This window comes from Acipenser ruthenus, chromosome 2 (assembly GCF_902713425.1).
Source record: "Acipenser ruthenus chromosome 2, fAciRut3.2 maternal haplotype, whole genome shotgun sequence".
Lineage (NCBI taxonomy): Eukaryota > Metazoa > Chordata > Actinopteri > Acipenseriformes > Acipenseridae > Acipenser > Acipenser ruthenus.
This window is the reverse complement of record NC_081190.1, coordinates 24,822,754-24,894,842: the sequence shown is the minus strand read 5'-3', so window position 1 is coordinate 24,894,842 and position 72,089 is coordinate 24,822,754. Positions and strand designations below refer to the sequence as shown.

Sequence of the window (72,089 nt, the reverse complement as noted above, 5' to 3'; positions counted from 1 at the left end):
ACTTATTGGCGTGAGTCAAGAGACAATTATTTGTACCATATATATATATATATATATATATATATATATATATATATATATATATATATATATAATAAAAAATGATCACATTTCCATGCTTTCAGAGCTGCATAAAGAAAAAAAATGAATATTGTTATATTAGGGGAATCCAAATGTCTGTACAGAGCAGCTCAAATTGAATATGCATGGTTATAATGCAGTGATGGTGCCCTGTTCTATTGAGTAAGTGCCACCAGAATGAAGGCTTGTCATTTACATACAGATATAACTCTACTGGGGACTTAGCAGGACCCATGAAGAAAGAAATTAGCTGTGCTCCTTACTCCATGTTTAGAATTACACAGGCAACACTTTTCATATCCTGACATTTACTTCTATGTAATTAATAATACATGCTGATGAATGGTACGCTGAAGTTCAGCAGTGGGTAAACGATTGCTTTGACAGTACAGAAACATGACAAGGCCAAGGCTCACAAAAGCTACACTCACATCACAATGACAGGCCAATGAGGCACACAGTAATTATTTATTTTAACGGCGCTGGAACAGTAATGATGTTACCACATGCACTAGTCCCAATAATTAAAAACAGCAATTAAAGCCGATTATAATAGTTTGAAAGCATTCATAAAGGCACATTTAAGAAACTTGGCGGATAGCTGCTGCTTTGTAAACTAAGTGTTGTATTCTAAATAAATAAAACCCTGAACTTCGCAAGCTAGCATCTTAACCATTACATAAAAGATACAGCCTTGATTGCTGGAGCAGTTATATGGTTGCACTGTTTAAACTTTTAATGTTTAGTGGTCAGAATCCGTAACACAACACTGGTCCTGGGTCCACAAATCTGGACATAAAATTATGTCTAAAAATTATATATTTAAGTATATAAAAATTAGGGGTCTACTTAAATCGCGGTAAATTTACATATTTTTCACAGGTTGCGGAACAAAATGAGGATTTCGCGGACATTTCACGGACCTGTTTAAACATTAAATAAACCTAAGTAGACAGTATTTCAGAACACTATAAAGTCTAAAAATAGTGGTACTTACTAAAACAGAGTGCTATCATTTGTTAAAGGCCAGCATGTAGCATCCCCCTGCAGATGACTTGCCCATACATTGAGACTGCATGTTCTGCATCCACTGAATTGGTTGGAAGTTAAGGCAAACCTTTGCCAAGTTATTCAGATGTGGAAATAGATTAGAAACAGCCCCAAAACTTGTTTACCCAAGGGCATCTGGCATACTTTAATAAAGGCAATATATGGAGAACATTCGTTGTCATGTTATTTGTCCCATCCAATAATTTATTTTATTAGTACCGAGTCAAAACAAAGAAAACGTGGCTAAAATTCCAACTGCGAAAAAGTAAGCAGCAGGTAGAAGCGAGGTGGCTGTGCTAGATTGTTGTAGTACTGATTTAACTTGCCGACAGGAATACTTTTTGTCTGGGCTGACTTTCCAGTTTGGTTTCTGAAAGCTGTTTATTTTATGTTCTGTTCAGCAGCCTCTGTAGTAGCCTTTTGTTTAATGTATGATTCTGAAGTTATAGCGATTGATCGTATTTTCTAGTCACATTAAAAGATGTGCAAAACAATTACCTCCATCTGCATGAACAGTTTCTTTGGGAAATGTCTTGACACGATCCTCAGCCGAAATATACTTTACTGGTTTGGTGTGTCGTCCATTTTTGGTATTTTACGTGTAATGCTGAAAACTAGACCAAGAACAGTAAACAAGAACATTAACCGCTTTGGAGAATTTTTTTTTTTTTTGTAAATGTTATTTGTGGACGTTTTTTGTTTAAGTGCAATGCACACAGGACGTTGAAGGAATAAAAAAGGGCTATCTACAGATTAAGATACGTAGTTTGTGTCGCTTGAGTTGTGCAGTAGTTCATTTAAATGATTTTTCTTTTTTTTTCTCTCTCCGTACTTGTTCGGTATGCATTGGCCCCTAAAAGAGGTGAATTTCACGGTGACCACTCAATTTCACGATTTCCGCGAAATCCACGAAATCGCGATTTAGGTAAACCCCTATATAATCCAGGGCTGGCAATGGAACGTGAAACAAGCAACATGATTGGTCGAGCAAGGTTCCAACTGTCCGTATATTGGATGGATACAGACAGTTGGAGCCTTGTCACATATTCTAAATCACTGTGCTGCCTGTAACTATTAAACTGAGTGACCAATATACCTGCAAAAAATCCCAAAGTAGTAAGTAGACATGCCAATTTGGATGAAGAACAATTAAATGACCTGGAAGATAGCAGCTTTTTTTTTTTTCTTTTAATTACTGTCTTTATACTTAGTCACCCCGACTTTGTTACTTAAAATAATGTATTTTTGGCAGTTTGTAAACGATACAGAAAAACACAAAAAGACACTTCTGCACATTATTCACGCCTCTCAGACACATACCTTGAAAAAGTTCTGAAATCTGAGACGTCGTTTTGTTTATTTTTATTCCTCCCGTCTATTCTGCTCAAACAGTGTGTCTGCACTGTCAGTGACAGAGAAAAAAAATAACTCAGTGTCGTCTCAACTCCGCCCCCTGGTGTATCTTGTCAATGGGAATGTCCACAATAGCAAAAATACAGATGTCCTTTATTTTGCATGTTCCAATAAAATTAACTCAGTTTAACTTAGTGTGTAGTTCAAAGTTATAAATGGGACTACTTTATTGATATTTAATTTTAAAAAAATTGCCCTAAACATGATTTATGCTTTTTTTTCTTCAAATCCACTGTTTGACCTGGATTATAAATGCAATAAGGCCCTTCAGGGTATATGTTGAATATACGTCGATATATACGGACGTCCTGTCGGGCCTTGTTGCATACATATATAGAATGAGCATTCTATTCTGACATAATCATGACATCATCATAACAAGTTTACTGCACTGTGTTTACTTTTCTTTCTACACAGCTGTACACTGGAGTTATAACTTATTTTCAAACATATATATTTATATATAAATATATCTAGTTATTTTTTTAATATTGGGGCTGTAGGGAATAGAGGTTAGGTGTAATGGACCAGCATATTATTCTAGAGCACTGTTGGGCTTGATATATTAACTGAGTAAAATTGCACTGAATGAACTACATAAATATATGTGACATTAGCGCATAAGTTAAGTCATCCGCAGATACAGCAGGACCAGCTTCCCCGGGGATGTCAGTTGCTCCCAGTTCACTAGAGATGACATCACGTCTTCCTTGTTGTTGCTCCTTTGCTTACCTGTCCTCCAGTCTCCTGGTCAACAACACCATCAGAGTCTGTTCTGCATCTGCTGCAGTCTCCAGTTACTGCTTCAAGGGCTTCTGTAGGAAAGTACAAGGGCTGGGATAACATTCAAGAAACCGACTAAAGGTTTCACATTTTGAAAGTAATTTAGAGCAGAATGGATGGACCTTATTGGAAGCAGAATACAGTTTAATTATCTAAAAGGTAAATAAGTTACTGGACGCTGCAGATCACATTCTCATGCAATGTGTATCTTGGAGACTTTACACTTCAATTTGTCTATTGATTTCAACCTTTTTAACAGTCTCTATTGATTCTCAACCATGGTAACGTGTTAGTTAGTGCTAATTTTGATAGTAGTTCATGATGCCAATATAACATATTTTAAGATTAGTATACAGAGTTTTCTGACTTGCCATGCAACAAAGCACATATCCCGGTAACCCTTGTTCCCTGAAAGAGAAGACGACCACCAAAACATTACGTATGGGATATGCCTGCCTATTGGTAAGTATTCACTGAGCTCTCTATATCGAGCCTCTTCCTGGATGACATCCTCGGTCCCGCCTACCGAGGGGTTAAAACCGTCATTCCACAGAAGCCATTTCTATTTTTGCATCAAACTCGTGAGGGCAACCGATGCGACCTCGCGGTTGGTAGTCGTCTTCTCTTTCAAGGAAACAGTGTAGACTGTTGAAAGTAAAGAAAGATTTTTTTTTAAAACAGAGCACAGTTGCGCAGCGTTTCAGCTCAGTCCTCAGAAGCTGAGTTTCTGTTTCCGGGGAAGTGGCAAGCCGACTTCCAGCAATAAATTGCAGTGGAATTAGCAGAAAACTCAAGCTCTTTTACAAAGAAACAATCACGCAACTGGAGAGGTTAGTTATACCTACCTTACCTACCTGATTGTGAGAAGCAAAAGAGAACGTAATCTCTGCGGAGTGACTATTTAATACCTCGGTAGGTGGGACCGAGGACTTCACTCCCCGGAGGGGCCTAAATGCTCAGTAGATGGCTGACCTGTGGCAGACATATTCCAAAAGCATTGTTGTTGGTCGTCTTCCAATTGAAAGTGTGTGTTATGGGCAAACCCCGGACAATTGTGGGCACTCCTAGATCTGCCTGAGCAAAACCCAGAATGAAAGATCTTTGTGATTAATTTCAGACTTTGTCCGGCAATCCGCAAATTGCCCATATATATAGTGTGTTGCTCATCGAAATGTATGTATTGAGAAAATTGGGATAAATCTCAGGACAAATTGAGCATTTAAAAGTAATTTGGCCATGGAACATCACACAGGGCTCTACAACAACAACAACAACAGGTCTTGAAATGTTACTAGCAATCAGGGTAATTCTCAATAAACATCTAATACAATCTATTAAATCACCTGAATTAAGGATGCAAATTAGGTTGATCAGGTGATGTGACATGGGGTCCCTGCAGCACTGTAAGCTGTGGGAGCAGCATACTTTTAATCAGTCTACCAGGGTTAGGGGAAGACAAAGATCTAACAGCATTCAGAAGATGCTTCATAGTGGGTGCATGTTGTGCAAGTGCCACCGTAGCACAGTTGTGTTGGTTGGCTGATTCCAAGACATCAGAGTGTATCAGTAAAGGCAACATGAAGAAACAGTGGTTGCCAAGAGAGACAGCTGTGGTTGCAGCAGTAACGAGGGATAAGACTTGTTAAGAGAATAAAAATATTTCTTCTGTTTTGTGGTATTAGTATCTTCAAGCCATGCAATGGCAACAGATATAATTTCATCAAATTAAAAATCCAAAACATAGAATTTGTAAAGAGTGCCATCTAGTGTATAATACATATCAAAAGTAAATTATTGTTCACATAAAACCAGTCAGATATAAATATTACAATGAAATGTTCCTAAATGTTACCCTATAAAGTTTGATCCAATATCGATCTGTATTCAATTGAGCTAAACAGTTTCGGATCTTATTACCTTATTAACATATACAACTTAAGGGAGTAGGTGGATTTGAATGGTGGTGACAATAATATTTGCTACTTGTTAGATCAATTGATTAGACCCCAGTATTTTTTTATTTTCTGATGGTACAACTTTTTAGGGGTGAACATATTACATCAAGGTATAGTTGCATTGTAATTAAGGATGATAAAGATAGTGGTTGCAGATGACAGATGCATTAGATTCTACTTGAAAAGGTACTTTTTCTTAAGCCTTAGTTATTATCTCCTTATTGAAAATTGTAGTTAGGGGTTCTTTTAATTCATAACTCTCTTCTGCATTTAATTAATTCTGTATTCCACTTGTCCTGAAACGTAATTTCATCCTGAACACATCAAATCATTTTCTAAAATTTGCGTTAACCAGACTGGGCCAAAATCGTGACAGTTCTGATTGGGAGGTTTAATGGGCCTTTGATGAAAAGCAGCGATGATTAAACTATGGCATGAATATCAGTTAAAAAAAAAAAAAAGTAATTATTCTCCTATTCTCCAAACACAAAAGACAAAAAAAAAAAAAGGTCAGGTCACTGTCGTGTAAAGATCAAGATTTTTATTTCCCAGTTTGACTGAAAAGCTTGCTAATATGCAGTCTCAAATTAATTTGGTGGATAAAGACAATTTATAGCAATAAAATACAAATCTTCTGTTATGGTCCACAGCATACAGAGGTGAACAAGTCCCCATACTGCTGCCTTAGATGCATTTTAATTATTGTAATTATTATCTTCACAAACATGGTTTGATTGCCTCAACATATAAACTATTTGAGTCTGTACAGCCTATGCTCTACACTAAGTAGCAAGTTGATAAAAGACGAGGGAATCTAATATAAGCCAACACATGATTCCCATGATGAAGAAGTGACCTTCCATTGCCACAAAAGTGTCTCGCCAGACCATTATATGCTGCTCTGTAGTCCCTATCTAGCCTTTACTGGTTATTTCACCTCCTTAGAGGTGACCCAGAGGGAAGCTGCTATCACCTAGGGAGGGCTCAATTCACACAGCAAACTACACAGTGGAGCATATTACATTACATTAGGACTGACAGCAGCAACATTATAGGAAACACTTCCATGTTGTAACTTCTTTTTTGCAATGTTTAATCAAAACAAGTGATTCACGAAGTGTATCTTTCAATTTCTCAGCCATTCAGGAACATGAGTAAGTATGTCACAAAGAGAATCATATTATAAGTTGTATACCAAATGTGTAGCTACTATCTGTATACCTTTGATCTGGAAACTAAAACCTCAAATTAAAGCAATGTGGCAGATATGTTAGATGTGTAGTTTCACTAATACCTATATCCACTCCCTAGCAGTGAATGCCACCGGGGGCATTGCTGGTCTATACCCAGTTATGTGAACACATCTTTGTATTTACATCTTTCCCTACATTTAAATAGTTTTCTAGCTGCAGATCTGACTATATATAGCCGTCTGAATGTTTGGTGAGCTACCCCATTCAGTTCACAGCTGCCTTGGGGTGAATGTGAGTAATGCAAGGCAGAAAGAATCTCTTCAGAAAAAAGGTTAGCATTCGTTATTTAAAATCTGTTGTTGGTCTCATGTGGGCAGTTTTGAAAGACGCGCATTACATTTTTTTAATGATCTTCTGAAGGCTTCCATTGATTACCTTGAGGTACTGTGGTTTGTCATACTTGTGCTTCCAAGGTCATACAGTAGCTGTAAACTCTGCCGAACTGCTTTTTATACAGCTGGCAATATAACCCTAATCACTAGGAGACCTGATAGAACTAAATATAAGTCAATTCAGCGCTCTGGTTGGCTCGACTTGGCTAATTATGGCAACATTATTTGTGAAGGTTTTAATAATTCCATGAAGCATTCAGAACTGTGAGAATTGATCAAAATTGGGCTTCAAGGAGTTTAAATCTGAGTAGGGTTCGAAGGGGGTGGTCTGCATAGGGCATGATAAGTAAGCAACAAATAAACATCAATATAATTTATTTATAGTGTAGGAGCCAATTTGCTTTTCTGGCTCACTGCACATGCGCAACGAAGAGACTAAGAACAGAGAATGCAAAAATACCAGCAATTGACTTGTATTTGACTTGTACAAAGAGTGCAAGAACAATGGAAGGTGGAATGTGTGCAAAACTGTTATACATAGATGAAGTGCCAGCACTGAGTGATGCCACCCCTGTGTAGAATGTTCAAGGTTACTGACGCAAACTGTTAATATGCTAATAGTGTTATTGCAAATTTACTAACATAACTGCGTGCTGAATGCTGATTGGTGAAACATATTTCTTACTGTGAAGTTACCACTGATTGGTACTAGCAAAATGTGTAAAGCAGTCCCTTAAGGACATAACTATAGAGCAATTTACTACACCATTGGTCGTGTGTGATTGTCTCTCCAGAGCTCTGCTATGTTCAATAAACAACTTTAACAATCTACTATTGGATCTGAATCGTTGTGTTCCAGCTTTTCAGGTCCCTACAATAGCTAGATATTACAACAAGTGCATAAATAGTTCCACATTTTCTTACAATCCATTCACAGTCTTTCCACGTTCAATTTCCATATCAGATTATAAAGTCAAGTTAAGCTTGTAATTACTTGTGTCGCCATGTTTACTGTTTTAATTATATTGTTTCTTTTTTGCTTAAAAAGTGTGTCAACACTTTTGAACCATGTTAAATAGATCACGAAACAGTAATTAGAAACACCATGCGCAAAATAGAGAATTCCGACAGGCAAGACGCAAAGCTGCCACAAAGTCAAGCCTGTCACATTTGAGCATTGTCTTGTGCAGTCAGTCATAGAAAAGTATAACCCTGCAGTCAATAAAATGCATTGGTTCTGCATTCAACTGAAAAATGGTTAGGTTCCCAAAGGTAAATGCTTCAAAAACAATAGAAAGAGATTTGTCTGCCGATATACTGGGAAGCTGTTATAATGTCTTCACTTAAATGAATAATACACTGACGGGGGATCACAGTACACACCATTTTTAACAGGTATAATGAAATATTAAACTACTTTAAGGAGGTTTAATTCATTCAAATTAACAATTTAGAACATGGTTGGAACAGTGACCTGGACATGGAATGTTACATGGGCATCCTGTTATGGACTAGGGGGTGCCCTGTGATATATATATAGGACCCAGGCATCTACCTTGCTTAGATGGTGTTGCATGTGTCACCAGCATCCCCACCCACTTTCTGGAAAAAGGGTATGAATTTCATCTAGAATCTTCTATTTACATGCCAAGAACAACCTGCAATAGGGACCTGGCTTTGTTTAGGGAAATTACCTTTTGTTTTTTCCTGGATGGATTCCACCACAGTGCAGAACGATCTAATTAAACTTAAGAAATGAAATGCACTAGTGTATTTAGCCCAATATAGGGGTAGAGACAGAGGATCAGATTTTGATACACACACACTGTATGCTGTGCCAAAAGAGCTTCATTTGTGAAACAGAAAGACACTTTATCATTCAACTGAGGTCCAAATTAAATATATACCTACCATATGGCAATGGCAGGTTATGACAGGGCGAGGTCTGTGCTGGCTGTCTGACACATTCATGGTTCTGTAGGAAGAGGGGAGCAGCCCTGTAGGACCTGCCTGTCAATCATGGCAGTGACACAGGGAGGCTGGGAGAGGGTGTGTTGTCTCTCCCTCTTTCTGAGTGAGGCGGGTCTTGGGGGTTCTCTCACCTGCCCATCTAGGAAGAACTACAGCAGGAGCGGTGTTTGAAAACTTGGACGGCAGACCATAACATGAACGTCAGTGTCTGGAGAAAGCGAGAGGGGCAAGCAAGCCCAGCTGCAAAAGACAGCCGATACTTATTTAGCTGGGGAATATTGGGCAACCCCCTGAGTGTTAGTGAGGGATTAACAGAGTATCTCTGAAACCTGAGCCGTACTGGAGAGCGGAGGCTGAGGGACGATGCAAGGAGCAGCACCTTTTATTTGTAGTTTTGTTACTGTGTTTTATTTTCCCTTTTTGCTTTCGCCTTCTGGTTTTGGTTTATTATTTTTAGCACCTGCGAGTGCAAACGGGACTGTGAAACAAAATATACCATTGCTGGAAATCACTGCATGCCACCCTATTTACCGTTGTCGGTATTTGGGACCACAGCATAACAGCGGCATCTACTGTACCAAATAAAGCAGTGCACCCAGTGGTGTTTCAAAAAGAGTGTTCTGTCTCCTGTGTCAGTGAATTATCCCACCATTCCATACAGCTCCATAGTATTATTACATTATTATAGCACCCCCCCTTAACTTTTTCCTTTCTTGTTTATTCTCCAGGTTACATTATTGTCAAGGCAAGTGTGTGCTGATTTCAATGTGTTTTGCTTTACATTTTCCTTATCGGAACACCACAGTATTTGTTTTGGAAAATAAGTGAAATTTCAAAGGAATTATAAAAGGTATGCATTTTATTTGAAAATGAATTACACAGAAGGAAGTTCACCTCATCTTTACATTTGACCAACTGGAATGAGATATTTGTTTAGTTCAGATTGGACAGGTGCCTTCCACGTTCTGTGCTTGTTGAATTTTATATTCCTGGCACGCATGGAAAGCGTCAAGCTCCTTGTCTAATAAGACAATTCTTGCAATGACACTTGTTCCTGTCAGACTGACTTTTATGTCTCCTCTGTCATGTGTTGTTTCCTTCCCCTTCCCATAGGGAGTCTGTTGTTTTTCTATGTGCCCATCATTCTTTTCCAATAAGAGGTTCCCCATCCCTCCCTTCCTTAATGATGAAATAAAACTGCCAATTTGATCCCTTCTCTATATTTTATCTCTGGGTGTTAGGTTAGTTGCCACTAGTGACTGAGTATGTGTAGTGTCATGTACATGCCCTTTTCCTTGTTATCTGATTAATTGTTGTACTACTTTTGTTTAAGGATGCGGTACATAAATCATTACATGTGATATATTAAGCAAAATTAAGTTCTATGAGTACAACATATAAAGTAAAGATGTATTTAAAAAATGTAAATCAAAATATAGGTATGCTGATATTTAACTGTGAGCTACCCTCATTCAACATGAACTTCAGAATAAGCTCTCTATGGGTCTTTGCTGCTATTAAAAATCTATTTTAAGATCATACAATATTTGCATGTGTAGCAAAATGTACGGTAATTATAGTGATGTTGCCATAGTGATTAAACACAGCTTTACTGCCATTGACAAGAATATATCCTGCAATAATCTAGGGTTTTCTACGTGGTATACTCCTTGTTAAATGAATGACTGTAAACGTCACCTTGCTTATCTGTATTCTTATCATGGTATGTTAGATCACATAGAAGAACAATAGCACTCTAGAGCCCTCTACTGGTCAAACTACATTTCAGCACTGAACAGATAACATGGGGCTGATGGAAGGATACATGCAGTGATTTGCGGCTGCAAAACACCCATATTGCTGCCAAAATCTGGGCTGTAAGTGCGGCCGCTAAATAGCCTGATGCACAGGCGGTGCTCATTGCGACCCTCATTATCATGATTGCTGCTCATTATTTGTGTCGAGTAATTTGCATTGCACTTAAGCTTTCATAGGACGCAGTGCAAAATAATTGCCTGGCTGCTAAGCAATTTGCATTTTGCAGCCACAATTATTTGCACTTGGCCTATCCTTACATCAGCTCATATAACTGATACCTAAAATAATATCAGTTTCTTAATTGCATATTAGTTATTGCAAATGATGTGCATCCACTGTTTAATAACAGTGACATGTTATCATTAGTACTGTGTTCATGGCAATTATCTTCACTACCGTACTTTACAGCTCAGTGTTGAATGATTTTTGCAATTATGATCCTCGGTCTCATATACTTCATTTTTACTAGTTTTACTAGTTCACACATTCAAGTGTTGTTACCAGAATGTGTTATTAACAATGAATGCAAGAACAAAGAAGAACAAAGAAGATTTTTTCCATGTTTTCTTATATATTTTTCCTAATATATCCACAGGTATTAAAACTATATACGTAAAATGCTACCAAACAAGATTCTGGTGGTATAGAAAGAGGTCAAGCTTTGCTCTTGTGTGTGTTTATAATGTTACAAGAACCCCTCTAAATGTAACACATAACTTGGAAAAATCATACAGTGTAAATATACACGTATATATATATATATATATATATATATATATATATATATATATATATATATATATTGTATTACATCATCATGGGGCTCTGTTTAAGATACAAGAATGATAACAATGAGGAATTTATACTGTGTTTTAATTGTATTTACATTACTATAATGGTTGTAACAAACCAGTTTTAAAAATCACCACAGATTAATAGACTGTAGAGACAGCTACAGTGACATGTTATGTTCCCTTGGCTTAACATTTAGCAAATGTCTTTACAAACAAAACCCAATTTCCACTTCATAGTACCACTAATGCCTGCTACTACAAACATTTTCTTCTCGATAATTACCTTTCCAGTTATTGCTTTTCACTCTGGACACTTAACTGTCACCATGGTCAATTATCTAGTCGGTAATAGAACCCCCTTGTTACTAAGATAAAGTGCTTGTCTTCAAGCAAGACCAGTGTTAAGCAAAACCAAAGCATTACAATTCACCTAGAAATGTAAATACTGCTAACAGTGCATTCTCAGATCAGTCTGTTAAAATATCTAAATATATACAGCAGTTCACAGTTCTATAGGCCTTACTGGATTCACCATTTGTGGAATATAGGAGGACAGAGTTATTATCTCATAACATTTTCTAAAGGGGAGATAATTTGTGACTCATCTTATTAGCACAGAAAAAATACTAGTGAGGCCAATAGATGTGTGTGCAGAAAAAAACAAAACAGGGCAGCTGAGTAGTGGAGCCTATATGCACAGTTCTTATTATATATGCACGTGCCACAAGCGCTTTGTAGGTGGCTCTTGGAATGCTTCCAAGGAGAATTTCAGCACTGAAAGTCAAAAGTCTTATTTCTTCTCCAGCAATGTCAGGTTGTCAGTGTCCTCGTTACAGGGGAGAGGTGTGTCTATTCTACACTGGTGCTGTCACATTGTGAGGCAGTATACTGTAGCTGGGCTTCTGTCATTTTGAGTTAGGGAAGTATGTGTCTTTCATAAATCAAAGGTTTCATTTGTGCAGGTATACACGCCTTTATAAGTATGTATGGTACTGTAACTCATTCAGCATTGGGAGTTATATAAATGGAAAATATTTTACATATTTTAAACTAGGCGACGATTATCTACTGAGTGCCACCAAAGTATTTACTAAGCGAGGTTGCTGAGTTAGGTTATCAGGAAACTCCACATCCCCAGTTGTACTGCTTTACTAGAAAAAAAGGAGAACATTTCAGGATACCATTCATACCGTTTTTTTTTTTTTTTGTTTTTTTTTGTTGTTTTTTTTGCATAATTCAGTCGTGCCTTTCTAGAGTTTGTCTCTTGTGACCTACCGTAGTGAAGTTGGTGGCGCATGCGTGGGAGTGCCCGGAAGCTTGTGTCATAGGCAACGTGAAGCTGGTCGATCCATAACAGCAGATTTGCTGTGTGCAGTTAGTTAATTTTATCAAGACGTTGTTTACAGGCATTTTAAAACAAACAAACAAGAAACACATATAATTATTATTTTGATTACTGACAAAGAGCAGAAGAAAGAGAATGGCGCAAGTGCTAAATTTGAACAACGAGGTACGTTTGAAACTACAGTAGCCTAACTGCAGTAACTTAACCATAGGTTTTTTTTCAACGGCAAGACTTTGATTTAAGAATCTTTTTTTTTTTTACCTTCAGTTTCTGCAACGGCAGTTATGTTACCCAATGTCTTGCAGGTCCGCATACTGTAACTTTATTGAATTAAGTGTATGCGTGGTTGACGCTTTAATTATATGTCCACGCACGTGTGTCGTGATACTGTCGGTCTATCAACACAGTGCACCGAACACACAAGTGGACTAAGTATTATCACAACCTTGTTAGCCTGCGAAAATATATCTGGTACAATTATACGACTTTTATTGGTACAGAAAGGGACTTTTTTTAATGATGGGGTCGCTTCACATTATTACAGGCATTTTTCACATAAAATGTACAGTTTCACTGACACTATTTATTGGCTACATCCATGTACAGCACACACGCTTCTCAAGTTCAAAATAGTAACTGACCAGTAACAATTACCGGTAACTATTTGTTGTAATCTAATTTTTTCACACATCCATTAACCTCATATGTAAAAAAAACATTTTCAAAATGTGTACTGTTTAAGCTGAATTTAACTCCTTATAATAGTTGTTTTAATTCAACTATATTATTTCGAATTTAGCAAGCAAGTGTACCTCACAGAGTGTTTCAGATCTGTTTAAAAACAGAAAATATGGTAAATACAACAAAGTGGTGATTACAACATTTGGCCACCAGGTGGTATGTGTTAAATACAACCCCATAATGAAACACAACATATGCTTTGCAGCCATGTCTACTATGGATCACTGGTACAGTCTCCTGAAAAATTATACATCTGACAAACTGCAAACCAGCTGTATAACGTATGCGTGTGGGGTGATACTCAGATGTCAGCTACTTGAGTTAACACAGGTTCTTTTCAAAAGTAGCAGTGACAGAGGGCCTGCACTTGCAAGCTAAAGACTGGAGGAGTCACGGTTTAGTTTAGGCCTACCTGATCACTGCAAAAGAAGTAAACTGCCATTCAAATACTGCCACCTTGTCTTGGTGAACGACATTCGGGCTAGCTTTTTCTTCTAAGATTAATGAGGACGATATAAATAATTTGAATGGCAGATTAAGAGGAAGAGAGGTAGTGGGGATGCTACATTCCCCAGAATGCCACGGGAGCGAGCCAGAAGGAGGTACAATTTTATCAGGGTGCACTGTGTTGCTACCTAACTGGAAAGAATGAGGATGTTAATTCCAGGACTGCAGCCAAATAAGCAGTTTGTAATTCTGAAAAAGTACTGAGAGTTATTTTAAGTGATCCTAAAACGTAGGAAACAGCACAGTAAGGTATAATGCATCTTACAGGTATTGTTATAAAGTATATGGATGCGATACTGGCAATTTAACATCATGTTTCTGATTCACCCATGTTGTCAGCAGCACGTGTACAATATATGTGCATAGCACCCTTTTGGTCCATCGATATTGCCACAATTGGTTCACCGAAGAGTGTACCCATGGGCCTCTCCTTTACAGCCTGTTATGGACCAGTTTTTTTTTTTTTTTTATGGGGGAGTGGGAAAATCTGGATGGAAAGCATGGGCTTTTTATGTGCCTTATTAAACACACCTGAGCTTTTTTAAATGGACTGTTGCTAATTAACCAGATAATAAAACCTGTAATGTATCAATCTCCTCTGAAATGGTAGTCACATTTGTACCCCTGTTTGAGCATAGTGTTTTAAAAAGAAATCCCTTTTTACATTTCAGATGTTGCTGCAGTACAGCAGGGGGCATTATGATCCAACATATCCACGTCTATTACCATGCCTTGCTTTCTGTAATGTGTAACCAAGGTATTGGTACTAAGACTGTTAGACATGTCTGCATGTATTTTCATATCTATCAATTTGTTAGTCCTGTCATTCAGATGATGTGTCCTGCAGAGAGGAACAACCACTGGAAAACATTTGTGTTCCCATATCCATGGGAACACCCAGACACTACATTTTAACAGTCACATAAGGATTAGAATACATAAATACCCCTGTAATTATTATGTAAGGATCATAGTATGCTGTACATCTTAAAGGTCACCCTAAGAAACCTACAGTGCAGTACTTGTCTACATGTAAGCCACAGCTCACTCCCATTTTTTTTCATTTTTTTTTTATCTGACCATTCAAGCCACGTTGACTTTTAATTCTGTATAATGTGTATTTTGGAAATCTTTTGTAACAAAACAGTAGTAATATGAAACCTACTGTAATTAGAAACCCTGCTAGAAAAAAAATGTAAACTCTCAGAGTCTGCAGTAGGAAATGTCAGCATCCAGTAAGTATTGAATAAAGGAACTGTGACTTGGTATGTCTGTGTTCCAAAACAACCTGCAGTTTTCTGTTTTTAACTTGATGGATAGGCTTGTGGTGTTCTTAGACATTAACCCACTGACCACAGTCAACTTAAATATAATTTAGCAGTTTGCATGACCATTCAAAAGCAGTCAGGACTGACGTAATTACTGTATAATCATATCCCTTGCAGAAAAAGGTACCTTGTTTCAGTTTATTTTTGGCCTCCAAGAGGAGACACCTAATTATATATATTTAAGCCAATAATTTTGTTCAAAAGTTTGTTTACATATACAGTAGTTGCAAAACTCAATATTCTGTATTTGTTTTTTTTTTGTTTTTTTACAGTTTTTCATAAAGTATACAGAACCACTTGTTCACTACTGAAGCTATATATCATAACCTTAGAGTATATGGAGGCTGTGTCTGTCCATCTGTCTCTTAGAGTTTCATATAGCAGCTTGTCCAATTCTATTGTCTGTATGTCATGATTACATTTACATACATGCTTTTGCAAATTGTGATTAAACTTTTAAAGGACATTCAAGTTATTAGGTGAATCAAAATCTGGAGGTATGCACTGCATGTCTGTATAACATACATGTATGGTAGTTAGGCCATGTATTTACAGTATACAGTGCTGACCCTTTATAACACTATAATGGGGAGCCATAGTTATAAGACCGTGCTATTTGTGTTCCGCCTTATAACTAATATAAAAGGGCTACTATAAGGTCATTATGGGGGAAATGGGAGCCACGACCCTATCGTGTTCTAACCGATTCTGCACTATAACAGGGTGCGTTATAACAGGTGAGCACTGTATTTCTTGTGTTATGGATTCCTGACCTCCAGTTTTAGATTTGCTGTAATTTTTGTTGCTTTAAATTAACTATTTGAGTTGCCCTGCCACTGTCATATCCCTTCTTTGCTGTCAGCTGTGTGTATCTGTATCTGGTTAGCAAGTTACTTTAGGGTGAAGCGGGGAGGAGGTTGCATTAATTTCAATCTGAAATCATGAATGTTTCAAGAACTGCGCTGTAAGAACGTTCCCAGACTCTGTAACAAGTATGGCTGGCATGGCTGTGAGGGAAAAGAAGTAAACAAGCTTTCTGATTTTGCTTTCTATAATTGAAACATATATTGCTATAGGAAAAAATACACAATCTGCATCACTTAATTTGTTGTATAGTATATTGGACTCAGTAAGTAGCGGGGTTCTGGAAAATAAAGCGTTATACGTCCCCACATGTTGCTACAACTGTTTAAATAACATACCTGTAATCTTTCTTTTCATTGTTAACATCCTGACAACATTTTACACCTCTAATTTTGATGTCTGTTTCAAAACTCTTTTCAAAATGCCTGCTGTAATGCACTAGGGTTTGAGATCTGACCTCTACAACACTGAAAAGAAAAAGAAAATAACAAGTGCTCTGACTTTTCTCTTCCGTGTTGCTGTGTTACCTGTTTGACAATGTGAGCAACAATCCTTACACTATCAGTGCACTAGAGCAGACATATTTCAAATATGTGTACTTGTGTTCTTTAGATACTAATATACAGTAATATTGATGTATGTAGTGAGAACTAGTTGTATCTAGTACTAAAGTTTTTTTTTGTTTTGTTCTTGGCTTCATACTATCATCTGCTTGAATGTAAAATAGCCTATTATATCCATTCCAAGTTCTGGCACGTATAAAACTTGCCACATCATCTGGAACCTGTTTTGTAATAGAAATGCACACTGAACACTTCTATACAAAGTAGGGTTGGAGATTTTTTCTTTTTTTTTTTATTAAATAAAAAAAAATTTGATTTTTTAAATTTAAATAGTTATTGTTATTTTTTTTTAATTATGGAATTTTGTTTGAAGTACCATAGTTGTAGCTCTACAGTACCTCCAAACTGTAAATTAAGGTTGTTGGAAGTGGTGGTTTGTGAATAGTTGCATACCAAACTACATTACTCAATCTTAAATGAATACATAAAGCAAAGCATTTATCATTGTGGCATCCTCTGAATGTGAACTACAGTATATGAACTACAAGAATTGGGGTACGCCAAAGAAAAATATCCCTCACTCATCCCATTCTTTTCTTTTACTTTTGTTTCTTTGATTTCCTCTTTCTGTGTCAGTTCAAACACACACAGTTGTTACTTAGGACTACTTTGCTTTTTATAGTGTGTTCAGTTGTTAAAGTTCCTGATTGCACCATTAAATAAACCTGGTTTCAGCGGGTCTAAATACAGTGCTCAATTTATTTGGGACCCCATCAGAATCGCTTCGGCAAATATGTTAATAATGGGGCAGGTGCTCTATAGCGGGGCAATACATGTCTTCAGAATACCATTTCAGTGCAGGATTTCGTTTTTTACGTCTTCACTCCATATGCTACAGAATTGGGGGCAAACGTCGTTTGCGCTTGCACTCGCATTTGTGATCTGTGATCAGAGTTTTAGTTTATAGACAGTAAGAGTTTAAGATGTGTGTGTTAAAAGGTTTTTAAAACATACTTTTCATCTTTTCATTGAGAAACTATATAAAATAGGTATAATGAAAAAAATTGTTTAAATCAATTAGTTTTTTTTTTTTAATCAAGTGACAATCGACGTGATTTAAATCAGGCAACCCTCATATAATTGTGTCCTCTTTCAAATATTTGGACTAGTGTTTCTTTCTGCATTTAACATCTGGTGTAATGTAAAACAGTCAATTGTACAGAACTTGGATCTCATCCAGATTCCAGCACTTATAAAAGCGCCACATCATCTGCTGCCTGTTTTGTAATGGCCAATAATTCTGTTAAAGTATATATTTACAAATGTGTTTATTTGACATTGTAAACTGTTACTATGGGGCTTAAAGCATGTGTATGTTACACAAACAAAACATAATGTTGCTATTGCCAATACTTTCAAAGATTGCTTCCTATAGCACACTTTTTATATGAACACATGTGGCGGGCCACGTAGGCCTGTTAGATGCTGTTACGAAATCACATGTCTCTGGTTCTTTGGTAGGCTAGCATATAATAAAGAGCTAACAGTGCTGTTGTATGATGTGAGGTCACTGAACTATATATGAACTTGGCTAAAAAGTGTGTGTGTAATATATATATATATATATATATATATATATATATATATATATATATATATATATATATATATATATATATATATATATATATATATATATATATATTATAATTTGAAGTTGATAAAGGCTTAAAAAGAAAGCTGATGTTGAAAATGTGACTATAAAAAAAGTAGATGGTAAAATAAAGAAACTTAAAGTCCTTTGATACGGTTGTCGCTTTTATTACATTATGCAGGAGATACTCCTCGCAAGCACGTGACTGAGTATTCTGACGATACGTTAATTCACACAAGCTTATATAGAATGTAAGTCATTACATATTCACAAGACATGTGATCAGGTACACCCCGGCTGCTATCCCTTCTCTGTCCAGTCATCGCGAGACAGCAGCTTATTATCTCACACCCCTTGTTCAGTGTTGTTCTGCTCTCACTGGACTTTAACACCCTAAACTAAACTTGCCTTGTACCAAATGCTGGTTTCTAACCAGTTTCTTATCTTAGCTCTGAATCACTCCCATGGGGGCTGCTAATTGTTGTATAACAGGAGTTAAGGGCTTTTAGCTGCATACCCATCTGTTTCCCTTGGAGGTTGCGTTATCTTTAATTTGTGGTGGTTATTCTGCTTTTCTGCTAATTTTACTTATTCTGCAAATCTGCAGGTTTTTGTACCGTGCTTACAAGCTTCTCATCGTATAATACAACACAGACGTTTTATTTCCCTACCCTATTTTAGACTTGTTTGTGCGACTGTGGTTACAAGTGAAGGTGCTTTGGCTGAATGTCCAGGCTTTTTCCATCCTGTTTCTTCCTTTGAACTGTATGGGCCGTTTCTTGCCGCAGCTGAGTTTAGGTTTCTAGTGAAACCTGCTAACAGATTCAACAAAGCTTCTACAAAACCCATTTGTCATGTTTTAAACTCAATTTCATGTTCTTTCATGTTTTCCATCCTACAGTTCAGATCATTTCTGTCACACACACACACACACACACACACACAGCTGCAGATGTCAAAAAGACTTCAGTTAGGGAGAAATTATACAACAATTGTAAAGCACAATGAGCATCAGGACAACCTCATATTTCTGTCACCGAGTGCCGTTTTGTGCTGTAAGCTGTCTTTAGTGTCATATGAGTGAAGTGGAGTGGGGCAGCAGTTAGGGTTAGGGCTCTGGACTCTTGACCGGAGGGTTGTGGGTTCAATCCCCAGTGGGGGACACTGCTGTTGTACCCTTGAGCAAGGTACTTTACCTAGATTGCTCCAGTAAAAACCCAACTGTATAAATGGGTAATTGTATGTAAAAATAATGTGATATCTGTATAATGTGAAATAATGTATAATGTGATATCTTGTAACAATTGTAAGTCGCCCTGGATAAGGGCGTCTGCTAAGAAATAAATAATAATAATAATAATAATAATAATAGCAGTTGTGGGTTTGGCCAGCTTTCCCAGGCAGTGGTCCCATTTGCCATGATAATGTTCAAACTAAACCCTTAAATTGAAATAGTACACTACTTTCAAAACAGATTCCTAATGGAGTTGTTTGTGTTTATGGGTTAAGTGTGCATGTCTAACTTTGTAATTTAGTAAGCTATTGGGGTTTTGTTCTCTTATAAAGGTTTCCCATAGTAGAAGCTTAGCAAAGTGTAATAAATCACAGGTAAAGCATAGGTAAACATTGTAAAGCAGAAAGGTATAGTAAAGTATATAAACAAATAAAATAACAAAAAACATGGTAAAGTACAGTATAACCACGTGGAAAGCAAAAATACCACGGTAAACTTTTATAAAGGTTACTACGTGGTTTTGACCATTTGTTTTAGTTGAAGCATGAAGTTCATCTGTTATAAAATAAAAGGATGATGTCAAGTTTTAATATAAAAGAAATCACAGCAAGATAACAGAACACGTCCATCTGTAACTCCCCTATTCCTAACAAAATAATTCTAGCATTTCTTACCTGATATGTATCATGTGTTAAATGTGTATTTGGTTTTTAATGGTAGGATTCATTTTTTTTCATAGCTACAGTATTGGTGAACCAAAAAAAAAAAAAAAAAGCTTTTGCATTGTTTTCAATGCTACACTTATTGTCATGAAGGAACATGGCCGTTCCTTCAGTGACAATAGAGTATAAAACCATGCTGTACAAAGTATTGTTTAATTTTTATATTCGGAGGTAACCTTCACACTTGTAGCCTGTAGACTTTTTTTTTTTTTTACCAGAACTGAATTCTTTATCAGCAACTTTCTTTATCACAGCTGCACCCTTAATAATGTTCCTTTTTAAAGCAATAATTGGATATCCATTTAACCTGCTGATTTATGTTTTTCCAGTTCAAAAATTGTGTGTTTAAAGTTGGGCCAAGTATTGAATTCAGGACCCAACTAATAGTGTTTTGAATGCAGTAGCTTTGCAGTCATACCGTGTCCCAAACTGCATTATCCTTTAGCAGCTACATAGTATATTTATGTAAGGGATGTGTGCTGTGTAGGACAGGTTTGCATTTGTCTGTGTCCCTGACCGTCTTGCATCTGACCGTCTTGAAGCGGGCAGCCCCAACACAGGTTATTTTTTAAATTTATTTTTTTTAAAATCATGCAGGTAATATAGCTGTATTGTGTGAAGTTCACGCTTCAGAATGTTGGCGGGCTCATACGTTGTAGTTCCTGCTGTAGAGAGCTGGAAAACATGTAACTGGGTATGTTTTGAATCGGAGCGAACTGAACATTACCTATGTGTGGTTCCTTTTTTTGCTGAAATCCATCTCAGGGTTCCTTGCTGACCGCTTCCCAAGCATAAGCAACTGTTTAAAAACCTGATAAGTAGGTCTGTATATTTTCATGGTAAAAAATGGCTTATTTCACAGCATTCCACGGTCTAAAAATAGGTATTTCAAGATATTTCACGATTTAAACATATTTATTAAAACAAAAAAATAGCGTTGACACATTCAAAATTGATAATACTCTGGAGTTATCATACAACAAATGTCCCTACATAGTTATTGGTCTTTATTATTGATGCAGTGGGGGATGCCTGGTTGAGTAGAATGGTTGGTTGTCCTTTATGGAATTTTGCTTTTGTGGATCCAATCTGTTTTTGTTCTTCGTTCTTTTAGACAGAAAAGCTTTCTGTTTGTGGCTTTTAGTGTTTGTTTCTTATTGTTATTGTTAAACATTTGTCAAAATGTAATAAATGAAGAAAAATAAGTGTCCATGATATTAAGACTGGGGCCCTAACATTTGATGTAGGGTTGGAAATTTCGAATAGTTTCCTATTCGAATACTCGGGGTCCACATCCACATTTCTTGTGTATTTGATTACCCAAACTCTAGTCCCTGCTCTTGCGAGCCCAAGAATAAAAGGCAAATGCGTATGTGTACTACAAGCAGACAGCATAACAATGTAAGCTAGTCAAGTTTACGCAGTGTGGAGTAGCGGTTAAGGCTCTGGACTCTTGACCGGAGGGTCATGGGTTCAATCCCAGGTAGAGGACACTGCTGTATGTATGTAAAATAATGTGTAAAAAATAATGTAATTGTATGTAAAAATAATGTGATATCTTGTAACAATTGTAAGTCGCCCTGGATAAGGGCGTCTGCTAAGAAATAAATAATAGTAATAATAATGTCCAAGACTCGTTCAATACTCCATTTCCTTAGGCACAGGTGTTTCCTTTTGTTTACTGAATGAAACTTAAGAATTTAAGACATCCTCGAATTTAAGACGCAGCCCAAATTTCCCACCCTCAATTTGAGGAAAAAATAAAACCTAAAATATGCATTTACAAAAATGCAACCTCATTTACGCATATGGAGGCAGTTTGCGGCCATCTGCTATCACACAGAGCATTACAGTTATGTGTTGCTTCTCATTTCCAGTAGTCATTACCCGCACCTGTTTTTCTCCCAATTTGTGAACTGTGGTGTTGCTTGGCTTCTTGAAAAATACGGGGGTCTGATCAGCATTTTTTATGTGTCCAAGCTGGTACTGTTCGTTAGGTGCTGAAATTGTAAAAGCTTCTCTTTGAATCCCTAAGGAAGCTATTGATGCTTCTTTGAAAATGGCTGCCTGTATGTCATGGATGATTCGAGATCAGGCAGTAACTTTTTGGTTTGTCTTCTCTCGTCAGCAAGTCACGTTGCTGCTTGTGTATTCAGGCAGTGGCGTCTTTGTTCGTCTTTTCTCGGCAGTCAGTCACATTGCTGTTTGTGTACTCTGATAGTCCCGTCTTTTGTTGGCGATTTTAATACACACATCACTACTGTACTAATTTTAAGACACAGGCTATTTTTGAGCAGCAAAAAACTGCTTCTAAAATCCTTTTTTCTGTACTCGGAATAAAGTATCTCATATCATATTGCAACCTAAATATTCTAAATATGTTTAGTTGTAATAAATAATAACATTCATAAAATAATCTGAATAGTGCAAATATTGTAACCTGGCCAAAACAATAGAAAATACATTCCAGCGTTACAATAGTGTAACATTACTCCAAATTACAACTAGCCATTAAGTTCTGACCTCAGGTTAATCAAGTTACTTTGTTTATTCAATAACCTGTAAATAGTTCAAAACAAGGAACCTGGTTGTACTTTTAATGGCCAGTGCAAATGTCGACGTTACTCCATCCATTCACAGAAAGTCAACAGTGGATGTTTTACAATGAACTGCAGTCCAGAGTTTAAAAAAAAAACCACACACACAAAACTCCTGTCCAAGTACAGTGCTGTAAAAAACATTGCATACTCATTTTTATTGCTAGAACTAGGGGGTCACAGCGCAGCGAAGTTTGAGAACTGCTGCTCTATGATATAACAGATGACATTTTCATTCGTCTTTGAGTACAGTGGTTTAAGAGATCTGTACTGACTATCTGGTGCATGTGTGGTACTGCAGGAAGGGGGCAGCAGCTTCGTAGAGCCGCCTGTCAGTCATGGCAGTGACACGGAGAGGTGGGGAAGAGGGTGTGTTGGCTTTCCCTCTCTCTGAGTGGCTGAGAGACGGGCCTTGGGGGATTGCTCGGCCCATAAGTACTGCGCTAGGTTAAGCATTCGGGTGGCCGTAATTGGAAAACACACAGAGACGCCGGCTGAGAAGGCCAATGGTTGGAACGAGCGACCAAAACAGGCAAGCACGGCTGAGGAAAACAGCCAGAAAAAAATAAACAATTTTATTAAAATCTCTTTTTACGTACCCAAGGGGACGTGTGTAGTGATAGGGGAACCTTAGCCACCCCAGTGTATAGTGCATAACAGCGTAGGACGGAGATCCCGAGCTGACCTGCTTAGTGGCAGTGGGGGCACTGCGTAAGCAGCACCTTTATTTTGTAGTTTTATTACTGTGTTTTATTTTCCCTTTTCATTTCGCCTTTTTGTTTTCATTATTATTTTGAGCACCAGTGAGTGCGCCTGCATTGAACTATTTACCTGTGTTGGTATTCCTGTGGACCTGATTACCATTGCCGGTAAACAGGCCACGGACAACAGTGCCCTCTGCGGACTAAAATAAATCAGTGCGCCAGAGCAGTGTTACAAATAAAGTTCTGTCTCCTGTGTGTCAGTGAATTGTCCACCACCCTTCCACATTTGGTAACATGTATTTTTATTTTAAAATGGTGTTTTATTTTATGTGAAACCAGTGTCCACTGTAGTGGATCGAGATTAACTATGAACGAGATACTAGAAACTTAGAAAGGTGTACCACTGCACATATCATCAATGTGATAGTCGTGATGCAATTAAAGAGGATTTGTGCTCTTAAGCTGCTTCTTAAATGTCTGGTAAACAAATGTCAACGCATGACAAAGACTAAATATGTGGAAAGTGTATTTATTTAAAGGGTATTTATTTAAAGGGTATTTAGTGTGACAGTGTAACTACAATTAAACTGTTAACTGATAGAAATCAAATAGTTTAAACAGATGTTTTATTAAACAATATTTACATCCCTACTTTTAACACTTGTCAAGTGTCAGCATTTAAACAAAAAATTAAAAACGATTTTGCTTCTACAAGTAGCTAATATATAAGGTGATTTTCGTATATTCGACTACACCCTAATTTGAAGAGGGGTGGTAAGTGTTTGTACCAATCATGATGATTATTGTGTGAATGAATATCGCACATGGTTAAGGGTTTTAAATTGAATAGCAAAGCTGTGAAAGATGCCCTGTCTATAGCTGTTTAGCCAACCTCATACAGTATAGCAAGAGAGATTTCTAGATCTATCTTTTGGACACAAATAGTGTCCATTACTGATTCAGCTTTACTAGCTTACAGTGTACCTTTTTTTCACTAACCACTAGAGCTGCCAACAGTAACTTCTTAATTGTGCAAGTGTTGGATAAACAGAGGGTTAACTCTAAAATGTCAGTGTAAAAGATGATTAACAATTTTCTCAAGTATGCGTCTACACCCTTGCTCCAAGAATAATATGAAAACGTCGCTGGCTGGGAATGCCTTGCCTTTTCATGCTTTTGTTTTCGTTCAGGCTTCAGACACATCTCAAGGGTTTTTGGCTTGTTCCATTTCCTTTGAAGATTCGTCAGCTTTTATTAGGGCAATAAATGCAGCTAACCAAACTCTTAGGAGAAGGGGCCACAGTGTACAGTATCAGTCTCACAGTGGTTAATGTTAAATTACAGTGTGTCGGTCAGAGTGTGATTTACTGTATGTAGGAAATGTTAAATTTGGTTTCTTTTTGTATTTTTTTAACCAGGTTGTGAAGATGAGGAAAGATGTAAAGAAGGCCAGAGCACTGATCATCCGGAAGTTAACGAGGCACATCACCAAACTAAAGTCGAAAAAGTTAGTGACTTGAGTTATCTATTTGTATTTATTTATTTTATTATGTGTTATTTAACACTTGGAGGCTGTTCACTTGATCTAAACATCTCGTTTACTGAATGGCTGTGATTTTAGTAATTTCCCTGCTGGATTTTTTTTTAACCAGGGATTTCAGGTTTTCTCCAGTCACTAAACAAAACGCTCAATTCAATTATTTAAACTTTTATTTAGGAAGGCCATATGAGCTTCAGGTAGCTCGTTTACAAAGGCGTCCTAGAAAGTACTGCAGCAGGTTACAGGCTTCAAAATAAAAATAATAAAAACACATAATGACAGGATAATAACACAAAGTACACATTAATTGTACACAGCACGTACACATTAAATGCACAAGCCCTGTTTAAGTACTGGAACAGCAGTTTTTTAAAATTACCACAGGAGATGTCAGATCTAAGTCCTGCGGGTAACAGGTTCCAGTCTGTAGCAGCATAAAAAACTACAGATTTTCTTCCCGCAGCACTTTTTACAGATGATATATTGAAGTATTTTGTGCCACAGACATTATGTAGGCTGTATTTACAAGTAAACTCATGAAACAAGCTGTTTAAATAAACTGGTAATGTTATATACCCCTTTAAAAAGAATCAGATTCCAGTGATAATTCCTTCTGTTAGCAGGTGGTGGCAAATTTAATCTAGAATGCAAGCTGCAATGATGCTCAAGCGGAGTACACTGGAGTACAAACCTACAGATCCTATTATACATTGTATCGATCTTCTTCAGTGATTCCTTACTAGCTGTCTTGTAGATCACATCATTATAGTCTAGAATAGGGAACAAAAGTTGTTGGGCTAATTTAAACCTTGCTGTAAAGCTTAAACGGTGGCGCTGACCATACAATACTCCAAGCTTCCTACCAATTTTACTACATACATCTTTTAATATGTTTTTCAAATTAAGAGTTGTGTCAATATAAACCCCTAGATATTTAAGTGGCAACTCTCTCCAATGGTGTAGTATTACAAGTAACAATAGAAACATTTGAACTAGTATTTTGAATCATTTTCTTCGAACCAAATAGCATGGTATTTGTCTTTTTTTCATTTAAGATCAGACCATTTTCATCAAACCATTTTTGAAGTTCAAGAAAATCGCTCTGTAGTATCTTAGTTAAGTCATGGATATTAACTAATTGTAAACTACAGTATCTTTTACAAAAAATTGCCCTTTTTATCAGTCAAAAACCATATGCTGTCATCACTAGAAAAGAAGTCAGTAAATCCCCTGAAGGAGAAATGTTAAATAAGTGTTCTGTCTCAGCCATTTGCCAAAGTCTCGTGTGACTTCCATTGTGCATTTCTCTGTGGTTACTCAGCTGTGGATAGTAAGAAAGCTGGTTACCAGTCAGTCTCATGGGTGAAACAGAAATATGTTGTTTTACATTAAAATGAAACATCGTCTTAGGGGTCTCTTTTTACCTGTCTGAGTTTTGAGTAAACATGGTTGGAAAGAAAAGAGAGCAATGTCTTAAAACTTCTGTTTTCCAACTGCATTATAATCAAGGGTTCACATAACTTTCATCATTAGGTTCTCACGTGAGTACCAGCAGAAATGGTTTGGTACGCACCAAAATTAGGGGTCATCATCCAAGTCGCTGTCTAGCTCCACCTCTGACAATTCAAACAGTTGGGATGGCAGAGTCAGAGACCACAACAATAGCTTCTGAGTGTTTAGCTGAGTGTTTAGCTTCTGAGTCTGGATTGCTGGTTATTACAATTTTTAACAAGTCGTCACATTCTCTCTTATTTCAATATCTCCCCCCCCCCAGAATTCAGCATTCCACACTGTCTGGCTGCCATACCGTCATCGTCTCCTGTAAATGTATTTCAATTTGTTAAAATATTTTTTAAATCTATACTAGTCAGCCATGTTTTGGGCAATAACTTACTTTAGTTTAAAGGTAATCCATTCAGCTGTTTTTCCATATGGTACTGTTTTTGCAGCAACAGTTCATTCCCTATAAAAAAAAATCATTATCATCAAGGGGGAAAAACTAATAATAAGAATCAAGGTGATTAGGAGACTTTCTGAAGTAGAAACCTCATCACTTTAAAGTTGCTGTAAAACAGTGGAAACTGATTAGTAAGAAACACCTCTTTTATTATAGATTATGAAATGAACTGTAAAATGCTCAGATACTTGCCTAATTAGTGGCTACTTGCTCAATTTCCTATATTGTAGATAGATAGAAAAACTATCAAACTTAAGAGTACTGTCATGACCCTTATATAAATATTCCAACTTCTAGTTTAAGTTATATTATGATTTTGCCTTACGTTTTACTTCAAGGCTGGTCTTTCTGCGTACAGTAAAATGGCATTTGGTGACAACCTCGTTATCCAGGAGACCTGTTGATATACACTGATTTCTTTTTTTTTGTATGGGGGGTGTTATCGTTTTTATCGGTTAAAACCGAAAATTAGAAGCCCTAATTCTATATTATATATACTGTATTGCACCAAAGAAGGTCCTTGGCAAGTTTTATGTAAAATTGCAAAGAAGTGTGACATGTGTTAGTACATAAAGAATTTTCATATACGTCCCTGACGGAGGATAAGATATTTTTGTAGTGAGGTGACCAGAACTACAATAAATAAAATGTCCCTTAAAATTAAATGTTAGCTCTGTGCGCTGTACCACTGAGCTTTTTTTGGCTACAAAAGGCACTTCTCATTAGACCATTTAACTGAGGTAGGCCTAAAGAATGTTATGCTTATTAATGCTGCACAGCCTCTTGGCATTCTATATCCATGCTTGCTTTGTTTTATCCAGAGCTGGTTATGCCCTTCTCAGGAATGGGATTACACTGGATGGATGCAGTTAGTTACAGATGAATACACTATATGTTATCAGAGTTGTGCCCACTAAAACATTTATTTCCCAGCAGATACTAATTTTATTTTAAAATGTGTTCTTGTATCATTGCAGGGGTAATGCAGAGGAAGTTGAAAAGAACCAAAGACGTGCAGGCAGGTTGTTAGAAGAAATCCATGCTATGAAGGTAAAACAAAAAAGATACCGTAAATGCTGCCACACACCAGACGCATTGCGATTTTTTCATTGGGCGTCAAGATCCTTTCGCAGCGACATGACCATACACACCAGAAGTGACAGAAAGGTGCTATATCTATACAACTACAGGACATGAAGTTAAGGTCATGAAGGGCAAGGCAATGTTGCCTTCGTTGGGTGTGAATATTCAGGGGCACCAAGGCAGTTCTGGGGGCCAAAAAGGCAAAACATAAATCCAACCCAAGGGCACGAAGGCGATTTCATACTCATTCATAATACAACAAAAAATCAAGAGAGCCTGTTATGTTGATGGAATTTGAATTCAAACAAACACAAAACCAATTTTTTCTAATTGTTACAAAAATAAAATACAGGTCACTTTTCCATTGTAAAAATAAAATGGTATAAAATCAAATTTTAAAACAACAAACTTTTTATAATGAAAAATTACAAAGGGTAATTTGGCCAAAAATAAATATTCAGGGTATTTTTTGACTACAGGCTTAGATACAGCTTTAGTGATACAAAAGCACAAATAAGTGGTATCAGTGAAGGGACAGTTTAAAAAAAAAAAAAAAAAAAAAAAAAAAGATACATTTTCAAGCAAACTGGCTGAAGGTTTACCCATGGCTGGACTTTAATAACGATAGTGGTCAAATGAGTTGTTCGGTCTGCAGTCTGCACAACTGTAGCTTGGGAAACTGCTGTTGCAAAACCTGTACAAAAAACGCAGCTTTTAAAAAAAGAAAAAAAAAATTGGAGGCAATGGAGAGTACTCTGCATCACAATGATGAACAGCTGGATGTACATAATGTTAGATGTTTACATTTGAGAGACTTTGTATAGTTTCACAGTTCTTGAAATTTACAGTTGCAAAGGATTTACATTGCTGGACACTCAATTCAGTAAAAAATTACACTATTAAATTGGGAAGAAAACACAAAAAACCTAATTTGGCAACTACTAAATTAAAAAAAAAAAAAAAAAAAAAAAAAAAAAAGGTGCAAGAATGTGTATTGCACCATTGTATTTTAAAGTATTGCAATTTTAAACCTGTTTTGTAACCATTCGATTTCATTCTGTCTCCTCTCGTCCTTTCTGCAGTACTGTACTTGTATAACGGGCCGCCTTGTAAAGGGGGAGCACTGTATTGATGTTGTGTATCTTTTTCCTATAGTCTTGCTTACTGTTTTTTTTTAGTTTCTGTATTGTATCTCTCCCTCGATAAAATCTTCAGCTTTTAAACTACTGTATCAGGTAAATAATCATTTCTGATTTGCATCTTTAAGGTGCTATAAAGGTTTTAAAATATTTGTATTTTTTTATGGTTGTGAACAGATTGTCAACCTCTGTGAAATGAGTTGTCCAGATGGGGTGGGTAGGAAACAGACTGAACCTTGATTCGCCTATCCCTAAGCTATTTTTGTACATTATAAATATTCATTGGATTTAGTTTATTGAAAGTGGGAAATTTGTATTCAAAAATAAAAATAAATAAACGTTAGAAGTTAAGGTTAGGAGTCAAGAAGCTTGTAGTCTGCTTTATCTTTAGAATGCGTCAATGCTGGTATAATAGCCATTATTTTACATCATAAAGCAATGTTTTATAATTAGCAAGTAGTTAATGTGTTAAATGACATTTATTATTCTTATTTGTATCAGTTTAAAAGGCTGAATTGCAGGTGAGTCCATTTGTGTACGTTTTGTGTATTTCTCAAGGCCCTGCTTAAAACCATTTTAGATGGCATCTTCATATTTTCAATGTTATGGCAATTCTTCGGGCAACATCTAATGGCATTCACACTTTATACAACTGTATTCTATGATTCTCAAGGTTACTTTTGATCGTGGGTATTGTCTAAGAAAAAAAAAACTTTGTCAGTAATTATGTCGCTATTCTACTTGGAAAGTCTAATATCTCAGACGCTAATTATTAAGGCACTAATCTCATATTGGGGTTAAATTAACACCGTCTGTGTCTTGGAGACCATGACATTGGCTTACTGCACAGAACAAGAATGTCTGTGTTTATCATATTTTTGGTTCTCATTTCCTGACGTTTCGCTTAGGTTTAAGGGGGACAGTCTGATTCATTTCGATGAGTGCTGTGACAGTTTGAGCATTACCACACTAGACCACGCAGTATGCTAATTTAATCACTTTTGTATTGGGTTATGCCAAGCACAACTGAGTATGCTTGCATTTGCTGAATTTTAAAATCACATACTGTAACTACATAACATAAAGAGGAACGAAAAACGTCAGGCTTTTCAGAATGTGGACTCTGGCAGTGTTGATCAATTATGACTTCATGCTTCTCCACATGCCAGCCTTGTACGTTTTTCTGTAATGTTCTCAGTATTTATTATTGAACATTTCCAACTCAAATACATATTTCTTGAATCTAATTTGGCTGTTATATGGATAGGACAGGAGCACGGTGTCAGTCTGACCAGCTCTCCGTCTGTCATGGTGAAAGGACCCGAGGTCAAGCCCTCGCAAAGCAGTGACTGTCCCATTGGATTGTGGACACGGTCTCGACTGCGTATACTAATGCCGGCCTACTTCCACCTGAGAGGGTGGCCGCGCACTCTACCGGAGGTGTGGCTACGTCATGGGCTATCTGTAGAGGAGCTTCATTGACTGACATTTGTACTGCGGCTAGCTGGGCTACGCCGCATACATTCATCAGATTCTACCAACTTAATGTGGTAAATCCTTCTATGCCTTCATTAGGCGCAAGGGACCTTGAGGTTGCACGCTCACACCACCAACACTAGTTGGCGGTAGCGAGACGTCCCTCATATGCTGTCCGTTCACACTCCCTTGCAACGGCTTTGGTATACTTTTCCTAAAAGTATGGTTGTTGGTCAAGTATGGTTGTTGGTCGTCTTCGAATTGAAAGGGAACGTTAGGTTACGGATGTAACTCTGGTTCCCTGAAAGAGAAGACGACCAACAAGCCTTGCAAGGTCGCATCACTCGCATTCGCGGGTTCAATGCAAAAGAGAACATGATCTCTGCAAAGTGACTATTTAATACCTTGGAGGGCGGGACCAAGGACATCAATCCACAGAGGGGCCTATCAGCAGCTTTGATATAAAATCCTAAGTGAATACCTGACCTGTGGCAGGCATATCCAAAAAGTATGGTGGTTGGTCGTCTTCTCTTTCAGGGAACGTTTTTCTAACAAACGAAAATGTTAGAAACGGACCATGGCACCAAGTACTAAAAGAAAAGGGGAGGAAAAACTTTGACTCACTACATTTAAACCTTTCACTGCCAGTGGGTACTTCCAGTGGAATACCATTTTTTCAGTAAAGTTGAAAATGAGCTATATGTGAAAGGCCAGTCACTTGTGACCTGACATTTAGTTTAGCTATTTCTTTTTTTAGCCATATATCAGGATGCTGTACATATAATAGCTCACTCGTTAAATGTAAAAGAACAGTAATACTTGTAAGTGTTAAACTTTTTTTTAATCTAGTAATTGCTGTAATTGGATAATTATGAACTAAGCCAAGCACCAAATTAAGTACAGTTTTTGTACTGTAGTTTTTTTGTGTAATGCGACTTCCTATTGTAGCACAGGTGTGTGTTGACAAATTGTGTTTTTTTTTGTTTGTTTTTTTACTAGGTTTTATACATGTTAAGTTTCTAAGTACAATATGATATTTCTTTTTGTAGGGTATTTACTGTTAATAAATAACATATAAAATGTTAAGACTAGTTTAAATAACAATATAAACCAGTGTTGTGTCGTTACCTGTCCACGCATGTGGGGCGCATTCACACCCCTTTCTGCCGTCTGTGTGAGGGAAATTTATTTCCACTGACGAGGGTTAAGTAATGGATAATGTCAAGTTTTTTTTTTTTTTTTAATGATATATCATCTGCAACATTTCAAATACGGGTAAGTTTAACTGAAACTGCTAGTATTTTATTTGATTTCATTCACTTTAATGTATCTGCAGCCTCCTCTGGGAAACATGCAAGGCATCAACACACTGTAATGCAGCAAGGACAAGGAGAGGGCTGTTTTACTAGATTTGTTAATACAATATTTTCCCTAAGTGATCTGAATTATTGTAATTAAATGCAATATGAGTAAAGAGGAAATTCCAACAACAATAAGGGACAATTTGGTAAATGCTTCAGTGAAGTGTAAAAACTGTTGCTTAGATAGGGCCAAAAATAGTGTTTATCAAATGCAGCTTTACATTTGGGTCATTCAGGGGGCAGTCTTACAGTACATCTGGCATATTGCCTCTGGAACATTTTGTTTACATGAGCTGTCCATCGCGCACTTCAGTGTTGTGATTTGGCCCAACACTTGGTCCGATCCTCATGATTTAGTGTGTTTTTCTAATGCAGTAGTCCATTTAAACCGAGCAGTAGGATGCAGTCAGCAGAGCATGTAATACTTTACTGTGCTTGAGCCCGTACAAGCCGAATTTGATGCTCTTTCTGCAGGATGACAAGAGCTAGAAATTCTAGCAACGTGGATATAAGAGTTATGTTAATTGTTTGCAGAAGCCATTTAGCTGTTAGAGGTTCAGTGTGTGCTTGGAATGCCACAATAGTTTTTTTTTTAATACTGATATTTATAAAAGATGGAAAAATTACTGCTAACACATGACAGCTGGTTCTACTTTCCCATAGATATATTAAGTATTCAGGCCAGAATCAAGCAGTAGAGAAGCCCTGTGGATTGCTGTGCTATCCTTGAACTCTTGTCTCTTAACCAACCAGGTCTGTCGTTCAGGGAGTAATGCATACTATATGTATATTGATTTTGGCTAATCATTTCTTAATTATTAGGAATGCATGCTTCAAATGAATGACAACTTAACATTACTCAACTTCATTAAAGTAAATGTGCCAAGACATATTTCTGTAAGCGAACGTCTGGTTTCACAAGCACGGACAAGCATTAATCTTGGACTACTTTACCTGAAGTAATGTGATGTAGTCTCAAGATTCGTGCTAATTGGGGTCTTTGAAACCAGCCATAAATGTTCAACAGCATTGAAAAAAAGGAGTTTATTGAAACATTATCTTTTTATGAACAGTGCCCCAGGCGCAAGGTTTGTGAAGCAGATGGCAAACTCATCACCATTACCATTCTTCAAAACCGACATGTTTCATAGAAGAACCCCTGTGAAAAATGATCTGTTTTAGTTAAATGAGAATACTTACTGACAGAATGGGAGACAAAGCTCAGAAGCTTTTTATATATATATATATATATATATATATATATATATATATATATATATAAAATATAAATACCTGTTTAGGGAGTTGCTATGGTATGGGAACATCATTGGACAGTCTAAACTGAAAAATGGTGATATATAATTGGAAACTTCAAATGTATTTAATTGAAGTCACAGGTTTTAATCTATCTAACACTTGGCTATTTGTACTGAAAGTCATTATTATCGATGCCTTTTCAAATTACTCCATTGTACTAAAAAATGTATTTATGCTGCGTTGTTTATATTTTACTTTATCATAAGGGCCTAATCTAATTTTAATATCCTGAGAGGCTGAATTGGGACACATTTATTGTATGTTGCCAATTTGGATTAGATCCGTCTTTTGGATTAGATCTATCAATATTCCAAACCTCTTACTCCAGTGATTATACCCTTGAATGTTATTTCCATTAAAGAAACAAATTACATTCTTGGCAAATTACTTGAGCAGCAAGCTGAATTCCACCTACCTCCTTCTCTCATGTTATTGTCATCCAGTTATTTGGCAAAGAGAAAGTGTTCTAAAAGTTATTTGTGTTTTGATTACAAAACACAGTGATTGTTTAATGACTTGCAGGTCAATTTTACAAGTAGCAAGAGAAGGTCATTGTTAAGACTTTTAAGTGTGAAATATATTTGTCAGGAGATTTTTTGGAAAAACAAGTGTCAGTATTGCTGTGAATCATCTTAGAATTCAAGGAGTTAGGCATCCAGCAATTAACTCCTTCATGACCTTAAAAATAATGGTTTCCTTTCACAGCTCCTGATTCCTGATTGTGTGTAAAACAATATGATATTAATCAGATGATGGGATCGGATTGATTAGTGGCCTGTGAAATCATTGACATGTTTCTATAGCAGTTAGAGCTGTGAGGTGGTTGAATCAAAACTCTTTTTGTCTGTTGGTAAACCAGCTTGTCACATTTCTGCAACTTTTGGAAATCCAAAGTCATCACAGAACCAGGCTGATTCTAGTGTCTTGGCTGATGGTGCAAGAGGCTTGTATGCTTGTTGTCTGAAAGGCAGAAGCAACATGTTTTATTTCTCAGTCAGTTTGTTTTCTTTGCCAAACTTTTTTGGGGATAGATTTTACAACTCTTTTCCAAACTAACACAATAATATTTTCATGGCAGTATATCACTGACATTTTGGTATTTGGAGGATAAGAAGTCCAGTATAGTATTACAAACCTGCTCCATTGAATCATAGGTTAGGAATCTATTTCCTGTGGAATGAATTGATGGGATTTAGATGTGTGTAAGTGTGTTTTTACATCCAGTGGTAGGAATAAAAAGGCAGCCTATTGTGTTAAAAGAAAATTATGTATTTAACCACACTGTTTTCCGGTATGCAATATGTGTGTGTTTCCAAATGTAAAAAGCAACTACAGACAGCTTGCAAAGTAAAATATTCATTGAGTTAAATTAGCACTATTGGACACCAGTGAATAATCTAAACCCAGATTCAACTCAGTGATGTAATAGTTGGCATCTTCACTGCTCCACACCAGAATTCAAAATGTGCCTAAAGACATGTCAGAAGAAATCTGTCTGTGTGTCAAGGAGGGCATCAACATGTATTTGTTTTTTCATCTACCCCATTCATCCATCTTTTAGTTATTATTATTTGTTTATTTAGCAGACGCCTTTATCCAAGGCGACTTACAGAGAATAGGGTGTGTGAACTATGCATCAGCTGCAGTCACTTACAATTACGTCTCACTCGAAAGACAGAGCACAAGGAGGTTAAGTGACTTGCTCAGGGTCACACAATGAGTCAGTGGCTGGGGTGGGATTTGAACCGGGGACCTCCTGGTTACAAGCCCTTTCCTTTAACCACTGGACCACACAGCCTCCTATAATTAGAACCAGATTTAGAAAACATTTACGTAAATACATAGCCAGTACATGTGTAAAATTCCAAATAAAAAGACACTGTCTACAGGCACTCTCTTGGTGGAGACAGCCGGCCCGTCTACGCCTAGGCGTGGCGCTGGGCAGCGTCACCAGGAGAGAGGTCATCACCAAGGACGTGTCCAACTCGGGTTGGGGCAGAGTGTGGAATGGCCGAGGCATACGCTCCCGTGGAAGGGTCACCACATCAGTGTTTTAGAACTGCAGGTAGTGTACCTGTCCTTGCAAGATTTTTTGGAGGTTCAGGGGAGACACTTGCTCGTCCGTACGGCCAACACGGCTGTGGTGTCCTACATCAGGGTGGTTTGAGGTCACCTAGTCTCCACTGTGTGGCCCACAAGCTTCTACTGTGGGCACAAGAGAACCTCCTCTCACTCCGGGCAGTTCACCTACCTGGAGTGATCAATTGGGCTGCGGACTTCCTCTCGAAGGGGGGTCCCCAGTAGTGCAGAGTGAAGACTCCATCCTGAGGTCGTGAGCCTCATTTGGGAGCGATTTTGGAAAGCAGAGGTAGACCTTTCTGCCGCTCAGGAGTCGGCACTGTCCCCTGTGGTTCTCCATAAAAGGAGAAGGGGGACCTCTAGGGGTAGGTGCACTGGCACACCTGTGGCCAGCACATCTACTCTATGCATTTCCATCGCTTGCACTGCTCTCGCTATGCCTGGAGGTGGTCAGGCAGGACCGGGCCAGGGTCCTACTTGTAGCCCCATAACGGTCCAGGAGAGTCTAATTTTTTCAGAGGCCAGAACGAAGGTTACCCTTCATACTAACCCTGCTTTTTTGCTGAAGACCATCTCAGCTTTTCATGTTAACCAGTCAGTGGAATTGAAGGCTTTCCATCCTGCTCCTTTGTTATCTGACAGGGAGCGCCAGCTCTGTACGCTTTGCCCAGTGTGGGCATTAGTGTATTATGTTAACAGGAATAAAAGCTGTAGGCAGTCAGAACATTTTTTTGTCTGCTACAGGGCCAAGTCCCGAATTAACAGGCACAGTTAAGACTGCTTATGAACTGGCCAAACTGCCTCTGCCAGAGACGCTCACCAGCCATTCCACCAGGGGTCAGGTGACTTCATGGGCTTTGTTCCAGGGTGAATCTGTCCAGGACATATGCAGTGCAGCAGTGTGGGCTTCCCCCCATACTTTTACCAGACTCTACCGACTGAATGTCGTAGATCCGCAGAACCCTGAGTATGGCACTAGAGTGCTGAGGGTGGCTTCCCAGTCCACCCTCACAAAAGAACATTACAAGTGAGTTCATCCTAATGTCTCTTCCAGCTTTGCTGGGATACTGATCACAAGTACAAGGCGGTTTCGACTTAGCTTTGTAGCTCAGAGTTATACAACCATGTCCTTGCGACAGCGTGGGTGTGCTCACTCATTTTGTAATGGCTAATATTCCCTACCTGAAAGGGAACGTTAGGTTATCATCATAACCCTGGTTCCCTGAAATAGGAATATTAACCATTAACTTTGGGGTCGCGGCGTTCTGGTCGCAGTTCTCGAAGGAAAATTACATAGTTGTCAGTGTGTGCAGCTCCTATATTGCTCTCGGGGGCGGAGCAGCAGCTGCGTCACACTACTAATTTTTTTTTTATTTTTTTTATTGTTACCCATAAAAGACCTGTTCCAGATAAATATATATATATATATATATATATATATATATATATATATATATATATATATATATATATATAGATAGATAGATAGATAGATAGATAGATAGATAGATAGATAGATAGATAGATAGATAGATAGATAGATAGATAGATAGATAGATAGATAGATAGATAGATAGATAGATAGATAGATAGATAGATAGATAGATAGATAGATAGATAGATAGATATCTATATCTATATCTATATATATATATAAGACTGAGATGTGGCACTTAAAATGTTTGTACCGTTTCCAAAGCCCTATGAGTAAAATTATTAGATTCTGAAAAGTCAAGCATTGTTTCTGTTTTTATTACAATGTGTGTATCTTCTTAAGGCTTGGTGTGGACTCACCTTTTTAAGTTAAAGATTTAATTTTTAAATACTTAAATAGCAAAAAATACTATAATCAGTTTAGAAAAGTATGATGGTAAATAAACAACCACTAACGTCTACTTAAGTATGGTGCATTTTAGTTGAAGCGATTTACATTTTGTTTAATAACAGCCACTTTTGTTTAATTACTTTCCATAATATAAACATCCCATTTTCAGGAATTCATGGTGTGGAATTGTAGGCACTACAGTAGTTATCCACTGTTAATGTCTTGGAAAGTCTGAAATGTTGGAGAAGGTTTGAGGCAATTAGACACACGTGGTACTACTTTAGCAGTTCCCTGTGTTGTTGTTTTTTTTCCATTTTAAATAAAACTGTAGCACAGCAGTGTGTGCAAGAATCTGTATGGAAATACAGTTTGATCTTTTATAGGGCATGTTTTATTTAATGTATTTCCATGAGTAGCCCGTTGGTAAAGGAAAATCTTGTCTAAGCAGAGAACATAGGCCACTACGGATTGTGGCAATATACTATTTCAGAGAATTTTTAGGCTATCGTAATCTCAATTTATTAAAACTAAAATAAAGCTTTAAGGCATGGCAATACATTTATTGGATCTGGCAGGCCTCAGGTAAGACCCTAGATTTGGTACTCGCAGGGAGTTTAGAGCCATAGCATCATATTAATGTACGTGGTACTGTATATGTAAAGTACTGTCCCTCACTTACTGTAGTAGCTGATTCAATTCTTTGTTCACTTTGAAAACAGAAAATAAATACATTGTCAGCCATTCTACTGCAGACACATTAACAATTTATTTTTAATTTTTTAAATGGTCTATCTGTGCCTTTTAATCTGGTTTAAATGTAATATGTTAATCTCTGTTGTACTTGAGACATCTTCAAAGGGATATTTCCATTATTATTCTCAAAAGGGAATGCATACCACTGAAGACTGGGGTGAGGTGGAGACTTTTCTATGTGTGATTTTAAACTTGTTTAGCACAAAAGCACTGGAGAGTATCTGGCTCTTTCCAGTCTGTCTCTGGCTGGCTTTCCCCCATGTTCTTTTCTTGCTTAACTTTGTTTTTCCTCCAGATTTTTTTTATTTTTTTTTGCACTTTTCCCTAATACTCTTTTCTACTGGAAAAGGGTAAACTATTTGTGGAAAGTTGCCTTGAGGTGTTTACAGACAGGCTTCATTCATGTTTTACTAATAACCAGTTACTGTAGCATTACAGTTTTGTATTCTAGTTTGTGTATGGTATCAAAACAATTAGTTACTGTTACAATTTAGTGGAAAGCATGATAGTTTTACAAAAAGTTGTGCGTTGTTTGTTAATGGCAGCAATAATCAATAAGTTAATTCAATTACTTTGCGGACACAAGATAAAAGGCTGGACATACTTTCTTATGGAGTCTGTTATTTCCAAAGGCAACTTTTTTAAAATATTAGTTTTAAGAAATAAGCTTTAATTGGTGTGAAAGTGAATGCAGCTGTGAATGCTCTAAACACACCCTTCTAATTTTTTTATCACTCAGTTTCAAACAAAATGTGGTTATTGTATTTAATATAATGTAAAAGCAAAGGCAGTACAGAAACAAACCAAGTACTGGAACTGAACTTGTTTTTGTAATGCAATGTGGTGTGGATTCAAAAGAAACTGGGCTCATTTGGAAACAAACCATTTGTGAAACTTGCTTGCATTCTTCCTGTATGCACTTGGATACCGTTTACAGTGGCCAATTGGACATAGGGATTGCTGCCACTTAACAATTTCAACACAAATACAAAGCTCTTTATTGATGTTTATTATACGGTAGCAAATGTTGGTTTTAGTTTTCTACTAACAGAAAGGCCAGTTAGAGTGCATGTCAGAGGATTACGCTTGTGATTATATCGAATTAAAAACAAATTAAACATTCAAAAATTCAAACATTCTAACAAATGTCAAGATTAATGTTTTTACTGGGACAAGAGATTTAGTATGTTAATAGATGCCAGTATCCCAGCTTTTCCACTTCACAGTATTATTTATCCTTGTCTGGGGAGTTAATACGTTGTTTTATAAATCTAATTGCCCCCACCATTTCAACTGCCGAAATATCATAAACTATTTCAGACTCCAGCTTCATATTTTCTGTGTTTTGGAAACTCCTGAGACAAAATCTAACAATATCTTTCACATTGACCTGTGAATAGATGTGACATATTGATTTCATTTTGGATCACCTTTTAAAAAAGGTATTTTACCTCTTGCTAATTCTGTTGCGCAGATTCTGTCGGTGCAAGGCCAAACACGTTGTGATTCTTTACTTCTTATTTCTATCAGTTGTGTATTTTCTAGCGGACACGGACATGTGTGTGTTTTTTTTTTTTTTTTGGCCTTCATGAATACATGTAAAAAAAAATGTGTTTCGGATATTTTTCCCAGAACTAATTGTATATGTTTTTTATTGTACTGCAACATGACCCAAAGTTGCCTGAAAACCTCTTGTCAATTTAAGGTTAATTTAGTGATTGTGCACTAGTACAGTGACCAGCAAGAGTTTCCAAATTATACCACAGCACTACTATTTTGTTTGCTGATCAGTCCTTTCTAAAGGTCTATGGAAAGTGTAAATTTAGCCACAGGTATGCCGGTAGAGAAATCGTAGGCGTCTCATATAATCATTCCCATTCTGTGCAGTGTGGCCTGGAGAGGATTGTTCTAGAAATGTCATTGGGTACAACCACTGGCCTTGAAATGACACTGTACTGTAGTTGAACAAGACTGGGTTTTAAACTGGAATTGTTTTCAGTACATGTTTGGCCCTTCATGGGTCAGCCTATTTGGTGGTGAATAATTTTCTTCGTAAAAAAAAAAAAAAAAGTTCTTAGTTTGTAATCATTGAGCTCCACACTTAAAGAAATTGTATTTGTTTGTTTTTACACCCACCCCTTGTTATATCGCCCCTTGCTATACTGCGGATTCGGATATATCGCGGTCCTGGCATTGGCTCCCCATTTTTACTGTCTAACTGCGTATGCCTTAGCTGCAATATGCACAGGCACTTAGAATTACTGTTTCTTTTTATTTCGTACTGCACATCACAAACAACAATATACAAAACAATTAAAAACAAAGCAGTAATATTGTACTGTTATGATATACTTATTATTATTATTATTATTATTATTATTTATTTCTTAGCAGACGCCCTTATCCAGGGCGACTTACAATCGTAAGCAAATACATTTCAAGTGTTACAATACAAGTAATACAATAAGAGCAAGAAATACAATAACTTTTGTTCAAGTGTGACAAACCACAATTCAATAATACAGTAGATAATAGTGATAGTTACATCAGGATATGATTAAATAGTGATAGTTACATCAGGATATGATTAAATACAAAATACTACAGGTTAAACACTTGGCAGATTACAGTATTCTGAAGTACAGGATTAAATGCAGTAAAATAGGGGGCAGATAAGAGCAAAATAAAGCACCTTTACATGAAGGGTGATAGTGTCCCAGGATACAAACAGAGGAGTTCTACAGGTGCTCTTTGAAGAGGTGAGTCTTAAGGAGGCGCCGGAATGTGGTCAGGGACTGGGCAGTCCTGACATCTGTAGGAAGGTCATTCCACCACTGCGGAGCAAGGGTGGAATGACACAAAGAAAATTAAATATCTACTTGCTCTAGTGGTTTTTATTTTAGCCAATGAGGTGTTCACGTGTGGCAGCAATGAACTAGAAAAAGTCACAAGGCAGTGACGTCGGCTCCCTAGCAACAAACCTCCTATGTTGGGAATGGATTCTTTCAATGCAGTGGGTTTGTGCATTTGAGAAAGGAGAGGAAGTCTCATGAAATTTAATTGGAGACTGAAGTTGATAAGAAGCAATTACCCTCCACTGTACAAATTAAAACGATGTTCTGCTTTTTATAAGAAAAATGAGAAAATCAGGTTGCGTAGAGGATTTATACTGGACCCTGACACCTCCGATAAAACAAGGGAGTGGTTTACAGTATTTGTTTTGGGTCTCTTGCTATATTGCGGCCCTCAGTATATAGTGGATTTATATTGGACCCCGACACCCGCGATATATCGAGTGGGTGGTGTAGTCAGTTATGTTGAACTTAAAGACCAGCATTATCTGTAAGAGTCAGAACACATGCTATAAGAGTCCTGTAAGAATTGTCATGGCAAGGGCACACCACAGTTTTCAGATGGCCCGTTCTCTTCCAAGCATTATATATGTTTCTTTGGCGGATAGAACTGTAATGCCTTATATGCACATCTTTGCCAGTGAAACCTGTAAAAGCACAGATAACTTGTCACATAGTTTTTTACATTATTGTTCATCTGATAAATCCAAGTGACATCAGTCATAGTAATATTTAAAAAAATGGCTCTTTTTTATATAACAATTTCTACATTTATTTTTTTTAGTTTGGACTCTAGAACTGGGTTAAATTTTATTTTTCATTATCTTGCAGAGTCTAAAACCAGATCAAGTTACCAAAGCTGCTTTGCAAAGGAATATCATCTTTGAAAAAGTGTGCAAAAATGTAAGTATAAACACAAGTGTTGTGTTTTTGTTTGTTTTTATTCACTACAGTTATACAGTAGCATGAACATATGGTGTTGATTTACTAAAATTTGTTTTCATTCTCTGTATCATCAGAATTGTTTCTTTACTAAACATGTTCTCGTAATTAAGCCCAACTAAATAACTACTGTCAATGTTAAAAGTTATTTTTACCGCCCCATTAATATTTAAACAACTGCCAAGACGTGCTCATGTTTTTGATAATCTTAAAATATCTTCATAAACCCTCTATGCCAGTGGTTCCCAACCTTTTTCAATGTAGGGACCCCCTTGGTGTTTGGATTTTTCCCACGGATCACATTTCTTTCACAACAGCATTTTGAAACTAATTTGTATGTGTATATGTATAAGTACATTTAGAAAGTAAAGTATTGAGGGGGCTCCTGAGTGGTGCGCGTAAAGGCGCTCCGCATGGAGTGCAGGATGCGCTCTATAGCCAGGACGTCGCCGGTTTGAGTCCAGGCTATTCCACAGCCGACCGTGGACGGGAGCTCCCAGGGGGCGACGCACAACTGGCCGAGCGTCGCCCGGGTGGGGAGGGGTAGGGGGGGAGCGTTTAGGTCGGCCGGGGTGTCCTCGGCTCACAGCGCACCAGCGACCCCTGTAGTCTGGCTGGACGCCTGCGGGCTTGCCTGTAAGCTGCCCGAGAGCTGTGTTGTCCTCCGACGCTGTAGCACTTGGGTGGCTGCATGGTGAGTCCGCAGCGTGAAAAAAAGCGGTCGACTGACGGCACATGCTTCGGAGGACAGCGTGTGTTTGTCTTCGCCCTCCCAAGTCAGCGCAGGGGTGGTAGTGGTGAGCTGAGCCTAAAAAAATTAATTGGCCATTCCAAATTGGGAGAAAATAATAAAAAAATAACGACTAAATTTAAAAAAAAAAAAAAAAAAAAGTATTTATTTAACATACCTAACAATGAGATTGCTGGGCTTGAATCTTCGTTACCAGGTCAGCAAGGAATGATGTCATTTTACACTTTGAAAGTTTCTGATGGCAAAGTTCCTGTTTCTTTTGTTTTAAAAAAGTTATATTTTTCACATTCTGAATGCTTTGTCTATAAAATGGTGTCTCAATTTTGCAGGATTGTGAGTTTTGTTTGACAAAACCTCCTGACAAATAATGCACTGGAGCTTGGGTCGTTCTCGGATCCAGTAAATGTAAATACTAGCATTGGTCCCCTAAACCGTTACCTCGTGTAGCAAATTCATCTCTCCATTTCTGACGCAATTTATTGCATTCACTGAGTCTCCATCTTCGCTCGATCTACATATAAAAAACACACTGGAAGACGAGGTGGGTGGGAAGCAATTTGAAAAAGAAAAAACTGATTGGAGAGTGTGTACAAGGTGTTGCATACCACTTCTGGTGTGCTGTGATGTGTAAATTAAAGGGATTGGTGGCACAGTCGATAGGATTTATAGCATTTTGCTTAAATATGACGGCGTCAGAACAGACATTACTGTACATTATTTCCAGAAGTAGTGTTAAGAAAATGTCCCTTTGGCATATAGTCTTGAGATACTAAACCTGTCTGAATATGATAACATGGAGCTGAAATTGATCATTCGCACTACAGTACAGTTCACAAGTCAAGCAACAAATATAGCCTCTATAAATGTTCTAATATAACTAAGTCAAATACCTCAGATGTACAGTGTTTTCCTGTTTTTGTTTTAGCTGTAAACAGGTTCTTGTGTCATGTTTTGTTTCTCTGTGTTGCTGAAAATGTCTGCGCTCTTTAAAAATGAAATGCCCATCTTGGTGATGTCACACGAAAAAACAAACAAGCAGGCAGTGAAATTCAATTCCTCCCCAGTGAAATGATAGGCATGAACAAGCTGTACTGCAAATTATAGTGGCCCAGCAAGTCAAAGAAACAAAGTGTGTTTTTTATCGTGTTTACCCAATCACGGGCTCAGAATGACACTTCAGTATGATCGTGCTTACACGATCACAGGGTGTTGTTGTGATGCTTAGAACTGCGTAACCAAATTTTGCGAGTTGTTTGCGGACCCCTGGTGTTTACTCGCGGACCACAGGTTTGGAACCACTGCTAAATGCAATTGCTAAGAAATTGAATAAATAAATGTTTAAATGTAATTGGCAATGGTGATGACAGAGCGCCAAAGCCATTGAGTGGTCCAGAAGAAAGATTTTAAACAATCCCAGCAAATGAAATCTTAATCTTAAAGCTGCAATGCCACCATTTTACCCTAAATACACTACTGTCGTAGTTTATTTGTGTCTGTGGACGATGTATCCTATATTTTATCGTTCTGTGCACAGTACTCTTTTATAAAACAGGCTACTACAGAAAGTCATGCTCCTTCTATTACTTGGAGCAACATAGACTAGCTCAGAAAGCGAAACAAAGGTTCTGCACCAATATGTACACTATATGCATGTTTGTTTGCAAAGTGTAATTAAACATCCCTGCAAGTGGAGCTTGTATGAGTATGCAAACCCGCCATATTGGGGTCAAGTGACTTTTTGCAAATCTTCCCCTGCCACAGTGTCAAAGCCTCATATCTCAGAAACTATGAGGTAGTGCCTTTTATATTTTCAGGGTCATATAAACTCTGCATTCTTAATGTGTTGGTGACATTGACCTCTCACCTATTATTGCTGCTATATTAAAATTAGCCCTTTCACTGCTTCATTGCGTTTACCTCTAGCCTTATCAATGATAAAGACCTAATACTTTTACATAAGGTCTTTATAATTGGTGCACAGTTGTACTGAATTTCAGCCACAGGTGGTGGTTAGTGAAAATTAACTATTTTGGTGCTACATAGTTTTAAACTCCATATTATTGATACAGACCACGCTATCAAACAGGGTCTTTACAACCTGTATTCTATGATTGTCAATAAAGTTATATTACAGGTCCGATAGAAATTAACCTTTGCATTGATACAAAAGACACTGTTTTTATTCACAAAAAATATTTCTAGTTTAATTAATATTTAGATGTTCAGTTAACAGAATGGTTTATTAGAAATAGCATTAGTGTTGCCCCCTTTATAACTCTATGTGGTTCTTGTGTGTTTGCAAATACTTCAAATAGTACACTGTAGATAGTGCTGCAATCCACACTGTACATTTTGGGAAGCAGCAGCCCCTTTTCATCTTTAGTCTCTGTGAAATGGCTGCATACTCCTAACGGAAGTGTAAAATACAAGCAAGATCCAAAAGATTTTCAACAGAAGAAAAGGGCTACCAGTGATATTGCAAGTGCAGTAAGAAAATCTATTTTTATAACCTTAGTTAGGACTCCTTTTAAAAGTAGCAGTTTCAATGACCTTGATAAAAAAAAAAATCTCATACTTACCAGTAAAGTACCAGCTGCAAAGTAGAAACGGAAGACCATCTGCATAAAGCAGTGGCAAAAAAATATGCCTGCAAGTCCACCACAAGTACACTGATGCTGTGCCAGCCAGACATCCAAAGGAGGTCACACTGACTGTGAACGAAGGCAGCCTAAATTCATTTTTTAGAAAGGAGGTGTTTGTTTGTTTAAGTAATGTAAGGTATTGATGATCTAAAAAATATCCTGTCCTCATATTGAAAGGCTGGGAGCAGTCAGAGTTTGGAAATAATAACATCGGATTGCTTTCATGTTTGAAAAAAGTCCTGCTTCTCTTCTGAAAGAGTGCTGTTCTTAATTCTTAATGGAATGTTATACATATTGTTTGATTTCTGTGTGGTGGGTGATGTACCAGATGTTTACTGGAATGTATCTTGTATTTGTTGTAACAACTTTATTTTTGTATTTAAACATAACATGGGATAGGTTGAAAACTAAAGGAAGGGAACATTCCCCCCCCCCCCCCCCCCCACCCACTTAAAAAGGTGTTACAAACATAGAGAAAATCGTAAATGATATGGCTTAAATAACAAATCCCTTTTTAGCACCAAGGTAACTGCAGCGGATTTTATGATTACATCTGGAGGATGAGGCCACTTTCACATATGTGGGAGTGAAAGCTAGCCACTGGTCAGATTATCAATCAGCATTAACCTTCTGCCTGTTATCTGTTTGCTGCCGGTCAAAGTCTGTCAGACCTTTTGCCTGCTCTTGCCCTTTGAATTCCTTTTTTTTTTTTTTTCTCACCAGTTAAAAGCACTTGTGAACGCACAGATAACCCTCCCATGTTTTGTACACGTAGGCCAGGCATATTCTGTTGTGATAACCATGGCAGCAAAACATTAAACAAAAAAAAAACCCTAAGATTTTATATACAGCAAGTCATATTGAAGTATTTACATGTTTCCTATATGTGTATACAGGGAAATTAGTGGGGTCTTTTTTTGCATTTGGTACATAAACAACAGTCCAGATGTTTAGAAGTATAATTCCAATGAAACAGTCTTGTTTTCTTTGGCAGTGACTGAACAGTTTGACTTTCTGTCTGGAAACTGAAACCATACTGCAGAAAAAAAAAAAATTAGTTGTATGGATTAATTAAATGAGTAACAGTTTGTCTAAACTCACTGTTTTAGTTTTATCAGATTATTGCCTATATTACAGGCAGAGGTATTCATATTTACTTAATGTGCTGTGGACGTGCCCTCCCCCTGTTGCACTGTTGTGTAAGTGCTAACAGGGATGTTTTACATTAGGTTCTGTATTAAAAACAGCAGATGAAGAACACAGACTAGCTGAAGTGCAAATGTGCATTTGAATTTTTCTTGGCATAACTAGCCATAAATCTGTAATGTGTTCAAACATATTGTTGGATATGTTGGTAGGTCCTGATTTTCTGTTGGTTACAAAGAAACCCAGAAATGGCTGCCTGAGATTTTCTGATCTAAATTGAAGGTATTACAGAGAACACCCCTCGGGAAGCAAGCAAAGTGTTTTTTATGACCACCAGGCACAATATGAATCAATAAATAAATACATAAATAAATAAATTAATAAATAAATATGTATTGATTGTCATGATGCATGTGCATCAACATATTATTTATTTCTTAGCAGATGCCCTTATCCAGGGCGACTTACAATTGTTACAAGTTAACACAGTACAAAGTATCACATTATAAAATAACACATTACAGGTTATCACATTATAAAATATCACATTACAGAATATCATAATACAGATAAGAGCAGATATGAAAGTACAATAAAATCAAGTAAGAGCAAAATAAAGTATACAGAAACTTACAGCAGTGTTCCGCATTTTCGGTTTTTATCTTTAAAAAAAAAAAAAAAAAAGGGATAAAATCGGTCAAAATTGAAACATCGGTAAAAATCTCAGTATACACACTTTACATGTGGAATATGATGCGTAGCAGTTCTGGTTTCTGATTAATAATGTCACTGGCATGTATGATGAATCAGAATCTGTGCAAGTCGAAGCCACATTTTCCCAAGTTAGCTTGTACTTTGCGAACGTTTGGGCAATCGATGCATATTACGTAAACAAAAGTTGTTAATAAAATCCGCTATCAAATCGAATACATTACGTACAATTGGAGCAGGGTGTAGTATCCAAAACAGTGGGCTTGTACCTCTAGTGGATGTATTGCTTCAGTAAAATATGTACTGAATACCTAGTGTACAAGACAGTGTAAGAGAAACAGCGACACATTTTGCCATTTGTTTACATACCATTTCATGGAAATTGGAATACAGAATAATTCAGTGATATGAGGACGGTTCTGGAAAGATTTTAAACCAATCCGTGTCCCTGAAGACACTCTTGCGATGACAAGTCACGTTTTTACAAAACAGTACTGTATCCATTGTGAACAATTCCCTATCGGTGCTAAGAAGGTGTTCTTTTAAGCGAAGTTCCTGTTCCTTTACAATGGTGAAAAATTTGTTTCACCACAAGTGTATTCTCTTAGGAGCTGTTCCTATACACAGAGACTACTGTACCGGTATTTATGTTTTTTGTAAATTAGCAAGTAAGTGATACTGCTTTTTTAATACACAAACCTAACCTTTAAATGCAGTAATCTAGTAAAGTTACCAAAACAAAGACCATAGCTGCTAAGGTGTTAGCAGATTAGAAATAATCGTTGTATAATCTTAAACTAACCGGAGCTTAGTTAATAATAAGCAGCCTATAGTATGTGTACTTGTCGGGATGTTTTAAAAAAAAAAAAAAAATGTACACCCCTGTTTGTTTGTTTGTTTTTTTTTTGGGGGGGGGGAGAGTGTGTTCAGTTTTGACCTGCCCCAGCTTTTGATTACGGGCTGATTTGGAGTACTGTGTATTATATTATGTGTATTATATGTCTAATGAAAATACTTTGGGATGCATTTTCATTTGCAGTGATAAAAAAAAAAACAGGGCTCCAGTAAATTTAATTACCGGTAGTCACTGCAACATTCAGCTAGTTGTTGTCAGAAATCTTGATTTCAAGTACATTTTTATAGTTGTGTCTGCCTCAACACTGCTCCATGGAAAAAATATACAGATTTGTTTCAGAACAATATTCAGGTCAATATCAGTCTGTTTCCTGACTGGGTCTCGCCTCAAGCTAGAAAATACATTCCTGTAATATTTCTATGAGGGTTGTGGATCTAATTGGATGTATATAACATATATTTTTTCTTTATTTAACCCTTTGCAGACCATTTATTCAGCGCCTGTCAGGCACGTCAGGTCTAATTTATTTTCACACAAGCTGTTAATTTTACAGGCGCTGTTTATTTTATTCACAGTAAAACAGGTTTAAAAGGCACTGCATATCAACAGGACACTCAGTACTGCATCTCCAGCCCTGCCCCACCCCTTGTTCGCTGTATTTATCACATATCTCTTCATAGTAGTGCATACTGATAAATCATCTCCTGATCACTCATTTTATCACCAAACTCATCAATAATGATATCCAAGTTATTATTTTATTATTATAACATCTCAAAAGGCTTGGCAAATGGCCGTGATTTTCTTCTTATTTGTTTATTTAGCAGACGCCTTTATCCAAGGCGACTTACAGAGACTAGGGTGTGTGAACTATCTATCAGCTGCAGAGTCATTTATAATTACGTCTCACCCGAAAGACGGAGCACAAGGAGGTTAAGTGACTTGCTCAGGGTCACACAATGAGTCAGTGGCTGAGGTGGGATTTGAACCGGGGACCCCTGGTTACAAGCCCTTTTCTTTAACCACTGGACCACACAGCCTCTTTGAGCGCTGGATCGGAAGCAGCTATCTTGTTTGTTTATGTCCGTGGTGAAGGGACTCTGTGTTGCTCAGATCAGCCTCCATTTTTTTTCCTTTTTTTTTCGGCTTCTGTCGGCCTCTCACGGCCATTGAAAGCTTTTCTTTGCTTTTTCTGGAGAAAAAACAACTAGGGACCTGTGTGACGCCTTTTTGATGATGTCGGACAGGGTAAAAAAAAAAAAAAAAAATTAAATAATGTCGGACCTGGTCCGACGTAGGACCGCAAAGGGTTAAAGTTTCCCTTTTAAAACTTTTTTTTTATTGGGCTTTTTGTCTAAAAGTTTAGGCATGTCTGTGATAGCATTTCATTTTTTAATTGAATTCCAACATGGGTTCCCTGGAGCTTGGAAACTGGCTGTTCATAATTTAAGGCTCAAGATGTTTAAGATTTAAGGTAGACATTTAACTGGACAATTCTGCCAGTTTGTACTGTAGCTGCCAAATTCAGTTAGAATCTGTAAAGAAAAGACTTGCACAAACGTGGAGTCAGTCAGTTTGAGGTCCATTCCTATAGCATGTAGCATCTTTGCAATGTGAAAGACCAGTTTCTAATATGAAGTATCTGTTTTTTTTAAAACACCGCAAACTACATTCTGAATCATCTGTGGGTGTTTTTAAGTTTGAATTAAGTGAATGATGAAGCATTCAGGATTCTATGAAGTAGCCTATACTGTAACAGAATCAAACTTCCAGTAAGTTCAGCATTTCGCAACCCTGCATTGTTAATAGTCATGTCCAGCATACTGTACTGTGTGTTCATTTGATCATTATCTTTGCTTTTGTATAGTTAATTACTGGTCAAACAAAGGCAGATGGTGGACCTGTGAAAGAAATAAACAAACACACAGCACTATTTTGTCCATAAGGAGAACAGAAACCATTCCACAATGCACAGTATGGGTTTAAGTGAATGGGAGTTCTTGCACCTGCCTGTTACATTCTTTTGCTTTATCAGTTGGCTGTAGAACACTACAGTCATCTTTGGTGTAAAGTTAGCATTTATAATTTGTAATGGAAAATTCTCAAGAAACCTGTTAATATTTATACTGATATTCCTAATACATTCTACAATAGGTTAGTTTCCTTTCTTTAAAACAAAACAAAAAATTACAGGGAGAGAATCTACTGTACCTTAAATGAATATTGGGCTAAAATAGTAATGCAATGAAAAAATGGTTTTGTCTGATCGCTCAAACATCATCTTATCCTTTTTACTCTTATTAATTCCATGGCAAAGCCAACCCAAAACTAAGGCTGCGTTCACACTGAATTTGTTAGGGAGGTTTGCTCTGGTTTGGAGTGTGGTGTGAACAACAGCTCACTTGGGAAACAAACTGAACTGAGACCAAACTGAACTGAGACCATGTATTCAAAATCCAATGAACAAGTTTGGGCCCTAAGTGACTTTTTTGCTTGCTACATGTTGACCTTATTAGCTAGATGAGGAGGAAGTGAAGTTTCACAGTTATTTTTTTGTAGTTGATAGCATTGCGCATCTTATCTGGTATTCTGCAAAAATGTTTTGACCCATGTCAGAAAATGGGTCAAAACAATGTGAACAATATGGAAATGAAAGAAACGGGGGACCTTTTTAGAAATTTGTAGTTGGTAATTCATTTAAGGGCAGAATTTGACAAAGAAAATTCTCTTTCCTTTTACTCCATTGCTCGGGATAACTCACTTCAATAACGATAAAAAAAAAATATTGTAAATAATTGAAACCCATGCTGACAAAAAACAGAAGAATCCTTCCATCACTGCCATCTTAAAAAGATACCAATATGCATTGCAGATAGGGTAAGCATCCTTGCAAATTACAATGTGAACACAAATTAACGCAGTCCTAAAAAAGCAGATCAAGTAAAAAAAAAAAAAAAACAGCATGAGTTTGCAAACTCTGGCCAGATCTAAATCTGACCGCATACAATGAAACTTCAACAGGGAATTTGTTTTTTGGAACAAATTGGATAATAAATAAAGGAATTCGACCATATATATATATATATATATATATATATATATATATATATATATATATATATATATATATATATATATATATATATATATATATATATAAAAGCAACCAAAGAAAACAAAAAGAAAAAAAAAAATACATTCAAATTATTAGTCCCAGGGATCCTGATCATGTGGCACAAGACAGGGCTGTTCACTTTGGCTTGAATGGCCAGCACGATGGTGCCCCTGGCAGCATAACCTTAACAGCTCTTGTTTTGTGCATCTGATCCACAAACATGAAAAACAAATATATATTTATCGGAAAATAGGTCCTTGTGCCTTCGGTGTCGTCATTTCTCTTAAGATTTTATGTGAAAATGTTTGTTTACTGCATTGAGGTAGATCTGTCTTACAGTGCAGCAGCAACATTGCAAAACACTCGCATTCATGGCTATCTCCTAACGTGGTCATCTACCGGAAATACACAGGACCTTGTTTTAAAGCTCTGACTCTGCTTTCCATTTTACTTCATGTTTACAAACTATTCAGTCTGATATGAAATATGTTCCTTGGAGTAAATGAAACATTAAAAATCTGGATCATAGGTAGAACTCTCTGGGTTTTCTTTGTTTTTCTCAGCCCAACTCTACATCATCAGAACGGGCAACTGCAAGAATAGCATCCCATCCACAAATCAGCAAAAAAATAATAGACATCGAAGGTAAGATTTTTGTCTTTAAAAGCAAATAGATATTTTAAATACAGTAATATGTGAAGTAATCCCCAATTTAGGCATATGGCATATTTTATGTGGTGCATTGTTTTTTATTTTTTTTCTAATTACCACATTTTTGTTTAATTTACTATCTCAGAATCCTTTTTTCATTTCAGTATTTTGTCCATGTAATGTTGCGTGCCTCAGATAGTACGGTTGTTTGTACAGTATGAACACAAATCAAAGGACTATAGAATATTCAATGTAGATTATACAACTCGTGTTTTGTTAAAAAAAAAAAATAATAATAATTATATCTTTATATCTTTTTCAGTGAGTAAGACATTGATTATGATTTTGCAGATCTACTTTCATTTATGTCATTTGCAGTCATTTATTGTTTATTGTTGTAACTAACCAGGCACTGACGAATCTTTGTATAACTTCTGAGTGCTAGAGTTGATCAGATGCACGATAGTGTTTAAATTACAAACACATCTAACATCATAAGTGCCTGCTGCATGAGGATCCACTGTTGGTAATAACTGGATTTGACATGGAAGCAGGAAGGCATATGCTAAACAGTTACCCTGCTATGTGAATAGTAGTATTTGATTATCCTTTAAAAAAACATTCAGGAAATTTTTCAGAGTATTTTACATATATTAAAATAGGGATAAAATTGGTAATTAATAGTTTTTAATTGAAACATCGGTAAAAATCGGGGGGGGGTGGAATCTCAGTATACACACTTTACATGTGGAATATGATGCATAGCTGTTCTGGTTTCTGATTTAAGTTTAATGTCCCTGGCATGTATGATGAAGCAGTATCTGTGCAAGTCGAAGCCACATTTTCCCATGTTAGCTGGTACTTTGCGAACGTTTGGGCAATTGCTGTGCTGACAGAACTGTACTAAGTTAGTCCTGATTGCAGCGTACCAAAAAGCTAATCCTGGAAATTGGTTTAGCTGACCTGAACAAGTGGAACAAGTTAGACCGATAATGAGGACCAACCCATAATAAGCCATTACAAGTGTGGATGGAAATTCACAATTCAGTGTAAAGACAAACTCAGACATTTACGTGTACATTGTCATTACTAGCATTTGATTTAAAAAATACATTTAAAAAAATACATTGAAGATATTGATCCAGCAAAAAAGTCAGAAATATGAACAGGTATAAAAAAAGCAAATAATAAATATATTAATGATAAAATGGTAAAAGCGTTTTTATTTCATTTGGCATGATTTGGGAAAACACATTTAAGTAAAAGTAAAATTGTAGCCTACTACATGTCTTTTTGTGCACATTCCACACATGGATCATACTTGCATTTTAACTTGCCGGTAGCCTATTGCTGCTTGTCACTGAACGTGAAGTTCTAAATGTGGTGTTTGCATTTAATACACATTACACTGACATTTCATTGTTTATCAGACATTTCCGTGTGATAAACATGGCTACATTTTTTTGTACAGTACTGTGCAAAAGTTTTAGGCAGGTGTGAAAAAATGCTGTAAAGTAAGAATGCTTTCAAAAATAGACATGTTAATAGTTTATATTTATCAATTAACAAAATGCAAAGTGAGTGAACAGAAGAAAAATCTAAATCAAATCCATATTTGGTGTGACCACCCTTTGCCTTCAAAACAGCATCAGTTCTTCTAGGTACACTTGCACACAGTTTTTGAAGGAACTCGGCAGGTAGGTTGGCCCAAACATCTTGGAGAACTAACCACAGTTCTTCTGTGGATTTAGGCAGCCTCAGTTGCTTCTCTCTCTTCATGTAATCCCAGACAGACTCAATGATGTTGAGATCAGGGCTCTGGGGGCCATACCATCACTTCCAGGACTCCTTGTTCTTCTTTACGCTGAAGATAGTTCTTAATGACTTTCGCTGTATGTTTGGGGTCGTTGTCATGCTGCAGAATAAATTTGGGGCCAATCAGATGCCTCCCTAATGGTATTGCATGATGGATAAGTATCTGCCTGTACTTCTCAGCATTGAGGATACCATTAATTTTGACCAAATCCCCAACTCCATTTGCAGAAATGCAGCCCCAAACTTGCAAGGAATCTCCACCATGCTTCACTGTTGCCTGCAGACACTCATTTGTGTACCGCTCTCCAGCCCTTCGGCGAACAAACTGCCTTCTGCTACAGCCAAATATTTCAAATTTTGACTCATCAGTCCAGAGCACCTGCTGCCATTTTTCTGCACCCCAGTTCCTGTGTTTTCGTGCATAGTTGAGTCGCTTGGCCTTGTTTCCACGTTGGAGGTATGGCTTTTTGGAAGCAAGTCTTCCATGAAGGCCACTTCTGACCAGACTTCTCCGGACAGTAGATGGGTGTACCAGGGTCCCACTGTTTTCTGCCAATTCTGAGCTGATGGCATTGCTGGACATCTTCCGATTGCGAAGGGAAGTAAGCATGATGTGTCTTTCATCTGCTGCAGTAAGTTTCCTTGGCCGACCACTGCGTCTACGGTCCTCAACGTTGCCCGTTTCTTTGTGCTTCTTCAAAAGAGCTTGGACAGCACATCTGGAAACCCCTGTCTGCCTTGAAATTTCTGCCTGGGAGAGACCTTGCTGATGCCGTATAACTACCTTGTGTCTTGTTGCTGTGCTCAGTCTTGCCATGGTGTATGACTTTTGACAGTAAACTGTCTTCAGCAACCTCACCTTGTTAGCTGAGTTTGGCTGTTCCTCACCCAGTTTTATTCCTCCTACACAGCTGTTTCTGTTTCAGTTAATGATTGTGTTTCAACCTACATATTGAATTGATGATCATTAGCACCTGTTTGGTATAATTGTTTAATCATACACCTGACTATATGCCTACAAAATCCCTGACTTTGTGCAAGTGTACCTAGAAGAATTGATGCTGTTTTGAAGGCAAAGGGTGGTCACACCAAATATGGATTTGATTTAGATTTTTCTTCTGTTCACTCACTTTGCATTTGGTTAATTGATAAATATAATCTATTAACATGTCTGTTTTTGAAAGCATTCTTACTTTACAGCATTTTTTCACACCTGCCTAAAACTTTTGCACAGTACTGTATGTGTGTGTGTGTGTATGTATGTGTGTATATATATATAATTAATTTCATAACAATGGTAAATAATGCAAACATATAATATACTTTTTTATTGAAAGTACAGTTGTTGAATATTTTGTTGTAAGAAAAAATATATATATTTTTGGATTTCCAACTTAAGTAAAACAACACGGGACAATTTGTGTTCCCAAATGCCACAGTGCGACCGCTACTCGTTTTTTCAACCAATACCGAACGTCTCATTTGTGTGTTTTGGCACTCCAGGAAATGTCTCAGTAAATGACGAAGACGCATATACAACTCCTTAGACATGCGTACATTTTTAATCCAGTCATTTGGAGACCACTGAAGTCTTTCCCACGAGCCTTCTGGTCGGAAGATCGCCCAAATGTTTCGATCTACCGTCGTGGTACTGCAGATTGTCACCACTGTATTTAGCAGTGCAGAAAAAGCAAAACAGCGTCTCCGCTGGTTTTGCAGAAAAGAGCACAGCTGTGCTTGATGAGCTCTCGATCGATTACGTACTGTACTTTCTTCCAAAAGCATAAACAAAAACACAGCCTCCATGCTGTCACACAAAACCTCACGCTCTGCATGTAATGATGGCCCGAGTTCAGTGGTTTGTTTAAACAGGGAGTCACTCACTTCAGTAGTGAAAGGTGTGTGTGTACAACAAACAACCACAGCCAGTGCCGTTTGTAAATACGGTTGTCGAGCCAACTGCAGTGTGTGTACATAGTACTAAGTCACCTTGAACAGAATCATTTCATGTCCGATTTTGGTACGCTGCAATCAGGATCTTGTTTAGTCCGATTTAGTGGATGATCCACCTGTGGTGGTTTATCTTATCTTCTGGTATGCTGCAACCAGGATTAACAAGTGTACTAACTTTAGTCCAAACAAGTGGACTAAACCTGCTTAATCCGTTAGTTAGACGCAGCAAGTGGACTAACTTTGGTACGCTGCAATTGACCAAAACTGGTTTACGTTTTCTCCCCATTTCCTCATCCACTAAAAATATTATATTTTCGTGTAAGTATTTTAATTTAGTTTTTGATCAAGCTAGTAGTTTGATCACGCCCAGCAATTGCCACAATAATCAGACTTTAATTGCCCAACATAATCAGGTGATAATGTGTTTGTGAAGTGACAGAGAACCACGTTTGAACGCTATTTGATCTTCTGGCGTCTAAACGTCTGCTGTATCATAGGATACAGTGTAGGGCTGCCTATTACAATGTCAGAGTCAAAATAAAACTGCATTTTAATCAAAAAATTGTGTATTTCCTAGAAAATAGTACCGGGAAAATATTGAATAATAGACTGGGTATAAAATCGGGTATGAATCAGTAAAAATAAATAAATAATAATAAAATAAAATAATAATAAAAAATAAATGCAGAACACTACATATACTGTACTTGCACACATAATAAGTAGCTTTGTCTTTTGTTTTTGGATCAATAAACATTATCATTTAATACTTGTCTTTTTTTCTTTTCTTTTTAGCGGCAATAAAGGCATTTAAGGAAGAGAGAGAAATACAGTCAGAAGGCAAAGACACTCAAGAGGTTCCAAAGCTAGAAGACACTGTACAAAATACACAATCAGTTCAAGAAAAGGATCACTCAGAGGACCTAGAACTAACCCTATCTGGAGATACTGCAGAAAGCATTAACCAGATAACTAAAACAGAGCATGTTCATAGTCTAGAAAGTAATAAAGATACAGATAAGACTGATGCACTGCCTGAGACAGTCATAATGCAGGAAAATGCCAACATAAAAACCTCTGTAGGGAACACTTCAAATGCCATTTCTCAGAGAAAATCACCACACAAGAAAAACAAAACACAACCTAAACCTCAAAATGAAGCCAGTGGTACAATAATACAAGATAAACATGAGTCACAGGGTGAAGAAAGTGAATTAGAAGAATCAGATGAAGAAGATAAAGAATATTTTGACGACAGTACAGAAGAACGTTTTTACAAGCAGTCATCCATGTCTGAAGACAGTGGTGAGGATGATGACGATTTCTTTATTGGTAAAGTTAAACAAACAAAGAAAAAGAAAAGTGACACTAGCCTAAGACAGGAAAAAGGGAAAACAGAAGCCAGGAAATCTGAAAAAGAAGATACTGAGGAAAGCAGGCACATGTCAAACCAAAATAAATTACAGTCTGTATTTTGCAATTCTTTATCGGGATCAAAAGTATCAAAACCACTGGAACAAAAGAGGTATGATTTTGTTTTTTGTGTGAAGGCTGTGTTCTGGAGAGTGGTGGTGTGGATGATGAAAAAGCAATACTTAAACACAGAAATAGAAGGACTTAAGTCTTAAGACTTGTAATGTTTGTTTTACTGCATCCCAAACATAAGTGACCAAGAATTACTATCTGGTTGCAGTAAATAGCCACCTGCGATGTCTGCATTTTGCAGTTCTTTTTAAAGACTTTATTACCATATTTATTTACTGAAACGCAGTGATGGTAACAAGTTTGTGAAATGTTCAGGAATGTTTGAAAATATTTGTACACTTGAACACTGTCCAGATTTAGTCTTTTGCCACTACACCATTTGAGCCCTTCGTTCTCATTTCAACATAATACATGGTCATTCCTAAAATGCTGACTGATGACAAATCTGTTTCAAGTTCAGTCAGTTTTAACTGGTGATTTGAGCACAGCTTCAGCAATCTTGTTATAATTTACAGTACAGTCGGCGCCGCCTAGTCGAGATACTGATAATCTGGATTTCTGCTTAAATAGGATACAACTCTGTGAGGAGGTTATTCCCAATGCTATTTATGTTTAACTGGGACATTACTTTGTTTAATTGGGATACAATATTTTCAGATGATGAACGGAGATTGCTTTTCTGAGCAAGAGGTTTGCGTAGCGCAGTGCAGTGAGTACGTGATTACACTGTGACTTCCGTAAACCACGTTGAACTCTTGAAGGAGCTGGAGTCTCCTGTGGTTTCTTAGGCTGCAGTTGTAAAGAAAGCTGGTGTGTCAGTATCACCTTGTGATAGATGTGATTTCATTCTTTTTCATTTCATGTAGAAATAAAAAAACAGCGATTTAATTTGGTTTAGGAATAAAAAAAAATAACAATTGACTCGTGTTTTTAAATGATGCATTTAATCACAATGTGATGTGATTTCATTATTTTTCTTTTCATTTAGAAACAAAAAACTGTGAGTAATGTCATCTCAAATGCCTCTCGTTTTAATTGGTTCAGGATATGTATACTTCTCCCGAAGCGTCCAGATAAAGCGGCACCGACTGTATTTACCAGAGTTCTAATTAATACGACTGTGTGCCAATAGATCCAGTAGAAAATTAGAGAAGACTCAGAACTGTATTGACCTGTTGAGAATAAATGCATTATGTTGACCATGGGAGTGTTCTTTTTTTTTGCCATAAAATTACTATTTACAAGGTTTTACTTTGGTCAATAGTGTCCTGTAACTACTGAAAGCATGGAAAAGCTAACATTTATAAGAAGCTAAGTGAATACAATGTTTCAGCTGATTACAGATAAAAAAAAAAATTAAGAAAAATAACATTTGGACATTTTGTGCTGTACCTTGGCGTGTAAATATATTCTTTCAGTTAGATATCCATTTTGTTTTCCAGGAAGTCTCAAGGAAAGCCTCAAGTGAACAAGGGGTCAGGTATGTTAAGCTTATACATTTTGTTCCAAAACCTCTTAAGCCACAATAAAACTTTATTTTTCTGAGACTTTAAAAATTAAATAAAAAAATCAATATAATCACAAGGGATACTAGGAATCAGTTTGCTGTGTAATAATACCAAAAAACACTGATTTTTCTATGCTGTGGGAGATTTTTTAGTTTTACACTTGGAGAGGGTCAAAAAACATGAAGGCTTTTTTTGTTAGTTTGATAACCAAGTCAATACAATATTCATATTCAATCATAAATTTATGTAAATGTACTAGAGTCCAGTAAAACTGCTTCCGGTGTACAACGCTGGATACTAAACAGGCTGTTTAAAGATGCTGAAAACTGAAAAATCACCCCTAAAGATCGGGTCAATGAGGCCAGCTCTATTTTAACAATAGCCATCCGGATGACAAAGACTACCTCGGAGATTATATATATATATATATATATATATATATATATATAAAATCATTACTACACAGAAGTATTTGTAATGTTTAAAGTAAAATGTTAAGTTTTTTTATTTTATGGATTGATGGCACTGGTGAGCTTGTAACTTCCTTGAAAGTGTACCAATAAATGCTTTTTGTGTTAACTGTTATTCAGTAGTACTGTGTGGGTATCTTTTATAATGTATAAGGAGGAACTCAATTTTGGCCTTTTTATTTTAATTTCAGAATAACGCAGATTTGTATTTTATTTTCTTATTGCGGAAAACTAGTATCCCTGATAATCACAATTGAAGTATTGTATGTCATTTTTAAAAGTAAATCATTAAAAAAGGGAAAGATAGTGTTATGTGTTTTTCCTATTGAATGGCACGTTATAGGAGGATAGATATCAGTTGTTTGTAATATTACTTAAAATACTTAATTATATAGCACATAAACTTCTATATAACCCTTGCAGGATATTATTTAATGCACAGAGTGCATTAATAGTTTTAAAGATTACAATGCAGTAACAGATTTGCATGGTGTACATAAACTAAATAAAAAAAAAATGTGGTGTAACAATTGAAGAACATTTTCTAATCTAATATTTAAGAGCTATGTTGATTTTTAGTTAAATTTGACATATGAAAATAGAGAGTAGACTTTCTTGTAATAAACTACTGTATAAACACTGGAGCCCATGAAACATAGGGCAACGTTTTTGGAAACGTATTAATACAATTGTTGCCATTTTTAATGCCATAAAGCAAACAAAATGTCCCCTGCAACAAATTGCTTCAAAAATTGCAGCAAAATTGTAGTGTCAACAATTGGATAACCTTTAAACACATAACACACAAAACTATTATCACACCTTCTAGTTACTTGCATAGACAAAATACTGGGTGCCATTGTTTGTTTTTATTTTTTAGTGTGTGTTCATAAAATATTACTTGGTGGAATCCATTTTTATCTCCTGTATAATATTGTAACTGGAGACATTTTTTTGTTTGTTTTGTGCTGACTCATCCATAACTAAAACTATAATCAATACAACTAATCAATAAAACTAAAAGTATGTTTACTTAACTTTCTAGTCTAGTGTTACCTCCATTTGAGAAATGACTATTCATTCATTGCATCAACTAAACTTTTGTTTCTGCAGCTGTGTTAAACAGACCCCAGTTTAAGAAGCAACTGCCTCGTGCTGCTGCCAGTCGGCAGTTCACAAGTAAAGTTCCACACGTGCAACAATCTCTCCATCCGTCATGGGAGGCAAGCCGAAGGCGGAAAGAACAGCAGGCCCAAATCACAGCATTCCAGGGGAAAAGGATTAAGTTTGATGACGACGACTAATTCTTGTGTATAACTTCACTTGAACTGGGTAGAGTAATCCAAAATGACATGCAAAGTGTAACTAAAGCAAGTTTTCAGTGTTTTAAGTAGAAATCTTTTTGAGCACCCATATTTTGTTTCTGTACATATGTATTACTTTGCTGAACCTTTCAGATACTGAGTTCTACACAAATCCTAAATTATTTAGAATTTGGTGAGTTGTCATTCTTTGTATATTGTACCTTGTAATGTGAGCCGTTACTGTTTTAAGGTTTATATTGCAATTTAATGAAGAGATATAAACTTTCCTCATATTTGTTCATTGGTTTGCGTGTGTGCCATTGTTGACATGCTTATGTTATTTGAGGTTGTTTGATAGTACCATAGCTGATATATAATGCTCCAACAAGAACACCTTTCACACCTGAAAGAACTAGACAACCCGTGTTAACAATAATGCGTATGATACCTGACTTATGGGACACACTGTACATTTCTCAATATTATTATAAGCAACAAAGTTCATTACATTTTGTAAGCACCTGGGACTATAATGGACTACAAGGCAATGCAAGTCCGTATACCATCTTGTAAAATGCTTAGCTACAGAGGACATCTGAGCATTGCTTGCCAGGTGTAGCATATTTACATACATAGACACTTAATGTGATCTACCTTTTTCAGTTTGTAGGCGTAAATATAGCAGGACATGTAAAATGTGTTTAAGATTTAATTTAAAAAAATTTAAATGTTAAAGATAAAGATTATTTTAACTGTTTGTGCGTTGGGTCTGAAGAATTAAACATTTGACTAGCTCATTTGTCGTCATGGACGTATACTAGTAGATTATATCTAGGCTTGCTCCTTTCCAACGTTTATTTTTCAGGAGCTCACAAAATACTGTAATAAAAGAGTTTTTTAAATGACTCGAGCAGTATGTTTCCATGTATTCTTTGTATCTGACACGAAGCTGGATTTGTGGTGGTTGTAGGTGTGTTTCATATATACAGATAATAATTCAGTATTATCTGATCTCAGCTTTCAAAGGGAAAAATACAGGTTACTTTTAAAAAGGTTAATATATTTCAGGTATTGATTCATTGCAAACATTGGGTCTGATAGGCACAGTATCCAGGTAGTGTGTAGGGCAGCAGTGTGGAGTAGGGGTTAGGGATCTGGACTCTTGACCGGAGGGTCGTTGGTTCAGTCCCAGGTAGGGTACACTGCTGCTGTACCCTTAAGCAAGGTACTTTACCTAGATTGCTCCAATAAAAAAAAAAAAAAAAATAAAAAAAACTGTATAAATGGGTAATTGTATGTAAAAATAATGTGATAACTTGTAACAATTGTAAGTCGCCCTGGATAAGGGTGTCTGCTAAGAAATAAATAATAATAATAATAATAATAATAATAATAGTGTAAGAACATATGCTATATCTCCCTACATAGTGTGATCATTTTTTTTTTAAAACAAGTTTTCAAAACTGAAGTGTCACAGACAACGAATGGAAGTAAGAGAAATGCAAAGGAAAATAACTCAGCCAGAATGTACAGCTATACATTGTATGAATAACCCAGGGCAAGTCCTCCAGGTACAGTCTTGATTTTTTTCAAGTCATGTAAATAAATTAAGTAAGTGCTCAAACTGTCAGCAGTTGCTTAAATAAAGTTCCAAATTTAAAGGACAAAATATCCTATCTATAGTCCAGTCACAAAAAAAGGTACCAATATATATGCTACCCCAATGTAAGACACAAAAGTATATAATTTGTAGAAAGAGCGAAGGTACATTGAACACTTCACTATTTATTCAAGTTCATTTTTCATTAAAGATACAGGAATGTAAAGTAAGAATATGAAAGGGCAATAAGAATACAAAGCTACTATTTGTAAATGTCATACAGGAGTTATATAGCACCCAGGTGATAAATGTACAATATTATTTTTAAATGCTACAAAAACAAGGAAATAAGTATTTTATCTACAAAGCTGCAACATTTAGTGGCATTTAACTTTTACCTGCACACTAGTTACAAAGAAAATTGAAATCAAGTTCCAAGTAGGCTAATAATTAGCATTTGTTTTTATTTAACAGTAAGACACTTTAAAAGAACGTTTATTGCAAGACTGGACGTAGCCACTGCATATTCCTGCATACGTGGACTACATAGTTTACTGCCTGGAACTTGTCCAAAAAACATTTTTGGTATTTTGCATGAGGATATGAAACCCTAGTGTGTGGTCCCATATAAATGACCTCACATTACATTTGTATATTGAGTGAATAGTCACATAAATATGTTGCTGATACAGGCAGTTTGTTTTTAAAAAAAAAAAAAAAAAAAAAGAATCCTCAGTAAAGGCCGTATGAAAGTGGTCTTATGTCTGTTAAAGTGGTGTTCTGACCCCATTTAAACTGCACAAATTGTAGGTTTTAAATAACCATCGTCATTCTGTGCATGTCAAGTATGTACTCTTAATTGAGCCAATGCTGTATAACTGAAAATGCTACAGTCAATTTAAAATGTGAGTACACTTTGGTCAGCTTTGGTTATTTATAGACTTACATTTTACAATGAATGCTTTGACATGTAAAAATAAAAAATAACATTGTCTTTTGCAAATATCCCAATGCTGTATTGTCTTCTAAATGTTGTTTATGTCCAGAGAAATTGTTCGTTGTTTTTTTTGTTTGTTTGTTTGGTTTTTTTTGTTTTTTTTTTATGTGTGAGCTAATACCACCCAACTCTACAATATCTAAAATCCAGGCTCTTTGAACTACAAATACTCATTTTACTGCAGTAGCTTAAAATCCAGTTATAGTGTTTTGTTACAAAAAGCAGTCCTTGTGCAATTAAAAAAATGTATATATCCTGGCATTCTGGAAATATCAGGCAGTTTAGATTTTCATTTCACTTGTTGGCACAGATCCACATCTGTATAAATTAGTACCTGAAAATAAATGAGAAGTTGTTTACTCATCAAATCACAGCTAGTCATCATCACATTTTAAGGACAAAAATCCAAAATTACAAAGTAAGGCTATTAATTTTGAGATGTTACGCAACTAAAATGTAATAGCATTACAGAGCCATTTAGGGTGTTTTTACAATGCTGTGTTTAAAATAAGACAACAGGCTTCATGGATTCCCAACATTAGAAACATTTATAAAGTTTACATTTTATTAATGTGTTTGTGCAGCATTAGTCTTAGGTGCAGCGAAATACAAACTGATGGGTTAGCGTTTGATGCAGAGATGGAATGCTATTTACCCTGAAGCAAGGCAGCTGAGTTATGTGACACTGCGTAAGTTCTGGATGATGCAGCATTGTTACTGAAAATGCCAGTGAGATACTTAGCATTGTATACTGCAGCTTTAAACGTTGAAAGGGTCTAGATTTTCCTAATCCATATTATCGTTCCTGTTAAGTATCCTATTTTGTGTGTTCTGTATGATTCTCTCATTTAGTTCTAGCAAAAAATTGCTTTGAATGATTCCTCAAGGCTCATTGTGGTGGCGTGATGTGGGGAAGCATTTTGGCCTTGCGCAGGCCTCACTGCACAATGCTTCATCTATGGCTTTCAATGACCAAACTTGGCTAATGTCTCCCCGCTCAATCTTTTTATAAAACACGTTTGCTGGAATAGTTGGCAAGCATGGCAAATAATGATCTAAGGGGAAAACAACAGTTGAGAGTCGTATGTTTATCCAGGTCTATTTCTTTCTCTTCCCCAAACGTATACTTCAGCGATATATATTTGTAAACAATGGCCGCTTATTGCTGAAAACGAGTTATGTTTCCAAATGATGTGGAACCCTTGCCAAATGTGTACAAAAAACAAACAAGTATAAGTAAGGCGTAAGCTTGTATTATTTAATTATAGACAAAATAGCTTAATACTTTGTGTCTTGTTGAAGATTATCTTTTTTTTTTTTAAACAGTCAACGGATTGCTTCGGTGGGGCCTCCTTTTGCCTTGATAATCTTGATCACTGCCAGAAACCACCTTGGCATGAAGTCAGTACAGCTCGAATGCAATTAAATCGGTCTACTGCAATTTGATCTTCATTCTAGGCTTCTTTGCTACCACTTCATTGACCATTTCTTGCCAACAATCTCATAGTTATTCCAACAAGAAGCCTCCTCTTACAAAAAATAAGTATCTATATCCTACAGACCCTCCTTTTTCTCCACCATCAGAGACCCTTTTGGCTGCACACAATATGAATGTTCAATCTCTTGATTGCTTTCCAGTTACATCTTTGGATAAGGTTTCTGAGTTCCCTGATGATGTTTAATGTTCTCATTGTATTATACTTAGATCAAAGCGCCATCGGTTTGGCTGCTATCTTGGCCAGTAAATAGCTCTGTTGGAATATGTGGTGTGACAGCAGAGACATAGCACATGGGTGCACGGGTGGGTGTGTGTGAGAGTTTTGTGTCTGGTGGCCATCTTGGTGAAGGAAGCTGGAACAAAGCTGGCCACCCTTGCACAGCTACATGGCATTGTTTAACTGTTTAATCGTTTGATTAATTGAGTGATTGTTTGAATGGAAAAGTGTGTAATGTGGCCAGGTGGTGATTGGATGGAATCAATCAATGAAGCCCCTGGCCACATGGTATAAAAGGAACAAAGGAATGTTAGTTGAGAGAGAAAACAAAAGAAAACACAAGAGATAGCCGAAGCTTGGGTGTTCTATTTTGTTTGTTTTAAGACATTGTAGGGTTTTTGTTTAAACCTTTTGTTCCTGTTTTGATTAATTTTGTTGAATAAAAGTGCACCAAGGCACTTTACACTGAAGTTCAATGTTTGGGGTTTGCTATTTCTGCCACTGATCAGCCTTGACCGCCCACCACTACGCCACAGTGGTCTTCTGTCAAAAGCATAGAATACTAATTTTACTATGGAATTGTGGCCATCAAGTACATCCAGGCATTATCTTTATATAGTCTAAACTCCTTTTACTTTTTATAAAAAAAATATTCTTAACTTTCATAATACACCAATGTTCATAGTTTCAATGCCTTGTACATTATTCCCTTGTATAACCCAGGAATCATGTCCACATTTACATGCTGCATTAGGATAGTCGCATTTCACAGGGCTTCAGTGCCTTTTTTCTCTTTCAATAAATTCCCGCAAAACAGATACACTGTATGTGCAGAGTCAGTAAATTTTGCTCATAACATAAATAAAATAAAAATACAATATGATACCTTTTTAGAGTTTAAAATAGGGCATTAACATAGGCAAGCATTTAATAGCATGGAAATATTAATAACAATACATTCAAATAAAAAAAAGAACTTACGCTGAAAGTCTGCAGCCTGATGTATATGCATAATGACCTGTGTAGCGAATGTCACATCGTACAACATTATTTGAATAATCAGATTCTGGTACCTGGTAGCTGGGATTCACGCTAACCTACAATTAAAAAAAAAACAGGTGTTAGTTGTGAGTAAGTGCACAATGTTACAGTATATACAGCCATGTTAGATATTAAAAGGTCACAAACCTTAAGTACATAGTTGCCAGGCTTTACATCTGTGATATCAATCCACTGGCAGTCAATGTCAGCATTATAGGTGTCATAACATCCTGGACTCAAACCCTGCACAAAAGAAAATATATATATATAATGCTTATTATATTTATCTTGTCTTCTTTTAAATCACTTCTTTTTTTTAAAACCACTTGGGTGGGAATGACATTTTGTGCAGTGCTGCATACCATTAAAACAATTGCTACTGTATAGAGCATCATAATTAATCCACTATGTACGACTGGGATTACATTTTAATCATGTGGTACGTTTATTTGCAGTTTAGCCATGTGGAACATCTAAATGTCAGAGCATAGTCATATAAATGCAAAAGTCATGATTTGCTGGACTTTTCAGAGGAATTCTGCCAAAGAAGGACATTCTAACTTAATAGCACACTGACTGGTTGCAGATGTGTGCAATGTATTGTGACAAAAAACAGTAGCAGTGGCCCCAATCACAGAAACTTTCAACAAGACACACCTTTTTTCACTCACACATTGCACTGGGAGCTACATTGACCATTCTCCCATTATGTGACTCAATGAAAGAGTTTATCAGTGTTCACTTTTGGAAGTTACAATAATAACAATAGAAAAGGATCTCATGTTTAAAGGCAATTGTCTGCAGAAAACCACACCTGTGTATGAGATGTGCAAGCATAGCGTCTACGGTAGCCATAGTCACATGAGCTGTCTTCAAGGCAAAAACTTGCTTTATGTCCTTCAGCTACTCTTCTCTGTGAATTGGCCTCCAGGAAGTCATAGTGGCTGAATTCATCCATACTGTGGTAATGTCTATTACACATAAACAAAGATTTATTATTATTAGAAGCCATACAAATCATTCATTCTTGTATTCTTCATCATAACTACTGGAGGATATTCAGTATCACGCTATTTGTTGTTTTCAATGTGTTTTATACTTTTAGTTAATTTGTTAAATCTATAACAACTATACCATTTGTAACACAAAAAAGACTGTTGACAATGAACTAAGTCTAAACCTTAACTAGCCAGTCATACAGTTCAGTGGCCCAGCTGTATTCCTAACAATCCACTTGCTTTGTAGTCTGAGGTACATTGATCGTTATACGGAAAGGCTAAACAAGAACGTTAGTTGTGAGAGCCACTAATATAGTGCTATATAGATATGATATTTAACATTGTAGAGTGGTATTATATATGGCTGATGAAGATAGGATGGTTTGGGTATCAATCTGCTTTTTAAACTACTGAAACAGTCTGTTCACATACAGTATTCTGAAGATATTGAGGCAGACTGTGTTCTGCAGTAGCTATTCGCTGAATGCCATGTCCACTCAAAGGCTCTAAACAAGCTGGTGTACTTCATAGCTTAGCAATGACCTTATCATTTCAATAATATTATTGCAATCTATCAGTAAGGTGCAAACAAAAATAAATCACTTGCAGCATAAACGTGTTGCCAGGCACCACTGATGTGCTCTTCAACGTAGAAACAAGTATGTTTTTCTAAAAGGATACCATGGTTAATGGTTTTGCTCATTTTGAATTTATTTGCCCTATTCACAAAGCTTTAACTCATGAGTTACACTTTTTTTATTTTTAAATATCTAAAAAAAAAAAAATGAAACAAATTATGAACAAAACATTTTTTTTTAAATAGCTCTTGAGTTAAAGCTTTGTGGATATTGCCCATATCAAGTGTCCCAGATGTTTTCCCCAGTTGGCTTTATGACTGCATTCCACAGAGTGAGGTGGCCAAAGAAAGCAGTGCATTACCTTACAGCTGAAGTATTTGCAGAAATACTGAATGTGTTTAACTTACTGGTGACAGCTGTGCCATTCCCATGCATAGCGTGGTCTGCTTGGCATGAAGTCTGCTGTTCCTTGGTTCTTCACTCTCTGGGGAAACCTCAACAGCACACGCGTATCATAATCTCTTACGGAGTAAGCTGAACTGTCAACCACAGAAGGGATACATTCATTATTATTATTATTATTATTATTATTTTATTATTATTATTATTATTATTATATTCAAAAAAAAGAAAAATATAAACTTCAAATATATAGCTTTTAGCACCAGCAATAGACAAAATAGCCAGTGGTTGAAGTTAGGTGAAACCAAAGGTTCGGTTTACTTCTGAGCATTGAATAAAGAGAATATGCCATGATGCCATCACAGAAAGTTAAAGCAACGTTCCAAAGCTCCCTGAAGGTTATACCTTGAAAGGCAGTTTTCCTCTGCCGCACATCTCAGGTTGTACATTGACATTTTCTGTATATATGTAGAGGCTTGTATATAGTAGGGGTCTGGCACCAAATCTGGGAGACCTGTGGATTATACATTTTACAATGACTGTTAACCCTTTGAAAGAATCGCATATCTGTGGACTTGTTTTTGAAGGATTTAATATTACAAATTAAACAGCCATATTTTCTCACAAATGTACAGTGTACTTTATTACATGTTTTGATCAGATGCTGAATACAATACAAGTACTTACCATACTGGTGATACCTTGTCCCATACCCTGGTCTTTGCCTTGGTCGGGGTCTTTCATATGTATCGTAGTAATTATAGTTAGGATTGTCATCTGAAGATTTGTAAGGGTTGTAAGGATCATCCCCAACCATTCTATCCTCTGGCCTTAGATTGCTTAGTGGTGGGGGGTTCGTCTCTTCAGTACCATTGCCCTTTCCAGTACCATTGAAACCAGCCTGGAACCAGTATGCTGCCCCTGGCCTTGTGCCAGAATGATTTTGCCTGCGTGCACTGTTTGAGGTTCTCGAGTGCTCGGTCCCTGCTGTGTGGTTCGGGTTACTTATTATGATAATAGGGTTTGGAGGTGGAAGCTTGGCGTTGGGTTCTCTTCTTCTCGCTGGCTGGTATTCGGATCCGTGGCTCAGCAAACTGAAAACCCTACCGTTACTCTGCCACTGAATTTTCTGCCTAAAACCTCCTGTCGAAGGGGCATTTCCTCGATTGGTGTGGAGCTGCTGTTGTTGGCAATAAACAACTTGTAAAAGACAAGTCAAATAACAAAAGAGGATGCATCTATAAATTATCGCGTTTAAAAAGAGTGTCTTCATTTTCGAGTCAAAAAAGTTTAAGTGAGGAAACTTGCCTAATAGAAAATATAAAACTAGCTTTTATATCCTCTGTTAAAATAATTATTTTTTATTTAAAATAAATATATATAAATATACTGCATTTCTTAAAATATTATTTTTTGTAGAAAACTGCATCCGAGCTATTCAGGGAATTTTGAAGTTTAAAAAAAAAAAAAAAAAAAAAAGTCTTGTAAAAAAAAAAATGCAGATGAACAAGCGCGCTCACATCTTCCTCTTGCTCGCTGGTGTCTGGAGTGAAGGGAGGAGGAGAGGTGGGATTTTTAAAGTTTCTGGCACCGTTGCAAAGTTACACAAGCTCTGTTCTAGCGGGCATGCTCTTATTCTGTCTGTTCACGTAATAGACTGGAAACGTGAAGTCGGACAGATCCGCAGATCTTTTTCTTTATTAGAAAACGCCCCTTCTGGTCTGTGTTAACTACCGCTCTTTAAAGAGAATGGGGCCTCATAATATATGCACAGCATTGAAATACGAGAGGCTACCCCATGGGTAATCGTTTTCTAAGACTGAATTGCATTTCTTGTGACCAGTAAATCACATGTATCAGTTGTCATCATAAAAAAACAAAACTTAAATAAGAATTAACAGACTGTTCAATCCATTCTAGAATGGTGCAAGCCTTAAGCCCCATTCTAGTATGGGTTGGGTTTGGCTAAAACATGCTAGTAAGACCAAATCCCAGAACGTATTGGATTCTCAGTTTGGGAATCCGATCAAATGAACGCCGTCGCAAAACAATGTGTTGATAAATCCCTTCAATTGACTTGCAAACAGTATGTCGTATTTCTCAAAAGACAGTATTTAATATTTAACAGCTAATTAAAAAAAAAATGACATCTTAATGTTTAAAACCAGATATGTTTAAATTCGGGATTGTGCCTTGTGAATCTTTAAAGCTAATACATCTCAATATCAATTTAAAGTAGGGGTTAAACAGATTGGCCGAACAAGAATACAACTTACTTTTACCCACCCGTTTAATCAATTATTTTTTTTTTGTCTGTGTGGTGTTTTCATAGGACAAATATAGACTTTAAAAAAAAAAAAACGATTTTACAACGTATAATTTTCTTTTCTGAAAGTGGGAACTCCCTTTAAACAAATACAGTATCTTCTTTCCAACACATCCTTACCTTAAATGCATGATTGTATGGGTAATGCAAACTGTAATATAAACTGTTAATGATCTATATAATTAATAATCGTTCTTCGTGTTTCATAATCTGTTTTTACCACCCTGTTGTAGAGAGGTATTACGTGTGGTTAGAATAGTTTACTCTAAATGCAGGCTTGAGCATTTGACACGTGTGCAATTTGGGAATTATTTAAAACACACCCATGATACCGAGTCTAGTGATAAGGAAAACAAAGTGATTTTAGGTCATCTAAGAAAAGAAATGTGTTACTTTTAGGGGTGAAAGAAAGAAAGAAAGAAAGAAAGAAAGAAAGAAAGAAAGAAAGAAAGAACTGCTTGTCTGACATGAGGTCACTCGACGTTATTGCAGGGTAAGTCCTACACAGCGGCAAAACACTTGTGAATTTCCAGCTATCCATTTGAGATGCTGCTAATTGAAATATAATAACAAGGCTTCTGGGATTTAAAAGCTAGTGAAAAATATTACCAACTTTAAAACTAACAATAAAAAATAGGTAGCCTTAAGAATACGGCATCAGCATAAAAAACTGGAATATACCTGTCTAACAAATACGTGAGAGCTGCACGGCGTTGCTTGTGCCTGTGGCGCCCCCTTGTGTTTTCTTATTGCAGGTCTTATCACACACTGTATGATAGAAGTCATTGTCTCATTGTGAATCGGACCTGTAAAAGCCACAACCCATTTTGTATCATTATGTTTAGACATTTGTTGTGTTTTGATACTTTTCAAAAATATTTGAACACGTCCAAGAGCAGGATGACCTGTAATTATATCGACGACTTGAATTAATCCCGATTACAAATACCATACGAATATAATTTCATTTTACATAAAAAAATCATTTTCTGTACACGTGCGCACGAAGAGCTCAAAGTGTTGTCCAAACACACACCTATTATCCGTTAGTGATTATACAAAACAATGTAACAACAAGAGGACATTATATATGATCCAATTATCATTGAGCCAGAGGGGAGCTGGAATACGTTTTTATATGAAATTAAATCATACAAATTAAATAACTAATAAGTTATTTTTAATGTATTAATATATAGCTTTTTTTTAAATACAATACATTTTAGAAACCTATACATTTGTGTTATAGTATTTCCCTAATATAATTAAAATATGTACACTGTAAATTAAATCATTTTCAAAATACATTACGCTTTGTAAACCAAACAATATATCTTTCAATTGTATTTTAAATGTACCTGAATAAGAAACATTCTACATAAATCCAGAATACTCTGGTACAAAACAGCCTTCAAAGAAGAGGTGGCAAACTGTTTCATCAGAGTTGTGGTAAAAAGAGCAAACTACATCAATATCTGGGAGTTCTCTTGGTTGGGTAAAACCTATGTAAAATGTTGTAATATCACTATTTTATTTTAAAAGTTAAAGAATATTTTCCCCAATTGTCCAGACAGCTTTCCAGTATCTTCAAATCTAGCATTCCAAAATGGAATAATGGCAGGTGTGGATTATATTTTTGAAACTGTTGGTTTATGAACCTATTATTACATTTGTACTCAGTGAACTTAATGATAGGTTGAATCAAGAATGGAAAGTGTTGCTGTGATGCATCTAGGCCACTCCCCTTGAGAAGCATTATATTTATAATCGGTTTGGGAATAGCATTTCAAACAACAGCATACTCTTCTGAAGTACCCTAACAGGAACGTTTTATTTCTCCATAAATGTAGCATTTGAAAGAGGAAACCCATGGTCACCCAGTAACTGTTGAACTAAGATAATATTTCTTTCAACTCGTTTTTTGTTTTAATAGACTTGTTTTTGTATTTTATACTCCAAATTAAACACTTACAGTATCCAAGAGAACGCTGA

The 72,089-nt window shown here is 36.6% G+C and overlaps 2 protein-coding genes across 2 annotated transcripts; one reads left to right on the top strand and one right to left on the bottom strand.

Moving 5' to 3' along the window:
• The first annotated feature begins 12,714 nt into the window (after positions 1 to 12,714).
• LOC117963422 (serum response factor-binding protein 1-like) lies at positions 12,715 to 61,345 on the top strand. Its single transcript, XM_058992573.1, has 8 exons — positions 12,715 to 12,960; positions 25,128 to 25,216; positions 28,184 to 28,256; positions 41,923 to 41,994; positions 51,818 to 51,899; positions 56,469 to 57,198; positions 58,601 to 58,638; positions 60,250 to 61,345. The coding sequence occupies exons 1-8, from the start codon at positions 12,931 to 12,933 to the stop codon at positions 60,438 to 60,440; spliced, it is 1,305 nt and encodes a 434-aa protein (XP_058848556.1). The 5' UTR covers positions 12,715 to 12,930; the 3' UTR covers positions 60,441 to 61,345.
• Positions 61,346 to 62,186: 841 nt separating this feature from the next.
• LOC117973219 (protein-lysine 6-oxidase-like) lies at positions 62,187 to 69,481 on the bottom strand. Its single transcript, XM_034924711.2, has 7 exons — positions 68,459 to 69,481; positions 68,177 to 68,285; positions 67,777 to 67,908; positions 66,608 to 66,764; positions 65,941 to 66,036; positions 65,734 to 65,849; positions 62,187 to 63,371 (listed from the first exon to the last, which is right to left on the bottom strand). Exons 1-7 carry the CDS (start codon positions 69,042 to 69,044, stop codon positions 63,365 to 63,367), a joined length of 1,203 nt encoding a protein of 400 aa, XP_034780602.1. The 5' UTR covers positions 69,045 to 69,481; the 3' UTR covers positions 62,187 to 63,364.
• Between the last annotated feature and the right edge of the window lie 2,608 nt (positions 69,482 to 72,089).

What these genes read in the sequence shown, in the direction of transcription:
- LOC117963422 (XM_058992573.1), top strand. Translation starts at nt 12,931, where the DNA reads ATGGCGCAAGTGCTAAATTTGAACAACGAG. An exon ending in AAAAATAATAGACATCGAAG is followed by an intron (nt 51,900 to 56,468) that starts GTAAGATTTTTG and finishes TTTTCTTTTTAG; the next exon opens with CGGCAATAAAGGCATTTAAG. An exon ending in TCAAGTGAACAAGGGGTCAG is followed by an intron (nt 58,639 to 60,249) that starts GTATGTTAAGCT and finishes TTGTTTCTGCAG; the next exon opens with CTGTGTTAAACAGACCCCAG.
- LOC117973219 (XM_034924711.2), bottom strand. Translation starts at nt 69,044, where the DNA reads ATGAAGACACTCTTTTTAAACGCGATAATTTATAGATGCATCCTCTTT. An exon ending in GACAAGGTATCACCAGTATG is followed by an intron (nt 68,286 to 68,458) that starts GTAAGTACTTGT and finishes TATAATCCACAG; the next exon opens with GTCTCCCAGATTTGGTGCCA. An exon ending in GAGGAAAACTGCCTTTCAAG is followed by an intron (nt 67,909 to 68,176) that starts GTATAACCTTCA and finishes TGTGGTTGACAG; the next exon opens with TTCAGCTTACTCCGTAAGAG.